At 41.0% G+C, this 72089-nt stretch overlaps 2 protein-coding genes across 9 annotated transcripts in view; one reads left to right on the top strand and one right to left on the bottom strand.

Moving 5' to 3' along the window:
* The window catches only part of OSBPL1A (oxysterol binding protein like 1A), a 233523-nt gene extending 216914 nt beyond the window's left edge, over positions 1 to 16609 (bottom strand). Inside the window, exon 1 of one of the 2 annotated variants that reach the window (XM_058438552.1) lies at positions 16603 to 16609. The gene's annotated coding sequence lies outside the window, so the exon portion shown is untranslated. Of the gene's footprint in view, positions 1 to 16157; positions 16328 to 16602 lie in introns of those variants that run through there. The other variant, XM_032152621.2, reaches the window with a different exon arrangement.
* Positions 16610 to 45047: 28438 nt separating this feature from the next.
* IMPACT (impact RWD domain protein) lies at positions 45048 to 71157 on the top strand. 7 transcript variants are annotated; one of them, XM_032152615.2, is made up of 12 exons: positions 45048 to 45183; positions 46312 to 46440; positions 47261 to 47313; positions 48712 to 48774; positions 55935 to 56020; positions 58185 to 58307; positions 60721 to 60824; positions 63064 to 63137; positions 65750 to 65840; positions 67471 to 67605; positions 68425 to 68460; positions 69007 to 71157. In XM_032152615.2, exons 1-12 carry the CDS (start codon positions 45148 to 45150, stop codon positions 69070 to 69072), a joined length of 996 nt encoding a protein of 331 aa, XP_032008506.1. In that variant the 5' UTR covers positions 45048 to 45147; the 3' UTR covers positions 69073 to 71157. The 7 variants fall into 7 exon arrangements, with proteins under 7 accessions (XP_032008506.1, XP_058294533.1, XP_032008508.1 ...); XM_058438550.1 differs by having other exon boundaries at positions 68425 to 68513; positions 70776 to 71157; XM_032152617.2 differs by having other exon boundaries at positions 68425 to 68513; positions 69007 to 69083.
* Positions 71158 to 72089: the final 932 nt, after the last annotated feature.

Below are 72089 nucleotides of genomic sequence, written 5' to 3'. Positions count from 1 at the left end.
CTTTGGGAGGCCAAGGGAAGCAGATCACTAGGTCAGGAGTTCGAGACCATCCTGGCTAACATGGTGAAACCCTGTCTCTACTTAAAATAATAATAATAATAATAATACAAAAAATTTAGCCGGGTGTGGTGGCGGGCCCCTGTAGTCCCAGCTACTCAGGAGTCTGAGGCAGGAGAATGGCGTGAACCCAGGAGGCAGAGCTTGCAGTGAGCCGAAATCGTGCCACTGTAATCTAGCCTGGGCAACAAAGTGAGACTCCGTCTAAAAAAAAAAAAAAAAAAAATTTGCTGGGCATGGTGGCATGAGCCTGTAGTCCCAGCCATTGGGGAGGCTGAGGTAGGAGGATCACTTGAGCCCAAGAGGTCGAGGCTGCAGTGAGCCAAGATCATGCCACTGCACTCCAGCCTGTGTAACAGAGACCCTGTCTCAAAAAAATTTTTTTAATAAAAATATATTATAGAAGAAGCTCGGGGCAATGGCTCAGCACTTTGGGAGGCCAAGGTGGGTGGATCTCAAGTCCAGGAGATCAAGACCAGCCTGAGCAACATGGTAAAACCCCATCTCTACAAAAATACAAAAATTAAGCCAGGCATGGTGGTGCGCGCCTGTAGTCTCCACTACCTAAGAGGCTAAGGTGGGAGGATCACCTGAGCTCAGGAAGTTGAGGCTGCAGTGAGCTGAGATCACACCACTGCACTTTAGCCTGGGCAAGAGTGAGACCCTTCTTCAAAAAAAATAGTAAATAAAAGAAAAAGAAAAAAATGTTTAAATAATTTATAAAACTATGAAATTGCAATATATTGTTAGGACAGATGGTACCTACATAGATTAAGCTCTATATATATTTGCTAAATATTGGCAGAGAAACAGAGGGAAAAGATATCAGGATGTCAACAGTGGTTACTCCTTGTGGTGAAATTATGAATGGTTTTAAATGTCTTCTTTGGTTAGTTGTATTTTCCAAATTTCCTACAATATAAAGGCATTTTATAACTGGAAAATGTAAGTTATTAAAGATAAAACCAAAAAAGCTTCATGTCTAATTAATAAGGCATTTATCACAGGGGATTTTTAAATATATTTTCAATCATGTACATTAAATAAGGAGTGATGGTCTAGACTTGCTGGCATATTACACAAAAGGTTTAATATTCTTTTCATGCCTTTAAAGAATGAATCAAAAAATGTTTGAAGTATCTTCAAAACATACAAGAAGTTTTTTATAACATTTTCCTTAGGTTCTTACTATATTGGGCTTACAGGAAAAAAAAAAGATTAAAAAAATTCTCAAGTTCTGTACGATAAATATGAAAAGGATAAAAATAAATCTATTGGGCCAGGTGCCTTGGCTCACGCCTGTAATCTCAGCACTTTGGGAGATCGACACAGGCGGATCACGAGGTCAAGAGATCAAGACGATCCTGGCCAACATGGTGAAACTCCATCTCTACTAAAAATACAAAAATGAGCTGGACGTGGCGACCTGCCTGCAGTCCCAGCTACTTGGGAGGCTGAGGCAAGAGAATTGCTTGAACCTAGGAGGTGGAGGTTGCAGTGAGCTGAGATCGCGCCACCGCACTCCAGCCTGGTGACAGAGCAAGACTCCGTCTCAAAAAATGAATAAATAAATAAGTCTATTATCTACTTAAACAGTCCATTATAATATATAGACCACAATAGTTACTCATAAATGCTGGAATTGAAACTAAAATTGATTCAACAAATGTTTCTTGAGTATCTACTGATGATAGGGGCTGTTATAGGCACTGGAGGTACGATGATGGATAATATAGTCCCTGCCCTCCAGAACAGGACAAACATGCAAACAACAATCACAACAACATGTGCCAAGTACAGCAATGCACACGGAGCAGTGGCTGCACAGAGGAGAAGGGGAGTGGTTAGCTCTCTGCCAACATTAGTGATTAGATACAGAAAAAGAAAAATGTAAACTGGTGTTTGAATAAGAAGTTCACCAAGATCACAGGCGTGAACAAAATTCCTTGGACACTAGATACATAACAAGGAGATTAACTAATATATGGGATAGAAAATAAACAACACGAGTGAAGATGTGACTCTATTTGGTTGTGGTGAATTTGAGATTCCTGTGGGAAACAGAGATGAAGATGTTCAATAAGAAACTAGCAGGCTGGGCGTGGTATCTCACACCTGCAATCCCAGCACTTTGGGAGGCCAAGGTGGGCAGATAGTTGAGGTCAGGAGTTGGAGGCCAGCCTGGCCAACATGGTGAAACCCTGTCTCTACTAAACATACAAAAATTAGCCAGGGGTGGTGGCACATGCCTGTAGTCCCAGCTACTTGGGAGGCTAAGGCACAAGAATCACTTCAACCCGGGAGGTGGAGGTTACAGTGAGCTGAGATCATGCCACTGCACTCCAGCCTGGGTGACAGAGAGAGACCATGTCTCAGAAAAAAAACAAAGGGCCGGGGGCAGGTGGCTCATGCCTGTAATCCCAGCACTTTGGGAGGCCGAGATGGGCGGATCACCTGAGGTCAGGAATTCCAGACCAGCCTGGCCAACATGGTGAAATGCTGTCTCTACTAAAAATACAAAAATTAGCCAGGCATGGTGGTGGGCCCCTGTAATCCCAGCTACTTGAGAGGCTGAGGCAGGAGAATCCCTTGAACCTGGGAGGTGGAGGTTGCAGTGAGCCGAGAACACATCATTGCACCCCAGCCTAGGCGACAAGAGTGAAACTCTGTCTCAGAAAAAAAAAAAAAAGAAAGAAAGAAAGAAAAAGAAAGTAGCTAGCTAATAACAGTTTAAGTACAAGAAAACAGTTGTAGGTTAGAATTTTTTTTTTTTTTTTGAGACGGAGTCTCGATCTGTTGGCCAGGCTGGAGTGCAGTGGTGCAATCTCGGCTCACTGCAAGCTCTGCCTCCTGGGTTCACGCCATTGGCCTGCCTCAGCCTCCCGAGTAGCTGGGACTACAGGCGCCCACCACCACACCCGGCTAATTTTTTGTATTTTTAGTAGAGATGGGGTTTCACTATGTTAGCCAGGATGGTCTTGATCTCCTGACCTCATGATCCGCCTGCCTCGGCCTCCCAAAGTGCTAGGATTACAGGTGTGAGCCACTGCACCTGGCCTGTAGGTTAGAATTCAAATACCAGCTACTTGGGGGGCTGAGGCAGGAAGACTGCCTGAGCCCAGGAGTTCGAGACTGCTGTGAGCTATAATTGCACCACTGTATTCCAACCTGGGTAACAGAAGGAGATCCTGTCTCTAAAAATAAACAAATAATAAAATAATTTAAATAGTGGGAGTTATCATCATATAAGTGGTCATTAAAATCAAAGGAATAAATGAGAACCCTCACTGGGAGAAAAGCAACATTTATTTAAGGCAAAGGAGGCCAAGGAAGAGGAGTTGGCAAAAAACGACTAAGGGTGGAGAGGGGACACAGAAGAGGGTGGCAGCAACTGAAACCAAGGGAGCAATGTGTTTCAGGGAATGGGATGGGTACAAAAGAAAGGGCAAGAAAGACAAGGCCTGAAAACACCAACTGCTTTGGCAAATAGAAGGCCACTGACGAGCTCCAAGAGTATCTCCAGTGGAATTCAGACAGGCAAAAACATAGGTTTTGGTAAACAGAGGAGTGAATGGGGGATAAAAAGGAGACTGCACCAGACTCCTTTAAAGCAACTTCCTTCTGAAGAGAAAGTAACAGCTTCACTTTTAGGATATTAGACACCTGCGCATGTTTAAAGACTGTAAGGCAAGAGCCAAGAGAGGGGCAAACCTTGGCATACAGGGGAAAGGAGGAACGAGGGATGGAGTGGGATCCTAGAGGAGCCTGAGGAAGAAAAGCCCAAGGGAAGGATGGCCCTGAAGACCAGGAAGGCACTGCACCAAGGCTGGCGGGCAGGAAAGACGGCAAGGATCATGAAGAGGATGGTTAAGGGGCAGGGAGCCGGGGGAGAGCGCCTATCTGATGACTGCCAATTTCCAGAATAAGAAAAGGGACAGATTTGTAGGTACCTGAGGAGGAGAGAGGACTCTTCCTATAAGACAGGATGGTAGGAAAGAAAAAAATGGGTCACGGGGTCAATACAGTCATAGAGATTGTTTTATTGTTTTTAAGAAAGAGAAAGAAACAGAGCCAGTTAAATTTCACCAAGAAAAGGAAAAATCAACAACTTACATTGGCTTATGCCTAAAGCCCACAGGTATCAGTTTTAAGATAGGCATTTGACTAAAACATATTCTTAAAGCAATTTGGATATTCTCTCATGTTCAAAGCAATTGATACTACATATTCAAAGCAATTTGACACTACATGTTCAAAGCAATTGACATTACACGCATCAGAATTAGTCTAGTTGTGCAGCCTAACCACACTCTAAAGATTTTCTGACTATGAAACTTTAGACTTAACCCAATAAGAAATACCTAGAGGATAAATTCCAAAATGCTAACAGGCATTTTCACTGCTTTTCCCTTATAATCTTTTATAACTTTAGAAAGGAATGGCAGGGGTGGGGAGGAGACTGGCACCTTCTCTTATCTCCTCTTGGAAATGAATTAATAAAAATGAAGTACAGGCCGGGCATGGTGGCTCACGTCTGTAATCCCAGCACTTTGGGAGGCCAAGGCAGGTGGATTGCTTGAGCCCGGGAGTTCGAGACCAGCCTGGGTAAACTATCAAGACCCCATCTTTTCAAAAATACAAAAATTAGCCGGGCATGGTGGCACGTGCCTGTAGTCAGCTACTTAGGAAGCTGAGGTGGAAGGATTGCTTGAGCCAGGGAGGTCAAAGCTACAGTGAGCCATGATTGCACCACTGCACTCCAGCCTGTGTGACAGAGTGAGACCCTATTTCAAAAATATTTATATACTTTTTTGAAATATATGTATTTATTTCAAATATATATATTTGAAATATATATTTGAAAAACATATATTTTTGAAATATATATATTTGAAAAACATATATTTTTGAAATATATATATTTGAAAAACATATATTTTTGAAATATATATATTTGAAAAACATATAAATATATATTTGAAAAATATATATTTTTGAAATATATATTTGAAAAATATATATTTTTGAAATATATGTTTGAAAAATATATATTTTTGAAATATATGTTTGAAAAATATATATTTTTGAAATATATGTTTGAAAAATATATATTTTTGAAATATATGTTTGAAAAATATATATTTTTGAAATATATGTTTGAAAAATATATATTTTTGAAATATATGTTTGAAAAATATATATTTTTGAAATATATGTTTGAAAATATATATTTTTGAAATATGTTTGAAAAATATGTATTTTTGAAATATGTTTGAAAAATATATTTTTGAAATATATGTTTGAAAAATATATATTTTTGAAATATATGTATAGATATTTCCTGCACTGCTGGAGTGCAGTGGCACAATCAGCTCACTGCAGCCTCGACCTCCCAGGCTCAGGTGATCCTCTCAACTCAGCCTCCCAAGTAGCTGAGACTACAGGTGCACACACCACCATGCCCAGCTAATTTTTGTATTTTTTTGTAGAGACGGGGTTTCGCCATGTTGCCCAAGCTGGTCTCAAATCCTGGACTCAAGCGATCCACCTGCCTTGGTCTCCCAAAGTGCTAGGATTACATGCGTGAGCCACCATGCCCAGCCCAAAAATATTTTTTTATAGCAAAATACTTTCCCGGTGGCTCTAACACCCAGGCAAAATAGCACAACTCCAGAAATATCTGTAATTTAAAAACTGAGAAAACCTCCTAAAAATGATAGCAATACTAATTAGATCATTATAATAAAATGATCTTTATATTCCTTTCAGCTACACTACAAAGAAAGAAACTACTAATAAACTGTTTCAAACCAAGGAATAAAGCCATCCATCACAATTTTTTTTAAAGAGATGGGGACTCGCTTTGTTGCCCTGGCTGATCTCAAACTCCTGGGATTAAGTGATTCTCTATCTTGGCCTCCCAAAGCACTGGGATTACAGGCGTGCACCACTGCACCCAGCCACAATTTCTTTTCTCATCCAAGAACCATCCACTAAATGTGGACTGAAAGTCCACTGCTGTCTATGTAGACTTGAATATCTAGAATGCCCATGAGTATCTGAAACCTTAACCCTTAGGTGAACATTCAGGTAGTTATCCCACCATCAGGTGTCCAACATGACAGCCACCAGAAGCTGCAGTTTCCCTGTTGCCACCAGGCCTGCATCGTCTTCCCTAATTCTAATATCACACAAGGGGATGAATCGATACCCAATGACTTGAAGGCTTACCACGTTCTAGGCATTGTTCTAAACTCCGATGACACTAATGAATAAAACCAGGCCTTACACTAGGAGAACTTTTAAATGTTATAAGGAAGACAAGTGTACAAATAAACTATCCACATTTCTGGAGAGAGGTCTGACCTGCTCTCTCCATCTCCAATATCACCTAGAGCCCCTTGATAAGCCCTCATGGCAACCTGCCATGATATGTGAGTCTGCGGGTATCGGTGTGTTCATTTCTTTGGCTGTCCCTAGACTGTAAACTCGATGAGAACAAGTGCCTCATGTCTATTCTGTTCCTCTATTATATCCCTAGCAAGGTGCCTAGAACACAGCAGGCAACCAAATATTAGTTAATCGGATGGATGGATGGATGAGGACTTAGTCCTTTGAAAACAAAGCAATCCAGTCTCCCTATAGGAAGGTCTACAGGCAATGCCTTACAAAAGGTATATCTAGTGACATAAAATTAACAGTTTTTTTTTTCTAATAAGCCACGGGAAATACATTTTTAAAAATACATACTGCCAGACCCAGTGGCTCACACTCGTCTGTAATCCCAGCATTTTGGGAGGCCAAGGCGGGCGGATCACCTGAGGTCAGGAGTTCAAGACCAGCTTGGACAACATGGCGAAACCCCGTCTCTACTAAAAGTACAAAAATTAGCCGGGCGTGGTGATGGGCACCTGTAATCCCAGCTACTCAGGAAGCTGAGGCAGGAGAATCGCTTGATCCCAGGAGGTGGAGGTTGCAGTGAGCCAAGATCGCACCACTGCACTTCAGTCTGGGTGACAAGAGCGAGACTCCATCTCAAAAAAAAAAAAAAAATTATACCAAAAATAACAAAAAAGGGAGAAATTGTTTAAAACACAACCCCCCAGATTATTGAGGTTGATAACTACTTTCTTAATTTGATGCATCTTTTATTTGTAAACTATTTAATTTCCATTAATTTCTGACTAAAAGCTACCTTTAGAAGAAACTTCAAAATTGATTTTTTAAAGAATCACCCAAATTCATATGTTGAACAGATTTTTAAAAAACATTCTTCCAAATCATGAGAGCTTATTCCAGAAAAGCGCTTTGTCTCTGATGTTTAAGCCAAAAGAAGAAGATAAGCATTCCCAAACGCAGCTGGTCACAATGGATTGCAGCCATCTCTATCAGTGCACATGGTATTTTTCAAGACCACTTTTCAGCTGCTCTTCTCACACTCACGCAATTCCAAGCTCTGTTTTTAGATTAATGAGATTTTCATGGCCATGAGAATGTTTTCCAGGAAATAATTACATGGAAAACATTTTGAGCTTCAAAAATCAAGAGATAAGAGACCATTTTTGCCCTATGTTTTCTCTCCTCCAAGGTCCACTAGGGAAATTTTTAAATTCTTTTGAGGAAAGAAAATTTACATTTTGTTGCTTTATAAATATCATAAAATTACTTAAACTGGTGACCATATTTGATAGTCTATGCCACTGAATCCCTACTTAATATAGTAGATAAGTTCTGTGGCCCCAACAGTTCTGAAATATTGACAAAGATTTTAAAACTTACAACTCAAAGGGCAATGACTTGTTAAATTTGGTTGGAGTCTATTATTTTATCATTTGAACTGCTTACTACTTTTCTTTACAATTCCAGCTTAATATCTACAGAATTGGCCAGGTGCGGTGGCTCACACCTGTATTCCCAACATTTTGGGAGGCCAGGGAGGGCAGATCACTTGACGCCAGGAGTTCGAGACCACCCTGGCCAACATAGCGAAACCCCATCTTTACTAAAAAATACAAAACTTAGCCGGGTGTGGTGGTGCACGCCTGTAATCCCAGCTACTGGGGAGGCTGAGGTACAAGAATCACTTGAACCTAGCAGGCAGAGGTTGCAGTGACCCGAGATTGCACCACTGCAGTCCAGACTCTGTCTCAAAAAAAAAAATCTATAGAACCAAGATAGAAAATTCCTAGAGAAATCAAAGATAATAAAATTCAACAATAAGAGCTAATTCACCTGAGTGCCAAAAACTGAAAATATTTAACAATGTGCCCTTTTCAGGAATAGAGTTCTTAAAGGTAATAGAAAAGTTAAAATCTCAGACATCCAGGCTTAATTCACCTAGTCATACATATAACAACATGGAGTTGTAAATCTTAAAACATCAGAGAAGTATGGGGGTTCCTCAAAAAATTAAACAGATAATTACCTATGATCCAGCAATTCTACTTCTGGGTATATACCCAAAAGAACTAAAAGCAAGGAATCAAACAGATATTTGTATTCCCATGTTCACAGGAGAAGTAACCTAAATGTCAATTGACAGATGAATGGAAAAACAAAATGTGACATATACAAGGGAATATAATTTAGCCTTTAAAAGGAAGGATGGGCGTGGTGGCTCATGCCTGTAATCCCAAGACTTTGGGAGGCCGAGGCAGGCGATCACTTGAGGTCAGGAATTCCAGACCAGCCTGGCCAACAGACCACGGAAACCCCATCTCTATTAAAAATAAAAAAATTAGCTGGGCATGGTGGCACACGCCTGTAATCCCAGCTACTGGGGAGGCTGAGGCAGGAGAATCACTTCAACCTGGGAGACAGAGGTTGCAGCGAGCCAAGATCGTGCTACTGTACTTCAACCTGGGCAACAGAGTGCGACTCTCGGGCGCAGTGGCTCACGCCTGTAATCCCAGCACTTTGGGAAGCCGAGGCGGAAAGATCACGAGGTCAGGACACCGAGACCATCCTGGCTAACATGGTGAAAAAAAAAATACAAAAAATTAGCCGGGTGTAGTGGCGGGCGCCTGTAGTCCCAGCTACTGAGGAGGCTGAGGCAGGAGAATGGCGTGAACCCGGGAGGCGGAGCTTGCAGTGAGCCAAGATGGCGCCACTGCACTCCAGCCTGGGCGACAGAGCCAGACTCCGTCTCAAAAAAAAAAAAAAGTCATTAAATTTAAAAAAATTGAAATCCTGAATATTGTGTTTCTCATTTTCTTGCTCTCCAAATTTCAGCAGATTCAGGTAACTTTTTGGCCAGGTGCAGTGGCTCACGGCTGTAACTGCGGCACTTTGGGAAGTTGAGGTGGGCGGATCACCTAATATCAGGAGCTCGAGACCAGCCTGGCCAACATGGTGAAACCCCGTCTCTACTAAAAACACAAAAATTAGCCTGGTGTGGCGGTGCGTGCCTGTAGTCCCAGCTACTGGGGAGGCTGAAGCACAAGAATGGCTTGAGCCCGGGAGGCAGGGGTTGCAGTGAGCTGAGATCCCACCACTTTGCACTACAGCCTGGGCGACAAAGCAAGACTGTCTCAATCAGTTGATTGAGGAAGGAAATTCTGACACATGCTAGAACATGGATGAACCTGGAATACATCATGCTAAGTGAAATAAATCACTCACAAAAGGACAAATATTATATGATTCCACTTAGATGAGACAGCTAAAATAGTCAAAGTCATACAGACAAAACAGAATGGTGGTTGTCAGTGGCTGGAGAAGGGAGGAAGAAATAGGGAGTAATGTTTAACGGGAACAGAGTTTCAGTTTGGGATGCAGGAAGAGGTTCTGGGGATGGACAGTGGTGATAGCTGTACTACAATGTGAACGTACGCAATGCCACTGAATAATACACTTAACAATGGCTAAAACAGGCCAGGTGTGATGGCTCATGCCTGTAATCCCCCGCTGCTTTGGGAGGCTGAGGCAGGAGGATAGCCTGAGGCCAGGAGTTTAAGACCAGTCTGGGCAACACAGCAAGACCCCAGTCTCTACAAAAAAAAAAAAAATTAATTACCAAGTGTCATGGTGTGCACTTATAGATCCAGCTACTTGGGAGGCTGAAGCAGGAGGACTACTTGAGCCCGGGAGTTCAAGGCTGCAGTGAGCTATGACCATGCCACTGCACTCCAGCTCTGGGCAACAGAATGAAACGCTTTTTAAAAAAAAAACACCAACCAACCAACCAACAACAACAAAAAAACCTAAAAGGGCAAATTTGATGTTACGTACATTTTATCACACACAAAAAATTAGGAAGCATCTAAAATATGACTGGCACAATTGCCAAAGGCACTTGTACTTTTTTTTCTTTTTTTTTTGAGACAAGGTCTGTCACTAAGGCTGGAGTGCAGTGGCACAATCTCAGCTCACTGCAACCTTCACCTCCTGGGCTCAAGTGATCCTCCCACCTCAGCCTCCCAAGTAGCTGGGACTACAGGCACACGCCACCATGCCCAGCTAATTTTCCTATTTTTTGTAGAGTCAGGGTTTCGTTGTGTTGCCCAGGCTGGTCTCAAACTCCTGGGTTCAAGCGATCTGTCCACCTCAGCCTCCCAAAGTGCTGAGATTACAGGCGTGAGCCACTGCATCCAGCCAGCATTTGTACTCTTTTTATTTTTCAGATGGAGTTTCACTCGTTTCCCATGCTGGAGTGCAATGGCGCCATCTCGGTTCACCACAACCTCTGCCTCCCAGGTTCAAGTGATTCTCCTGTCTCAGCCTCCCGAGTAGCAGGGATTACAAGCATGTGCCACCATGCCTGGCTATTTTATATTTTTAGTAGAGATGGGGTTTCTCCATGTTGGTCAGGCTGGTCTCAAACTCCTGACCTCAGGTGATCAGCCCACCTCGGCCTCCCACAGTGCTGAGATTACAGGCGTGAGCCACCACACCTGGCCCTATACTCCTAATAAAGACAAAGGGACACTATTCAAAAATTATTAAAAATATTTGTTGCGATTAGTTTTTAAATTCTCAGATACTGATTTTATGAATGCTGTTACATTAATATTTAAAATACATTGTATGCTAGAAATTTGAATGAGAAAAATTAAATGTCTATGAACAAAAACATCCTATAAACTAAATCTTAAAAACATAAAAACCAGTACTGTGCTTAGCCCTGCGCTCCAAAGTAGTTAGCTGCCTTTTTTTTGAAACAGGGTCTCAGTCAATTGCCCAGGATGGAGTGCAGTGGCACAATCATGGCTCACTGCAGCCTCAAACTCCTGGACTCAAGCAATCCTCCCATCTTGGCCTCCTGAGTAGCTGGGACCACAGGTGCACGCCACCATAGCCGGCTAATTTTTGTATCTTTTATAGAGATGCGGTCTGGCTATGTTGCCCAGGCTGGTCTCGAACTCCTGGCCTCAAGGAATCATCCTGCCTTGCCTTCCAACGTGCTGGAATTACAGGCATGAGCCACCTCGCCCAGCCTGTAGTTAGCTGCTTAATGGTGTGTTTTCTCCTGACGTTATGTTCTTTTCATAACAGCAAGGTATTAAAGATTAAAGTAACTACATAAAAACATGGCAATGGCAAAAAAAAATACTTATTTGCTCTAACTATGATTAGTTGCTAGCAATCGGTAATTTCTCTGATGCAATCATATACCTACATGTATGTACATGTGTATACATTATGCACATATGTGCATAGATACACATATTATGTATACAGAAAACGCTGACATTTGTGATGACATAAACAAATGCATCTTTTGCTTGTTTTAGAAACTGAACATTGGTAAACAAATTCATATTTTATCTAACACTCTGATTCTAGAGCTGAAGCAACTGAAAAGCCCAAAGGCCAAGTTAATTGCCAAGTGTTAACGGTAGAGTCACAGCTAGAATGTAGAAGGGGTGAAATAATGCAACATATTCTATTTTATTTTTATTTATTTATTTATTTTTTGAGACAGAGTCTCGCTCTGTCACCTAGGCTGGAGTGCAGTGGCACGATCTCTGCTCATTGCAAGCTCCGCCTCCCAGGTTCACATCATTCTCCTGCTCAGCCTCCCAAGTAGCTGGGATTACAGGTGCCCACCACCACGCCCGGCTAATTTTTTTGTATTTTTTTTAGTAGAGCCGGGGTTTCACTGTGTTAGCCAGGATGGTCTCCATCTCCTGACCTCGTGATCTGCCCACCTCGGCCTCCCAAACTGCTGGGACTACGGGCGTGAGCCACCGCACCTGGCATTGCTACATATTTTATAAAATTCAATTCAGCTGCAAAAGTTAAAGGCCATTGATTCTCATTAGTGTTCCTGTGTAAGCACTGAGGAAGTTGAATCTGAATTATGTTTTGGGTGTCTCATTTTAAAAAGCTTTATTTATTAACTGAAAAGAATACCTAAAACACGGCAATTTAAGGAAAACGGAGCAAATTATAAAGCCTATTTTGGGAAGCACTAACCTGTATTGTTTTAAGTTATAAGACAAAATTTTAATCACTTAATTTTTAATTCAGTGAAACTTTTTCTCTAACTTCCTCAATAAGTCTTTGTGCCCTAATAAAAAGCATTCATCTCCCGGAGGAGAAATGATGGAGAATTGACCACAATTATGTGTCATCTGATGGTTTATAAAGCATTGAAATCATAAAGTGTTTATACCAAATTATTATTTACTTTATATTTGATAAATTTACATTACCTTCTCGTATTCCTATCCATTCCACACCCACACTGACTTGGATGCCATACAGACATAATAAAAAGCCAACCATATCACCGGGTATTTATTTTACCCATATTCGATTGGAAATCTTAATGTTTCTTAAAATTAGTAAAAATTAAATAAGCTTCATAGCTTTGCTTAATGAAGTTGTTTAAAATAACTTTAGGTGCTATAATTTTAGCTGCTTTAACAATTAAGCACTAACCCCCAGATGCACCCCTGATTTGAACTTCCATTTGACAGATTCTGAAAACTATTAACTACTGTTTCAAAACAGAGCAGGTACGAAGAGCAGAGAACCCTACAAATTTAACAAATCAAGTTTAGTAATAAAAATCCTAGCAAGGAGGCTGATTGTTACCTTTTAATGATAAAATTCCCTAAATTTTAGAAAAATGCATTAAAATTTTCCCATTTCAATTATTTCACATTTGAAAATTATCTTTCAAACTCAATTAAACTCATGTATAATAATACTGACCATTTATGCATCACAGAAATACCTCTTTAAAGAAAAACTTTAAAAACAAAGTAAAAACATGTGGTTACTTTCCATTGTCACATGATAGGAAATTGTACAGTTAAAGACTGCTTTCACTATACAGTAATTTCCTACTTGCAGGCTGATAAATAAAAGTAAAGTGAGCGACCTAGTTTATCTTCCCAGTAATAGCATTAAAACTATTTCTTATACTAGCCCACCTCACACAGCCCCCTTAATACTGACAGTACAGCCACAGCATTAGTGGCAGAGGCTATGTGAGGAAAAACATTTCTAGAGACCAAGAACATCACATAAGATACTTGTATGACACCACGATCATAAATATACATATACTATACAGATTACCTGACAGTGTCTTTTCTTAAACTTCATGAATTGTTAGTATAAGCTGGTGACTGCAGTGTTAAAACCTGTCCTCTTTCTAGGAAATTCAGAGAACTTGCTAGGTCATCAAAAAAGCTCTGATTGCCAAAGTTCAGATTCAGCTTGGAAGAAGTGACAAGGTTCTGAAGGATATCAAATTTCTCACACGCACTTGATACATTCTCTCTTCTCCACTAAGTTATTCGTTTGGCTGATTTCTACTTTCTGCCTACTATTTTTCCCAATGAATACATATAATGTATAAAAGCTCAGCTTCCAGTAATGTCAAGAGGTAAGAAACTGACACAGTTCCAACTTAAAAATATTATGATCAGCTATACAGATGTATCTCTGAGTAAAATAAAGCCACAAGGAGAAAATTTGTAATGTATTAATATTTAACCGGCATTGCGCCATGTTATTACTCAAAAAAGACTGGCTGTATTCTTCAACCTAATTGTTGGTTCTAAAACAGTATCATTTCCCCTTGTTTTGAGGAAATGATGGGGAGAATTTTTTTTTTTTTTTTTTTTTGAGAAGGAGTTTCGCTCTTGTCACCCAGGCTGCAGTGCAACGGCATGATCTCCATTCACAGTAATCTCCACCTCCTGGGTTCAAGGGATTCTCCAGCCTCAGCCTCCCAAGTGGCTGGAATTACAGGCGCCCACCACCACGCCCGGGCTAATTTTTGTATTTTTAGTAGAGACAGGGTTTCATCATTTTGGCCAGGCTGCTCTCGAACTCCTGACCTCAAGTGACCCGCCCGCCTCGGCCTCCCAAAGTGCTGGGATTACAGGCTTGAGCCATGGCACCCAGCCAGGAATACTTTTATAGAAATAATACCTGTGGCTCACACCTGTAATCCCAGCACTTTGGGAGGCCGAGGCAGGTGGATCATAAGGTCAGGAGTTCGAGACCAGCCTGAACAACATGGTGAAACCTCGTCTATACTAAAAATACAAAAATTAGCCAGGCATGGTGGCATGTGCCTGTAATCCTAGCTACTTAGGAGGCTGAGGCAGGAGAATCACTACAACCCGGGAGGCAGAGGTTGTAGTGAGCCGAGATCGTGCCACTGCACTCCAGCCTGGGCAACAGAGCGAGACTCTGTCTCAATTAAAAAAAAAAAAAAAAAAAAAGAGAGAGAGAAATCATACCTGACTGCTCTGAATCAAAGTCGGCTAGAATAATACATGCAAAAACAAGCAGCCTCCAGAGAGAAGAATTAGCCACCCACCATAAGTTTCTGCTGATTCACAACGAGATATTTAAGCAAGTGTCATTTTCATAAACAACCTTCACAAAATACTACACTGAGATAACAAATGTTTCAGATTAACGTACTCAAACTTTGGCAGTTAACTCCTGTTTTGACTGTCTGTTGCTCAATGCTGGAGAAGAATTACACTGCCTGGGAGAAATGAAAAAGAATAGTTAAATTTTAAGAAAGGAATGTTAGACAGTTTTCTCCTCTTTTCCCCCTATAAATTGTAGACAAAGCCCACCTAGTGGTTTAGAATTAGGGAATTAAAAGGTGGATTTTGTTACTATGCTGTAATTAAGAAATTTTCACAATTCCAGCTTGGGGGAGGGGAGGGAGGGGGTGGTTCAGAATTTATACCTATCAAACTGCAAAAAGTTCATTGTATCGGGGTTAAACTGCAAATACTTCTACCCCTCAAAACCAATCTGCAAATTATTTCCCAAATGCTGAGTAAAGAGGTGAGGAGGTTCCAAACTCCAAATCCAGAATGCACCTATTACAGGGCAAAGAATGAAGTTTTCAGGGAAAACACATCACCGATTTTAAAGCTGATTTAATTATATTATTAACTATTCAGACACCTAATAGCCACATTTGCAACATTCAAGCAACCTTATTTAAGCTAACAATATCACACTGCCCACAGTTCCATTTCACAATACCATCTGCCTAAAAACGACAACTTGAACTGAAAACTAATACTAAATCAGGATAACCCTTTTCAATGCCTCCTGCCAATCATTAGGGCAGCGGGATAAGTGAATTGTTAAAGTGTATTGTGCAGCTGCGCTCTCATTCAGTTTCGGAATCTCCTTTGGATATTCGTTCATGCTTGTAGAACCGACCACGCGGCACATTGGGAAACGGTCACATGAACAATGCGTGACTTCCATTGTGCATCAATCCTCCTCTTGTTAGGAGGAAATTAAAAAGTCACATGGACACATGAAAGTACCAAGAAGGCACGCAGCTGAAGATCTGGTGGGGGATGCATGCGGCACCAGCATGGTCGTGGCACCCGAGTGGAAGTGCAACAAACGCCAACATCTTGTTACTTTTAACGCCTAACTTCCTGCAGCGCTGGAACAGCCAGCGGCCGCCGGGAAGCCGAGCTCGGCTGCAGCCCTGCGTCGCCGCACCACGACCCGACCATCCTCTGAGACGCCCGGGACAGGAGCGCCCACCCCCAACCAGGCGCGGACAGACCTCCCGAGCGCAGCCCGGCGGGAACCCGTCAGCGCGGGAACCGGCCTCGAACTCCAGGCGTGGACAGCCGCGAGAAACTGACCTACGCGGTCACCCGGGCTCCCAGAGCTCCCGAGGCGGGGGCCACGACCGCAGGCTTCCCGTCCGCCCGCCCCACGTCGAGGAAGTGGTCGTCACCGACTCCGGCTGGCACTCCCCGAGGGCGCTCGAGCCCGCGTAACGTCTGTCGCCGGGACCCGGCGCCGGGACCAGGGCGGAGCGCGAGGTGGCGCCGCCCCTCCCCACAGCCCGCCCCTGGAACGCGCATCCTCTTGGCGAGCTGGCATCCCTCCCGACACGTGACCGCAGCGGGGACACGCCCGTTCCCCGCCCACTCCCCGCCCCTGCCTGGCCTGCCCACGCCCCCGGCCCGCTCCTGTCTCGCCTAGGCCGCCGGCGCTGGTTCCAGGTTTTGCCAATTACTAGGGAGGCGCAAAGCCTTCGCGCTCCTCCCACCACACCCCGGGGGAAGAAGTGGCAGGCCTTACCCGGAGACTACAAGGAACAGCCCGTGAGAGCCAGTGGAAGACTCCCGTCCCCAGGCAAAATATAAGTCCTGGGTTAATGGTCTGGAAGTCTGTCATTAAGCAATACGTTATCCAGCTGCCCAGATTTTTTTCTTTTTTGCTTTGGCTGCAGCTCGACCCGTGGGAACTTAATTGGCAATGTAAATTAGACAATTTACAAAAAACACCTCCTTTTGCTTTCACCTGTGAAAGGAAGGCTTAAAATGCCATACAGGTGTAACCATTATAGAATAGATACGCGTGAGACAAGGATTTACAAAATTTCCTCACCTCCTCTCCTCCAGATTCCATGCACAAGGCGTCTAGCTAGAGGAGTTAGCAAACAGTCTATAACGTGAAGGTTCAAACTCTAGTATAATTCCACCGTTTTTGTTTTTTTCTTTTTTTGAGGCAAGGTCTCACTGTCTCCCAAGCTGGAGTGTAGTGGTGCGATTTCGGCTCACTGCAGCATCGTCTTCTGGGTTCAAGCGATCCTCCGACCTCAGCTGGACTACAGGCGGGTAATCAAGGGACTGGGACTACAGGCGCGCCCTGCCGCGCCCGGACAATTTTTGTATTTTTAGTAGAGACAGACTCTCCCTATGTTGCCCAGGTTGGTCTCCAACTCCTGGGCCTCCCAAAGTATTGGGATTACAGGCGTAAGCCACCCCTGCAGGCCACAGCTTTGCTTTTTAAAAGCATTTCTGCATAACTAAAAAGACAGGAAATTATGAGCATACGAAAACTGATTTCTGCGTTCCTGAATTTTCTAAATGTATTTAATGAACGTGTTCTTTTGCAATGAAAAAGTAATAAATAGTTATCATTTTTAAAAGGACTGTAGTTTTTCCATCAAGTCTAGAAGCATATATTGAGAACCTATCATAGGCCCGTTTGGTCATTGTGATATGTGTGAAACAGCATGTGGCAGATCTTTTGAAATGATGTTTTTGGATACCACAAGCAATCCTGCTGGTGTATCTCAGGCTGGCATCATCTTTTATTAACAAAGCAGGCACTTTACTAGCACAATACTTCAACTGCAAAATGTGTGGTAACTAAAGCAGCTGTATTTGTCTGGAAAAGAAGAAACCTCAGGGCTTACTATCTAAGGATATTGAACCATCTTTTTTTTTTTTTTTTGAGATGGAGTTTTACTCTTGTGCAGTGGTGCAATCTCGGCTCACTGCAACCTCTACCTCCCAGGTTCAAGCGATTCTCCTGCCTCAGCCTCCTAAGTAGCTGGGACTATAGCACGTGCCACCATACCCGGCTAACTTTTGTATTTTTAGTAGAGATAGGGTTTCACTATATTTGTCAGTCTGATCTCAAACTCCTGATCTCAGGTGATCCACCCGCTTCAGCCTCTGAAGGTGCTGGGACTACAGGTGTGAGCCACCACACTCGGCCTTGAACCATCTTCATAGCCAAAATAAAACTACTGAAATAATGACAATAATAATTGGCTACAGAAATAATTTTCCATGATTCCATGAAAGCCTTCATTCTCTCTGTGATGATTTAATTACCTAAATTCACAACTTACACTTTGCAACTCCCTTCTACGGTTTGTAAATGAAAAACAGATTGCAATCAATAGGAGGATGAAGTATTAATCACTACAGTTATCAATAAGAGAAGTCCCAATCTTGATAGCATTACTATTTGTACTGTATTTTTAAAGGACTTTATTTGGTATTTCCATAAAATATGCAGAAAAGATATCTCATGGGCATTTATATTATTGACGGCTAGTACAGGTAAACTCACCATGATGGCATAACAGAATTCATTATTCTAGAACACTGTGTCTAATGGAATTTTCTGCGATGATAGAAATGTTCTATAATTCTACCTTGTCCAGTACAGTAGCCACTAGCCACATGTGGCTATTGAGCACCTGAAGTGTGGCCAGTGTGACTGAAGGTTTCAAGTTTTATTTAATTTAAATAGCCACATGTGCATAGCAGTTACCATATTGGGCAGTGCAGTTCTAGAATAACAAAACTATCACTAGATTGTCCCCGTCATATCATACTCTATTTTAAGAATCATTTGGCAGAAGTAGAACCTCTGGAACTAGTTAATATTTTCCTTCATATTCCTTTCTGAGCTTTAAGCGGATAGATATTTTAACTTTACGGATGCGGCATATTAAAGTAACTATTAATATAATCCCTACATATATAAGTAGGAATTGCAATGGAAGCTCTGACTGGTTGTGAAATGGATTTGGGAGTATCTAACCCCTGGCCCTGCCATTCCCGGGCCTGCCTGACCCACATTGAAAAGTGAACCGGGTAACTTTAGACCAGGTTGGGCTTCATCAGAATTGCTCACTGCCTGGTTCAGACTGGATTCACCTTGGACTCTTTTGTTTCAGGAAACTTAGGAGCCCAAATCTCTCTACCGTCACCCCCCTCCCCGCATTCCAATGACCTCCTTCAGAATGTGATCCTCTTTAGATTGTAGTACCTAATATCTGTGTCCTTGCAGTTTTGTCTTAAGCCTGAGACATCCCAGAATGCACTTAGTGCATTGCATGTTTTAAAAACACTCCCCTGGTGCCAGTGTGACTTTGAAGTGCTGCAGGAACACGCTAAAAGCTTAAGTGTCATTAAAAGGAGGATTTTATGGACTGAGACTTTGGGGAGGGCTTTGGGTAATTACTGCCTGGAATACTGAAAAGTAGGTCAGATGTCATCAGGCGAATGCAGATAAACCATTGAGTTGAGGGAAATGAATCATTCCCTTATACCTACATATGAAAGACTTTGTAGTTACTATTAACTCCAGACCATCAAAGCTATGAGGTCATTGGGAGTTTTTCTCTCTTAAAAGTGGTCTAAATTTGTTATTTGTCATTTGTGCCATTACACTTAGTTTATTTAATAACAGGAATGAATTGGTATATTTTCAGATATTAAATTCTTTTGATCTAGACTTAATTTTGTACTCTCTTTTCCTGCAGGTATGACACACAGATGTCTAAGCAACTGCCTTCCAGCAGTGATTGATTTTGCTGGTTCCCCACACAAAAAGTTTGGAAGAGACCCTTATGTCTTCTGTAGAGTTTCTTGGTTGTAAGCAGCAAGCACTGGTGCTGGCTAACTTAAGCAAATAAAGAATATATCACGCAGACATCAAAGAAACAGCTGGAAATCTGGCTTGGCAAAGGCTGGATTAGGGCACTTCTGGGGATGTGGGTAGTAGGAATAGTCTATAGTTTTTCCTCGGTGCGAACACTGGGAAAGAATATGTTCCAATTATTTTCATTGTCCTATCTTTTTGTTTTTCTTTAGAAGGAGCAGAGTTGAGAGATAGTCTTTCATAGCTTTTCCCATAAGGTATGTTCTCCTTTGGCAACATTTTCAACTCAACCTTTAGCCCTTAGCTTGCTTTTTCTTTTTTTCTTTGTTTTTTTTTTATTTATTTTTGAGACAGGGGTCTTGCTCTGTCACCCAGGCTAGAGTACAGTGGCATGATCGTGGCTCACTGCAGCCTCAACCTCCCAGGCTTAAGCGATTCTCCCACCTCAGCCTCCCAAGTAGCTGGGACTACTGGCGCGAGCCACCATGCCCAGCTAAGTTTTATTTTTTATAGAGACAGGGTCACACTATGTTGCCCAGGGTGGTCTCAAACTCTGGTTTGAGCAATCTGCCCACCTTGGCCTCCCAAAGTGCTGGGATTACAGGCATGAACCACCTCACCTGGCTTTTCTTTATTCATCATGAATATACCCTGCTTAGCCTGGTCAACATGGAGAAACCCTGTCTCTACAAAACAAAAATTAGCCAGGCATGGTGGTGTGGCCTGTAGTCCCAGCTACTCAGGAGGCTGAGGTGGGAGGATCACTTGAACCTGGCAGGTGGAGGCTGCAGTGAACTGAGATCACATCACTGCACTCCAGCCTGGAAGACAGACAGAGACCCTGCCTCAAAAACAAACAAACGAAAAGGAATATATTCTGCTTTTCTATCCCTAATTGTCTGCTCAAGCAGTGTGCCTGACAGTCACATGACCCTTTCTAGGAAGCTTGGAAAGTGTGGCCTGCCTATTGCCCCTTTTTGAGGACTTCATTATGCAACCTACAATTCTTGGCTCGGCTGAAGGAGCAAGAGCAGGGCCTCCTAAATGGCACCTTTCTATTAGGCTTACCAAAGGCCTGGTAGATGTGCTCTGCCCAACAGGAAATCTCTATACTGAGTAGCATTGAACCATCTAGAATTCTCTCTTGGGTAGGTTTAACCGTGACGCATGCAAAGGACAGTCCTTAGTCAAGGTAGATGCAGAAAGGCTCACAGAGGGAAGTGCGAGCAGAGAGTAAGCAGAAGCCATGGGAGAGCCTAAAGGAGAATAGAGAAAAGATGACCAGGAGCGGCAGAAGCAAGAGCAGAGAGAGAATGATTGAGACCCCAGAGTGTGGAAACACTAGGGTAGGGAGCAAAGGATGGCGCCCCCTGCTGAGAGGTCCAGAATGGCAGGCTGCAGTTACATCTTCAACAACCTTCTGCAGCAGCGTGATGTCTCTGCTTTTATGTCTCTGTATTGTTGCAATAAATGCTTACTCTTTATCTGATGTAACCTGAGTGTTTTTCTATTCCTTGAGCCCAGAAAGAGCCTAATACACCATTACTACCCCCTTTCCTGTTCTCATCTCTCCCACTTTAATCTGTAACCAACAACCTTGTGGATACCTCCTTTCCTTTCAACAGCCATCTCTTCAGAGTCTCATGCTGTTCTTCGCTCTTCTGACTCTTCTAAAATGCATCTCTTTTCCAGATCCATACTAACCACCGCTATCTATGTCTCAGTCACCTGTTAGCACCTAATACAGGTCAAAGGCCCCATTCTCAATGAGTTACAATAGAAGGTGATTTTACTTCATTCACTGAAGTCACAAAGATCAAGGTTGGGAATCTCATGGGCCGGCAGTCTCTGGGCCTAAATTGGAAGTATGAACCAAATCACTGACTCTTGGTGTTAGATTTGGTAGAGTCATCAGAAATCATCTAGTTCAACCTCAAGCCTAAAGCCAGACTGTCCTCGACCACATTAGGAAGAGGTTTTTCCCCTCGTCTGTGGCTGGGAACTTTCCAGACTGGCAGGTCACTACTTCACAGTGCAGCCCAACCATTTTTTTTCCAACATTAAGAATGCGGGGCCAGGCATGGTGGCTTAAGCCTATAATTCCAGCACTTTGCGAGGTCCAGGCGGACAGATCGTTTGAGCCCAGGAGTTCAAGACGAGACTGGGCAACATGACAAAACCTTGTCTCTACAAAAAATACCAAAAAAAAAAAAAAAAGGCTGGGCATGGTGGCACACACTTGTAGTCTGAGGCTGAGACTGGAGGATCCCTGGAGCCCAGAAGGTCGAGGCTGCAGTGAGCCACGATCATGCCACTGCACTCCAGCAACAGAGTTAGAGGCTGTCTCAAAAAAACAAAAAAGTTTGAAGACAATGGTCATGAGCTACCTTGATATTTCTTTTCCAGGCTTACATTCCCCCATGTTTCAACCCATCTTCATGCTCCAACTGGTCATGGTAGTCTAACACAGTTAGACTAACATAGAATTAAACAAATCACAACTGTTTCTACGAAGCCAAAGAGGGTAGGGAAGTCTTATCTTAGTAAGTCCTATTATAATATCAACTTTTCTAAACCTATGGCCTTTTTTCCATACATATGATCTCTGACCTCTCCACTGCTCTCTGGTGGTAGCTAATTTTTCTCACTTAATAGAGACCTGAGGGAAGGAGGTGGTGGAGTTAGATTGGAGAAAGAAAGCAGGGAGTGCAGCAAAGAAGTTAAACATTTATATACAAATTCCTGGCCTCATGAAGTTTATAATCTAATTTGGTAGACAAAGTATACAATTAAAACTCATAAAAAAGATAAGCCATAACAGCCGAAAATGGTAAGTAAAATAAATTCTAAAGGATTTAGGAGGACTAGAATAGAGAAGACATTTAGAAGTCCTGATATTGGCCGAGCGCAATGGCTCACGCCTGTAATCCCAGCACTTTGGGAGGCCGAGGCAGGCGGATCCTGAGGTCAGGAGATCGAGACCATCCTGGGTAACACGGTGAAACCCCATCTCTACTAAAAATACAAAAAAAATTAGCCAGGCGTGGTGGCAGGCGCCTGTAGTCCCAGGTACTCGGGATGCTGAGGCAGGAGAATGGCGTGAACCTGGGAGGCGGAGCTTGCAGTGAGCAGAGATTGCACCACTGCACTCCAGCCTGGGCGACAGAGCGAGACTCCGTCTCAAAAAAAAAAAAAAAAAAAAAAAGAAGTCGTGGTATTTACACTTAGCCTCAGCTTTGTACAGGAAATGGGAAATGAGTACCCTCAACATAGTACATTTGAGAGATGCAGCAAGAAACAAAATATGAGAATATAATTGAGCAAGAGCTCAGGGCTATTTTAGAAACAGATTTTTGAATCATCCACAAATATCCATGATGTTGTATAACATTACCAATGGAAAGAAGATTGGGATAATGACATGTAAAGACTTAACAGACAGCCTGGGCAACATGGAGAAACCCCATCTCTACTGAAAATACAAATCTGAAGTGGGAGGATCACCTGAGCCTGGGGAGGACAAGGCTGTAGTGAGCTGTGATTGTGCCACTGCACTCCAGCCTGAGCAGTAGAGTGAGACCTCATCTTAAAAAAAAAAAAGACTTACCAGAACAGAGAATTTGTTTTCATCAATGATTAATTCATTTATTCATAAGTCAGTAAATGTACACATATTAACTTAGTAAATGAGATGATTTTGTGAGTGGATATACATGCCAGACACTGTTTTAGGCTTGGTGAGAGATAAAAGATAAATCCAATAACAGTCCTTCTCTTCAAGGACTTAATCTAGTAATACAGATAAGATTAAATAAGACTTGTAAATCAGGTATATGAAGAAATTAAAAAATAGTAATAACCATGAGAAAAGTGCAGATAAAGGAGAAATAAGAGGAAGAAAATGTTTTGGCTTTGTTTTGTTTTCAGTAAGGGATGATCAGTGAATGCTTTACAGAAAAGGTGAGTTTTAAAGTTGCAATGGTTTGAATATGTCCCCCAAAAGTTCATGTATTAAAAACCTAATTGCCACTGTAACAGTATTAAGAGGTGGGAACTTTAAGAGGTGATTAGCAGGTGATAGCTCCGCCCTCATGAATGGATTAATGCTGTTATTTGGGAAGTGAGTTAGTTATCATGGGAGTGCGTTCCTGATAAAAGGATCAAGTTCAGCCTCCAATCCTGCTCTATCTCATGCTTGCACCTCCTCTCCATGTGATGCCCTTCCACCATTGGACAACACAGCCCTAATCAGATGCAGTGCTATGCTCTTGGACTTCCCAGCCTCCAGGACTGAGAGGCAAATACATTTCTATTCTATATGTTACCCAGTTTGTGATATTCTGTGATAGAAGCAGAAAACAGAGTAAGGCAAAAGTTAAATGCTTAAGATGGATAGGATTTGAACATATGGAAATGATTAGAGAGCATGTTATGCAAATGAAATAGTATGAGCAAAACTGACCAAGGTAGAGGACCGTGGATACAAAAGGTAGACGAGGACCTTGCACATGATAGACCACAATGCAAATGCATGAAACAAAACACTGACTGGATTCTCAGGAAGGCCCAACAATCTTCTATGCTTTATCCTTCCCTAGTCAGCCCTGAGCCAAAGCTAGAGGGACAGGTAGTTGAAGAAACCTTTGAGATACCCAAGTGTGGATGACAGATGGCAGTTCAGGTGTAAATTCTGGACTAGATATATAAATTTGTGATCATCTGTGTGGAGGTGACATGGATTCATGTTACCTCCACACAGATGATCACAAATTTATATCCAGCAGGAGATGGTTTAGGGAGAAAGAGGAATCAAGTGAGAAGAAAAGGAGTTAGAGCTGCGCTTTATTTCCTGCCCTTCAGATAACTTTCTTCACTCTCCTCAAATCCCTTTCCCATAGCTCCCTTCCACAGTCTCACCAGGTGACTTCACCTCCTACTTTACCAAGAAAACAAAAGCCATTAGATGAAGGCCCTCCAAACTTCTTACCACCAAACCAACAAACCTTTCAGCACCTATATAATTTCTTCCTTTCCATTTTCTGTTAAAATGGAAGAGGGATCCATCCTAAGATTGGAGCTTCCACAGATGTTCATATAATTCCTCCCTTTGCCTCTTCAGCAACCTCACTCCAACAACTTGCTGTCTCCTAGATCTTCAAGTGCTCTCAAAATGTACCTGCTACATAAATGTTCTCTAATGTCTGCCATCTTTAAAAACCCTCCTGCCAGATGGCACCCTTTTTTTCATTCCTCCTTCATAGTTAACTACTTGAAAGAGTGGTCGACACTGGCTCTATTTCCTCTCCACTCTCATTTCTGGTTCCACGACTCCGTTGAAACTGTCCTTGCTGCCAGGCACAGTGGCTCATGCCTATAATCCCAACAAATCAGGAGGCCAATGCAGGAGGATCGCTTGAGCCCAGGGAGTTCAAGACCAGCCTGGGCAACATAGTAAGAGCTTATCGCTACATAAAAGTAAACAAAAATTAGCTGAGCATGGTGGCACACACCTGTAATCCCAGCTATTCAGAAAGTTGAGATGGGAGGATCCTTTTAGCCCAGGTGGTGCAGTGAGCCATGATCATGCCACTGCATTCCAGCCTGGGTGACAGAGTGAGTCCCTGTCCCTCCCTCCTTCGGATAATGCTCTTCCGTTAGTTTTCCTGAGCTTCTAGTTCTTGGCTCTTCTCTTAACTGTTGAACATTCTGCCTGAAACTCTACTTCCCCTCGTACTCTTCTTAGGAGAGCACATATGCTCCCATGGCTACAATAACCTTCTGTACACTCCTGTCTTCCAAGTCTCTAACTCAGGTCCCAATGTCACTGCCGAGCCTCTGACTCATACATCAATTAATGAAACTCAACCAAAAGCTCAATTTCTCCTCTTCCCTCCAATCTCTTGCTTTCTTTTTTATATTCTTTTTCTTGGAGGTAAGCACTCTCTTTCTCTATCCTCCCTATCCTGGCTTTCTCCCTGCCCCCACAACCCCAATCTATTCTTTACTTTGTAGCCAGATGACATTTCCAAAATTTAAATCTGATCTATTAATTCCCTTGCTGAAAATTCAACTCTGCTTCTTTTTTTTTTGTAGAGACAGTGTCTTGCTATGTTGCCCAGGCTGGCGTGCAGTGGCTATTCACATGTGCGATCATGTTGCGCACTACAGCCTCTAACTCCTTGGCTCACGGGATCCTCCAGACTTAGCCTCCTAGTAGCTGGGACCACAGGAGCACCACCAGTCCACTCCCAGCTTCAGCTCTACATCTTTTGGGATGTAGTCTAAACACCCTAGCGTCATAAAGCCATGCGTATGTCCAGACTCATCTCTCATCACTATCACCATGGTATTTCACACTGTGGCAACTATGAACAACTTTCAGTTCCCAGTATTGACGCAGTCTCTGATGCTTAGAGCCTTTGCCCATGTTGTTCTTTGGTGCTCTGAATGCTTCCCCAGTTTCTTCATCTTCCTGATATTTATGCTTCATGCAGTCTGAGCTTAAAAATCACTTCTCGCCGGGAGCAGTGGCTCACGCCTGTAATCCCAGCACTTTGGGAGGCCGAGGCGGGTGGATCACGAGGTCAGGAGTTCAAGACCAGCCTGGCCAACATGGTGAAACCCCGTCTCTACTAAAATACAAAAATTCGCTGGGCGTGGTGGTGCATGCCTGTAATCCCAGCTACTGGGGAGGCTGAGGTAGGAGAATGGCTTGAACCCAGGAGGCAGAGGTTACAGTGGGCCAATTGTGCCACTGCACTCCGGCCTGGGTGACAGAGCAAGACTCCATCTGAAAAAAAAAAAAACCACTTCTCTCCAAAGGCCTTCCTAACTCCATGTGGCTGGGTTAGGGGCCCTTCCTACAGGCTATCCTATTACTTTGTACTTACTCCTATGATCATCACATGGTCTGCAAATGACTCTCGATTTAGCCATATCTTTCATCTTTAATCTAGAAGTAGATTGGCCTTTTAGCAGGAATGCCTTGCTTACCAGTTTATCCCCTTTATCTAACATAGTGCATGGCACATATTCAGAAATCAATAAATCATTGTTGAATGAATGAAATGAACTGGGGCTTTATGTCTAAGATGTTTTATGTCTAACATGTTTTATAAGAAGGCAGTACAGGGAAGTGGAATGTACACAAAATTTAGAATCAGAGAGTTGGATCAAATCCCATTTCTCTGTCTCTTAACTAGCTATAAGACCACAGTGTATTTACCTTCTCTGGATGGAGGGCCCACAAGGTGCTGGGCACTGTACTGCATGCTGGGGATACAAGGATGAAGACTTAGTAACTGGCATTAAGAAAGCTGAGTTTAAAAAGATATATATAGAAATAGGTGAGAGGTGGGAGAAGAGAACATCCCACATATAGGGAGTGACATGCTAGAAGGACTGTAGTAGGCAAGCAATCACGTCCCTCATTATCAGGAGTGAAGTAGTTCAGTGAGGTTAGAACCTAAGGTGCTGGAGACAGCTGGGGTGAGGAGAATGAGACTGGAGAGAGAAGCAGGAGCCATATCTCGACGGACCCTATACTGTGTCATAAAGTTTGAGATTCATTCTCAGGGCCTTGGAGTTAAAACCCCAAACAGTTTCAAGCAGGAGAGTCACAGTACTGGATTTCCATCATAGAGATAAAGCTGGTGGCGATGTGGAGAATGGGTTCTAAGATGACAATGTTGGAAGCAAGAATACCAGCAAGGAGGCTGTTGCAGGGGGCTCAGTCAATAGGTAGCAGTGGCTTGAATTTCTGCAGGAACTATGGGGAAGGTGCAAAGTATTAGTAGGCAGATTCAGGGGATACTTAGCTGATAGGACAGAAGGAACTTGGTGATGGTTGAATGAGAGGGATGAGGGATAAGGAAGATAAAGGATGGCTGCCATGTGTCTGGTCCAGGCAACTGGCATGTAGAGGAGCCATTTCCTGAGGTTGGGAATGCAGATGAAGAGGCTTTTGAACAGTGAATGCTTTAATGAGAGAGCTCTGTTAGCTGAAGGCAGGATGGGTGGAAGGGAAAAGTCTGGAGTCAGGACAAGGAGCTAAGGTGTCCCTGTAGTAGTGTAGGGGTGAGGTGATATGGCCTGAACTAAGGTGAGCAGCTGGAATAGAAAGAAGGGAAGGGTCTTAGAAATTAAAATAAAATCCTGAGCCCTCCTAGTGACTGAATGAACTCCCTCTTGGCCAAGGAGACTCTAGAAAAAAACTAAAAAACTGAATTCCTGGTCATGATGGGAAGGGAGGTCAGACATGCCTCATTATACCACATGCCTTTTGGAGTTTAGGCACAATGACCAGCATTAATGTTAAAATAGAGATAATAAGACCGACAAGGTCAGGCATAGTGGCTCCTGCCTATAATCCCAGCACTTTAGGAGGCTGAGGCAGGCAGATCCCTTGAGCTCAGGAGTTTGAGACCAGCCTGGGCAACATGACAAAACCCTATCTCTACAAAAATTACAAAAAAATTAGCTGGACATGGCGGTGCACACCTATAGTCCCAACTACATGGGAAGCTAAGGCTGGAGGGACACCTGAGCCCAGGAGGTTGAGGCTGCAGTGAACCATGATCATGCCACTACACTCCAGCCTGGGTGATACAGACCCTGTCAAAACACACACACACACACACACACACACACACACACACAACGAAACAGGCTCTTCGTGGCAATAAGATACCAAATTATGAACAAGACCTAAGGCGGGTTAAATCACACCTGCAAACAATCATTCCTTTCTGCTGATTTCAAGTTTTAGACAGAGCCTTACTCCTTTAACCAATTACAAATAAAGAACCTCTGAATCCACATGTAACCTGAAAGCCCCCGATTCAAGATATCCCTCCCACCTTTTTGGGCTGAACCAATGGATACCTTCCATGTACTGATTTATGTCTTTGCCTATCACTCCTGCCACCCTAAAATGTATAAAACCAAGCTGTAATCTGACTGCCTTGAGACTACTTACTCAAGGCTTCTTGGGTTTGCATTTTCCCTAGTTGTGGTGACTTACACTGCCTCAGAACAAACCTATTTAAAATATTTCACAGAGTTTGGTTTCTCCATTAGTAGGCTAATGTGACTGATGAGGTGAAGTAATGATAGACAGGGCTTGGCAGTTACAATGGAGAGTCCTGAAGAATATATTGAATAGCCAAATTAGGGGGCTATCCAAAAGTCTTTGAAAACCAAGCAGAGGAACTGAGACTTGATTCAGTGGGGGAGAAATATTATAATATTCCTGGACAAAGAATGTTTAAGGAACATTAGTCTAACAACAGTGTACAAGGGATCAACCAGAGCCCAGGCTGGATCATGGTCGACGGTCACCTAACCGCCAAGCCCAGGCCATTCTCTGCCTCAGGCTCAGATACTGGACCACAGGCATTTTTTGTATTTTTAGTAGAGATGGGGTTTCACTGTATTAGCCAGGATGGTCTCGATCTCCTGACCTCATGATCCGCCTGCCTCGGCCTCCCAAAGTGCTGGGATTACAGGTGTGAGCCACTGCGCCCGCTGGCTACGGGCTTCTTAAAGTCAGAAACTATGTCTTCTTTATTTTTATATCTTCAATATATAGCCAAATTATGACATAGATCAAGTCTTGATAAATATTCTTGAATAACCAACCTAATGAATACATAAGTTGGATAGGCAGAGTATACATGAAAGCAAGATAGTTTGGGGAAGGTGTTTTTTGTTTTTTGTTTTTTTTAATTTAGAGTTTGGCTGGGTGTGGTGGCTCATACCTGTAACCCAGCACTTTGGGAGACTGAGGCAAGCAGATCTCTTGAGGCCAGCAGTTTGAGACCAGCCTGGCCAACATGGTAAAACCCTGTCTCTACTGAAAATACAAAAATTAGCTGGGTGTGGTGGCACGTGCCTATAAACCCAGCTCCTTGGGAGGCTGAGGCAAGAGAATCGCTGGAGCCCAGGAGGCAGAGGTTGCAGTGAGCTGAGATCACTCCACTGCATTTCAGCCTGGGCAACAGAGTGAGACTCCATCTCAAAAAAAAAAAAAAAATTACAGATTGGGTCTCTGTTGCCCAGGATGGAGTGCAGTGATGTGATCATGGCTCACTGCAGCCCAAACTCCTGGGCTGAAGCAATCCTCCCACCTCAGCCTCCTAAGTAGCTGGGACTGCAGGCAGTCACCACTACTCCTGGCTATTATTTATTTATTTATTTATTTATTTATTTATTTATTTATTTATTTATTTATTGTAGAGGCAGAGTCTACATTGCCCAGGCTGGTCTCGCACTCCTGGACTCACACAATCCTCCCACCTCATTCTCCTAAAGTTCTGGGATTACATGCATGAGCCACCACTCTCCACCTAAGAATGTTTTGAATTTGGCTTTGAAGTGTTCTTTTTTTTAAAAAAATTTGTTTCACACCGCTGGACTAGGATGAAATGGCTGTGAAATGTTGAGTTTAAGATGTGACATCTAAGATACCCACTTGTAAATGTCTTATAGATACAGAAATAGTAGTGCTCAGAAGTCCAGAAGAGAGAAGAAATCTGCAGAGAGGCACAGTAGGGAGTCATCAGTGTTAATCATGTCTCTCACTGCACCCTCATCTGACATTTGAAACAAACAAGCTGAAACCTTGGTGTCTTCATAACGTAATGCAATGCAGTCAAGGATAGAGGTTCCACTCCAGGTTTCTTCCATTGTGAGCACCACCACTGTCAATAGGTGAATCCCAGAATTCCTGCAGAAGGGGAGAGAGAGCCTGCACGTCTGCGCTGGAGGTTTTATGGATGGACCTGGAAGTGGTTTGTATCAATTTTTTTTTTTCTTTTTTAGACAGTCTTGCTCTGTCACCTAGGCTGGAGTGCAGTGGTGCTATCTCAGCTCACTGCAACCTCTGCCTCCCAGGTTGAAGCAATTCTTCTGGCTCAGCCTCCTGAGTAGCTGGGATTACAGGCGTGTGCCACCACACGTGGCTAATTTTTGTATTTTCAGTAGAGACAGGGTTTCACCATGTTGGGCAGGCTGGTCTTGAACTCCTGACCTCAAGTGATCTGCCCACCTCAGCCTCCCAAAGTGCTGGGATTACAGGCGTGAACCAGTGCGCCTGGCCGGTTTGTATCACTTCTACTCATCTGATATGGTTTCACTTTGTGTCCCCACCCAAATCTTATCTTGAATTGTAGCTCTCACAATTCCCACATGTTGTGGGAGGGACCAAGTGGGAGATAACTGAATCATGGGGGTGGTTTCCCCCATACTGTTCTCGTGGTAGAGAATAAGTCTCACAAGATCTGATGGTTTTATAAAGGATTTCCCTTTTCACTTGGCTCTCCTTCTTTCTTTTTGACTGCCATCATGTAAGAGGTAACTTTCGCCTTCTGCCATAATTGTGAGGCCTTCCCAGCCACATGGAACTGTGAATCCCTTAAACCTCTTTTTCTTTATAAATTACCCAGTATTGGGTATGTCTTTATTAGCAGCGTGAAAACAAACTAATCCACCATCTGTTTGTGTTCTCTCAATGCCTTCAAACTCAAGCTTGACTGTTGACTGAACAATTAAGGAGAAACATTTGCCTCCCAATCCATTCCATGCCCTTCTCTATTCTGCTCTCTGTCCTGAGAGGCTGGTCTCTAGGGATCAACCATCAGAGCTTCCTTGCTCTCTGGCTTCCAAGTTGGGTTCAGAGGATGAGAGGTAGCAGCAGGAGAGTAGAAACTGGAAAAGAGGAAAGGAAAGGTCTCTATCACTTCTTTGCCCATCCCTACCCTCCACTGACATTTTGTGGAGAATTCCGGCAGCGCAGTTGCATTTTCCTGCAGCCACAGCTCCTCTTGGGCAGTTCCTGTTCTATGGCTCCAGTTCTTGATGGCCTCCAATAATACTATTCTCAATCCTGGGGTCTTAATGGCTTCTTGCAGTTAATAGTCTCTGGCTGTTTCTCTAATCTCTTGTGTGGTCCCTTAGTATTGCCCATTCTTCTGTAAATCATCCCTTCCTTAATCTGTCTTCAGTTGAATCCTTTGAGTGTGCCATTTGTTTTCTGTTGAAACCCTAACAGATACATTGTTTACTAGCTCACACTAATTCCGTTTCAATTACCAATGCACTATTTTGTGGGTGATTTAATTTGTTCCATCAAAAGGGGCACAAGTGACCACTGTAGTCAAAATTCCATTTTAGTACCACACACTGAAAGTTTTAAGTCCATATTGCATATTCTATACCAAGAGAGATCCTTTCTTTTCATTAGCTTGACTACAGAAATGGTTATTCATAACTCTAGTGTTCATCTATAGCTATAGTAACACCATAAAGTGATTTGAACCACCCTATTCTATCATTTTTTTTCTATTCCTGTTGGAGACCATTTCTATTTATGCATCCAAGGATACAACATCAGGCCAGGCGCCATGGCTCACACCTGTAATCCCAACACTTTGGGAGGCCAAGATGTGTGTATTTTGTATTTTTAGTAGACATGGGGTTCCACCGTGTTGGCCAGGCTGGCCAACATGGCGGAACCCCATGTCTACTAAAAATACAAAAATTAGTCAGGTGTGATGGTGCATATCTGTAATCCCAGCTACTAAGGAAGCTGAGGCATGAGAATTGCTTGAACCTGGGAGGCAGAACTTGCAGTGAGCTGAGATCCTGCCACTGCATTCCAGCCTGGGCGATGGACTGAGACTCCATCTCAAAAAAAAAGGAGAGAAAAAAAGAGAAATAAATGGTAGGTAGCTGTAAAACAGCAGTACAGGTAGTAGGAAGTAGAGATAGTGCATATGTTAATGAGAGGTTGAGATTTCTTGATACTGTACAAAGGGCATGACTGATCGAGCTATACAGGGGTGGCAATGGTAAACTTTAGATAACCAAGGGAGGTCACAGGAGATGAGAAAACAGAAAAATTGGTTTACCATATACATTTAGAAAAGCAGATAAGAAATCTGGAGTTTTGTTCCCACCACACAGCAGTTGCTGAGTTTGCAGATGGGAGCTGCTGAATAAGAACTGTGTCTTACTAATGTTCTTATCTCCAGCATCATTATGAAACTTCCACATATCAAGCAGCAAAAAATAATGACTAAGTTAAATAGTGAAACTTCATACTGTTTCCTGTATGAAATATTGTAGAGATGCTGGGCTCAGTGGCTCAGGCCTGAAGTCCCAGCACTTTGGGAGGCTGAGGGGGGCATATCACCTGAGGTCAGAAGTTCGAGACTAGACTGGGCAACATAGTGAAACCCTGTCTCTACTAAAAATATGAAAATTAGCTGGGTGTGGTGGCAGGTACCTGTAATCCCACCTATTTGGGAGGCTGAGACAGGAGAATCACTTGAACCCAGGAGGTGGAGGTTACAGTGAGCCAAGACCACGCCATTGCACTCCAGCCTGGGCAACAAATGCGAAACTCCATCTCAAAAAAATATACTATAGAGATGTTTTACTGTAAAATGTTTATTAATTGTACAGCTCTGTAAATGCTATAATAAAAATATAATATATAATAGCAATATATTATAAAATGACATAATACAGTATTTACTGAATGCTTACTATATGCCAGGCAATATACTGAAGTCTTTACATAAGTTATGTCATTTGATTTTCACACTAATCCTATAAAACAGATATTATTATTTTCATGCTTACAGAGAGAGAAGGAAACTAAGGCATGGAGCTGTTAAGTCACATAGCTAGTCATTGGCAAAATCAGTATTTATACCTAAGCATCCTGGCTCTGGAGTGTTTCCAAAGAACATAAGTAAACTGTATACCCACAGCAGCTTAAATATATACCACATCAACCTCGCAAGAGGATACTCAACAGTGTTTGGCTAAGGCCAATGATTTTGAATCTCTTCAGCACCCATTAGGATAATTCAGTGTACTATTTAGTGTTGAAAATAAGTCCTACAGGCCGGGCGCGGTGGCTCACGCTTGTAATCCCAGCACTTTGGGAGGCCGAGGCGGGCGGATCACGAGGTCAGGAGATCGAGACCACGGTGAAACCCCGTCTCTACTAAAAATACAAAAAATTAGCTGGGCTTGGAGGCAGGCGCCTGAGTCCCAGCTACTCTAGAGGCTGAGGCAGCAGAATGGCGTGAACCCGGCAGGTGGAGCTTGCAGTGAGCCGAGATTGCGCCACTGCACTCCAGCCTGGGCGACAGAGCGAGACTCCGTCTCAAAAAAAAAAGAAAATAAGTCCTACTGAAAAAAGCCTAGTTATGCATTTTCCTTTACACTTTCTTAGCCTTCTTGGAAGTGAATCACGTAGTGCATTGTACACAGCACAAAAGAAGCACTCAATAAGTATTTAGTGAATTTAACCAAACTAGTAACTTTTCAGTAGCTTTGTAAGAAAAAGTACCAGGAGTCATGAAAAACAAGCAAGCAAACAGTGATAGTAAAATACATAATAAACATCGACACAAATCATCATTACCTCCTGGATACAAATTTTTACTAGCTTTGGGATAACAGTTCAATGAATATTTTCAAGAATATTGTTTAAAATGGTCACTAATAGTCTTTGAGTGCAGTAGAAAGCACATTTACCTGGAATTCTTACCTTGAAAGCCTTAGATTGGTCTTCAGACAAACCAAAGTATTTTCTTATGTTTTTTTTTCTTATTTTTTTTTTCTTTTTTCTAGTCCTTGACTCAGGAAAACCACAGTATTTTAAGGAAAGGAAAAGCGCTATATTCACTTTTTTCATGTATAGGAAAACCTTGCTCTGAAAATTAAAAATGAAAGCTCTAAGAAGACACTTTATGATGGCCATTGTATGAAGGTGATTGAAAGGCTATTTTTTTCATGTTCTATTTTCTCAAGGTAATCACAGTCCAAACTGGCAAGGACTAGAATACCTCCTGTACCTAACTAGACAATTAGATTTTAACATTTCATAATCTCAAAGACTCTTTGATTAGAATTCAAAAAGCCATTCATTCCAGAGTTAGAGTTTCCTACCTTCCCAGATCAGATGTCCTATCCCAGGGTGACATAGCAACCCTAGAGATGATCTGAATTGGCCTAACCACCTTGTGTGTGCTTTGTCACTTCCTTACATCCCTTCAGCATGTGAAGAATCTCTCTCCCACCTCCAGATGAGCTGTTTCCCCAACCATCTAAGTTTGGCATCCATTTAACTAATATTTATTGAGTATCTACCATACATCGGGGCTGCTTCTGGTGTCGGGGACACAGCCGTGAATAAGACAGACAACACCTATGCCCACATAGAGCTTATATGCAGTTGAGGAAGACAAACTACACACACACTAAAGATACATAACTTGGGGCCAGGCATGGTGGCTCACGCCTGCAATCCCAGCACTTTGGGAGGCCAAGATGGGAGCTTGAACCCAGGAGTTGGAGACAAGCCTAGGCAACATAAAGAGACCCAGTCTTTATGTTTAAAAAAAAAATTTTTAAAAGATACATAGCTTGGATAATTATTGAATATTGATTCACCCTGTGAAAAAATTCCACAGGATAGATGGCCCTCAGGTGTCTCACCATTCACCTGGGCCCATTCTGTCAACCCTATTTCAAGTACAACAATTTAAAAAAGGAAAAGAGTTTTCAAATAAATGTAAAATCCAAATGAATCATGAAGTTTTATTTCTGTCATTTGTAAAGAATAAACTTGTTTCAAATTTTTTTAAAAATAAATAATTCCACAGGATAATGGTTTAGAGCAGCAGTTCCCAACCTTTTTGGCACCAGGGACCAGTTTCGTGGAAGATAATTTTTCTCAGACTTGGGGGATGGGGGGATGGTTTCGAGATGATTCAAGCACATTACATTTATTGTGCACTTCACTTCTATTATTATATTGTAATAGATAATAAAATAATTCTACGACTCACTATAATGTAGAATCAGTGGGAGCCCTGAGCTTGTTTTCCTGCAACTAGACAGCCCCATGGGGTTGGCGGCCAGTGATGGGAGACAGTGACAGATCATCAGGTGTTAGAATCTCATAAGGAGTGTGTAACCTAGGTCCCTCGCATGCACGGTTCACAGTTGGGTTTGTGCTCCTATGAGAATCTAATGCTGCTGCTGATCTGACAGCAGGCAGAGCTCAGGCAGTAATGCCAGCAATGAGGAGCAGCTGTAAATACAGATGAAGCTTTGCTCCAGTGTCGCTGCCCTCTGCTCACCTCCCGCTGAGTGGTCTGGTTTCTAACAGACCCCTGGCCCGGCAGTTGGGAACCCCTGGTTTACAGTGGGAAAGAAAAAAATCACCTGTTAGCTGGCAGCTGGCCTGGCACACACAGCTAGATCACAGCATTCTCCCATCAAACAGTTTCATGGCACAACAGTATCAGATAAGCTCACTCTGTGGTCATGATGAAGCAAAACAGACAAAATAAAAAAGACCACTCTGTAATCGTGTCTGAGCAAGGACGAAACAAGGACACTGCAAACCACTAAAATGACCAAGCAGCCATTTCTCCCAGCTGAGTGAGGGCTACCTCTTTGCCAATAGCAGCTTTAGTCCCACTCCATTCCTCCTGCCTCCCAGCTAAGAGTCACTAAGATACCCAATCATTGAATTACCCTCCTTTCCTAACAGCCCTCAATCCAGAGCAAACCCCCTTCCTTGAACACAAGCCCAAACTCTCTAACAAGTCCCTTGAAAGACTTTTTTTTTTTTGGGGGGGACGGAGTCTCGCTCTGTCGCCTAGGCTGGAGTGTAGTGGCTCACTGCAACCTCCGCCTCCCGGGTTCAAGCAATTCTTTGCCTCAGCCACCCAAGTAGGTGGGATTATAGGTGCCTGGCACCATGTCTGGCTAATTTTTGTATTTTTAGTAGAGACGGGGTTTCACCATCTTGGCCAGGCTGGTCTTGAAATCCTGACCTCATGATCCACCCATCTTGGCCTCCCAAAGTGCTAATATTACAGGCGTGAGCCACCGTGCCTGGCCACTTGTAAGAGTTTCTTACCAAGATATCCCACGTTTTGCCAAGATGTGTGGTCTCACTTGCTGCCACAAGCACTGATAAGCCCAACTTTGTTGGATTATAGTGTATATCTGGTGGTCTTTGATTAGGAGACATTGTCGGGGCTCAGAAACGGATACCCTAAAATATGGTACTTTGGCATGCTAGCCTAAAGAAGCAGTCTCAAGCTCTCTCTGACCACCCACCCAACCCTGCCTCCTGTCTCTATGAAGCTGTTCACTTTAAAGTTCTCTAATTTGACTAAAATCTGGATCTGCCAAAGAAGAAAACCTCTAGACCCTTCCCTGAGTTTTCATTAATTTAATTCATATAACAGCAAGAAAGACTGCAGTCTGTCAGTGCACCAAGACAGGTTTTTTTTTTGTTGTTGTTGTTTTTATGAGATGGAGTCTTGCTCTGTTGCCCAGGGTAAAGTGCAGTGGTACGATCTTGGCTCACTGAAACCTCTGCCTCCCAGGTTCAAGTGATTCTCCAGCCTCAGCCTCCCAAGTAGCTGGGATTACAGGCGTGTGCCACCATGCCTGGAGAAATTTTGTATTTTTAGTAGAAACGGGGTTTCACCATGTTGGCCAGGCTGATCTCGAACTCTTGACCTCATGATCCGCCCACCTCACCCAAAGTGCTGGGATTACAGACCTGGGCCACTGTGCCCACCCAGTCACCTGGACAGATTTTTGTCATAAACTATTGTTTGCTCTGCAGGCCCAACAGATAGTGTCCCAAGCCATTTTATGTTCTCCAACTCCTTTCATTTCTCCCTAAAAATCATTTACTAGCCTTCAAATTGCCTCATTTCTCCATCTCCCCATCCTCTATAAAGAAAGGTATACAAACCTCTGTCTCCATTTGGTGACTATTCTCATGTGATTCTCCTGCTATGCATGTCCAAAAAGGTTTTTTAATGTCTTTGCTCCTATTCATCTGCCTTGTGCCAGTTGATTTTTTGGCGAACCTTCAGAGGGTGAAGGGGTAGCTTTCCCTTTGTTCTGATAGCATCAACAAGGGGGAGAGGGGAAGAAGCCTTTGGTTAGGGTGATCAGGAAAGTCTTTGATAAGGAGGTAACATTGTGTTAAAAAGTGAAATGTAAAGAGATGGCCATTTGGGTTGGGTGCAGTGGCGCACATCTGTAATCCTAGCACTTTGGGAGGCCAAGATGGGTGGATCACTTGAGGCCAGGAGTTTGAGACCAGCCTGGCCAACATGGTGAAACCCCATCTCCACTAAAAATACAAAAATTAGCCAGGTGTGGTGGCACATGCCTGTAGTCCCAGCTACTTGGGAGGCTGAGGCAGGAGAATCTTTTGAACCCGGGAGGCAGAGGTTGAAGTGAGCCAAGACTGTGCCACTGTACTCTAGCCTGGGCAACAGAGTGAGACTCTGTCTCAAAAAAAATAAAGGCCGAGAGCAGTGTCTTACGCTTGCAATCCTATGACTTTGGGAGGCCGAGGCGGGCGGATCACCTGAGGTCAGGAGTTTGAGACCAGCCTGGCTATCACCGTGAAATGCTGTCTCTATTAAACATACAAAAATTAGCCAGGCGTGGTGGTGAGCACCTATAATCCCAGCTACTTGAGAGGCTGAGGCACAAGAATCACTCGAGCTCAGGAGGCAGAGTTTGCAGTGAGCCAAGATCAGGTCACTGCACTCCAGCCTGTGTGAGAGTGAGACTGACACACACACACGTGCACACACACACACACACACACACACATATACACACAAGACAGACATTTGAAGATTTAAGGGAAGAACATTCCATTCAGAGGGAAAAGGGAAAAGCAAATAACTTGTATTTCTTAACCAACAATTTTAACTTCACACACATCTCCTCTGAACATTGATTTTGAGGTTATGGGGAAGCTAATCATATGGCCATTTTCTACTTTCAGTCAAAAAAAAGCTTCTGGAGGAAAAAAATTTGAGATGCCACCTAAAGAGGTAAGGAAGTCAAGTGTGGCAGTTAAGCGTGCGTGGTTCTGAGGAAGGCTTATCTCTAGCTTTACCCACTCCCACTCCCACCCAGGAACCTGTTCTCCGTTGGCTATAACCCAATCCTTGCTAAAGTTTTAATGAATAATTAACAATAGAACTGGTAACTATCCCCTCTAGAAGTTTATTCATTAAGAAGACGCTTCTCGAAAATGAAAAAATAAAAAGATCAGAGTTAATTCTTTTTTTGAGACAGAGTCTCACTCCGTTGCCCAGGCTGGAGTGCAGTGGAGCAATCTTGGCTCACTGCAACCTCTGCCTCCTGGGCTCAATCGATCCTTCCGCCTCAGCTCCCCAAGTAGCTAGGACTACAGGCATGAGCCACCATGCCTGGTTAATTTTTCTATTTTTTGTAGAGATGAAGTTTCAGCATGTTGCCCAGGCTGGTCTCCAACTCCTGAGCTCAAGTGATCCACCTGCATCGGCCTCCCAAAGTGCTAGGATTACAGGTGGATGAATTACTGTGGAACACTTGTTTGAACATGCTGTTACTGGGGAAACAAACCTGCCCTAGCAGTCAATGAAGTACTTGCAAACCTGCTTGGGGGATAGGAGTACCTGTTTCTGAAAAAGGGGTGCTGACTGGAGGTAGTGTAACAGGGTCCCTACCACATAGCACAGTTCCTCTGTAGGTGAACTCTAACATCACACCTGAGATGCCACTCTTCCATTCCCTTCAAATCTCCTGAAGTCAGGAAATGCCTCTGGCTCCATTATTTTATTTATTTATTTTAGACAGAGTCTTGCTCTGTCACCCAGACTGGAGTGCAGTGGTGGGATCTCAGCTCACTACAACCTCTGCCTCCAGGATTCTCCTGCCTCAGCCTCCCGAGTAACTGGGATTACAGGCACATGCCACCATGCCTGGCTAATTTTTGTATTTTTAGTAGAGATGGGGTTTCACCATGTTGGCCAGGCTGGTCTCGAACTCCTGACCTCAACTGATCCGCCCACCTCGGCCTCTCAAAGTGCTGGGATTACAGGCGTGAGCCACCATGCCCGGCCAGGCTCTATTATTTTTTCTAACTATGTTTATACAATTATCAGCTAATCTTCCCAGGATACAGTGTTACTTATGGTGAAATTATAATATCAAAGGATTTTCTCTCTCCCCTAATTGCTTGCTTGACATTAACTGTTTCCTTGATTACTTCTTTGACAAGAGCTTCTCCATAAAACTTATAGTTTAATATCCAGTATTTTAATCTTCAGCCATAGTGGGTCAAATTATTGATTAAGCAAATGAACAGCACAAAGAGAAGGAACAGCCTCAGCATTCATTGTCCTTGTAGTCAGCTACATTTTGGCTTTCATTTTCTGGGAGCTAAGGTAAACACACAGAGAACAGGAGGGAAAAGATCATTGTGTACTAAGATGGTTTGTGTTTTGTTTCTAAAATATTTTGAGGACATATTTCCCTAAGAAAAATATTTCAGAACCAGATAATATTGTAAGTTAATATCGTTACAAGATAAATACATTAAAATTTTCACGAGTTTGAGAATGAAGCTATTCATGAATCACGCAGCACCAGAGCTCAAACAGTTCAACACTCCACTAAACCGGTGGGAGGGAGAAATTTTTCCCAGGTGTTTGCAGAAGCAAGATAAAGAAAATATTTGATAGCTTAAACTAGAAAATCCCTAGTTAGATGTTACTTAGTGGTTTCTGATTGGTTAGGCTTAAGTTTACACTGAGTTCTATTTCTGTTTGCTTACTCAGAAGCACAAGGCAATGGAACTGTCTCAGCCTCATGGCCTCCCAATTAATTATTTTAACAAAACTATATGGACAGATTTTACCTGTGTCACAGTGTATCTTAGAGCAGTTTGTTCTAGTCTTCTTGGAGAGGCAGATCCCAAAATGAAGTTAAATATGCAAGAAACATGTTAGGGGAAATGCCCGTAGAAAATTGGGAAGGAACTTGAAGAGGCTCAGAGAACCATCACACCGATGCGAATCTGATCCTGAGTGATTGGTGAGAAAGAAGTAAAGAGCCGTAGCTGTGGCTCACGCCTGTAATCCCAGTACTTTGGGAGGCTGAGGCAGGAGGATCGCTTGAGCCCAGGAGTTTGAGACCAGCCTGGGCAACATAGTGAGACCTCCACTCTAAAACAAATTAAAAAATTAGCCTGGTGTGGCAGCATGTGCCTGTAGTCCCAGCTACTTGGTGGGGGCTGAGGTGGGAGAATTAATTGAGCCCTGGAAACTGAGGCTGCAGTGAGCTATGATTCCCACCACTGCACTCCAGCCCAGGCGACAGTGTGAGATCCTGTCTCTAAGAAATAAAAAATAAAAAGAAGAAGAAGTAGAGGAAGGTTGTGTGGCAGTTTTTGTATGGCGAGTTCAGCAAGGCGTGGAGCCCAAGCACCCCCTCAGAGGAGTCCTGTCTCCCAAAAGTAGGCCTACCTGAGTAACTGTGCCATACTCTTGCCTGAGAGCTGCCGATGAACAACGTGGTTTCAGTGCAAGCATAGTAATAGATCTCTGAGCCCAGTAGCTGGAGCCCTCAGTCACTCTTCCTGCTGTCTAAGCTCGAAGAGCTGGTTTTACTCAGTCATTACACAAGATTCTCAAAATTTAATGTGCATACAAATCACCTGGGAATCTCATTAAAATGCAGATTCAGTAGGCCTGAGGTGGGGCCTAAGTTTCCGTACTTCTAACAAGCCCTCAGATAATATGCTGTCCACAGACCTCACTTTAAGTAGCAAGGGCCTAGAGAATACTTGAAAGCGTCTTATTCAGGCAATCTAAATAGGTTATTGAGAACTCTTCACAGGTTTAATGCCTCATCCCTGATGTGCCAGGCAATTCTGTTGAAAACAGATATATACAATTCTAGGATAGATTTTTGCCATTCAAATAACTTATTCCTCCTTGTGTAAAATCACAGCTGTCAAGCCCTTCTTGTCATACTACTTGTACAATCCCTTTATGATTATCTCTGTATCACCTGCATATGTGCATTCATTTTTGGTGCCAAGAGAGGGTTTGACCTTCTATGATGTCAGTCATATCCTTTTCCCCCTCCAACTATTTGGTATGGACAGTTTGTTTCTTAATCTTAAGCAAAATGTTTCAAGCCCTTCCTAACAATATTGGGCTCCAAAATCCACCCTACATAGAAAGTTTGGTGCAGCCAGCTATCATAAATTTATCTTCTAGGTGTGAGTTCTCAGGGATTTGGGGATATGTATCTCCTCCCGATTGCCTGAAGATTTGTGCAGTTATCATCCTGACCGTGTAGCCGTCTGTCTATCATAAAACAGATTTGTGCCCTTCCTTCACTTTAGTTACTGACCCCTTTACATATCTTGGCTCAATTCCCTACATTGTGTCTACTGCATAAAACAGCAGTTTCTTACTTTCCAGAAGCCATGGGTTTCTTTCTTCAAAGAATGCTTAAGTAGATTAAGCTGGAATGGCTGAAACAATGAGAGTTGAAATTAGAGAGATGACCAGGAACACATCTTGAGAGTTAAGGTGTTTAAGTGTTACCATGAAAGCAAGGAGGAGCAACTGAAGGATTTCAAGGGAGGAGACATGATCAGACTTACACAGTTTGATTACTTTGGCAGAGGTGAGAGAGGAGGATAACTTGAAGAAGGTCCAGATGCAATCAGAAAGACTAGGAAGGAGCATATGAGGAATACAAGGGATATCAAGGAATCAGAGTCGTCAAAACTTGCTGCCTGAGTAAGGAGGCAAGGAATGAAGAGTATAGTATAGTATGTCTTCCAATTCTCAATCTTGGACAATTATGGATGCAAGGGTCCGAGGGTTGCCAATAATTGAGCTGGGGAATATAGAAAAAGGAGTAAGTTTAGGAAAAAGTGATTGAGTTCAGTTGTGAACATACTGAGTTTAAGGGAGACAGCCAGTAACCATTTGAGTAAATGGATATGTACATCACCTGAATCTGTCTTAAAGACCCCCGCCCCCACCCCTTGGATCCAGGACTGTTTTTATTTGCAGAGTATTCTCGGTCTCTGCTTAGGCAACTGCTCAAGGTTTACACCAAGTAGTCTTTTTCAACTGAATTGTCTATACCATCTTGTATTTTTCCAACATGTTCTTCAAAATGTAGGTTGCCTGCTACACTTGTTACTTTAAATTACTTCTCTCCTTCTCTTTTCAAAGGTCTCCTTGCATGTCCAAGTTTGGGGCCTTATTCAGGGTTCTCTGTACTGGCTACGTGCTAATGCAGGCCAGAGAAATGGGGAGGGTTTTTTTCTGTTCCCTTTGGCAGAAAGAGCCATTTCCATTTAGAATTTGAGCTCAAAAGAAGACTTAAAATGTAGCTTCGAGGAAATAGGAATTAATAGAAAATCATGGGTGTAATCTGTAGAAGATGGCCTGGGTTGCTATAATATGTGGTAAGAATAGAGGTACTATGTGTAACTAATTGAATATATTGTGCTTTGTTTAGAAGGTTAAGTTTTAACGTGGCGTTTTTCAAACTTGGGTTTTAAAGTTTTAGTGGGGCTGCTGGGAGAGAGGGAGTACTGCTAAGTACGTGGGACTTCTGTCCTATTTCCACTTCAGCCAGAACAATCAGTCCTATTTTCATTTCAGCCAGAACAAATTTGTTTTACATAAACTTTCATTGAAGACAAGGTTCCATGGCCTTTTAAAAAACTGTGAAAACCATTACGTTTGCATAGAAGCTGTAGAAATATGAAAAGGTCAGTGAAGAAAGAGTTCAGGGATGGGTGTGGTGGCTCACACCTGTAAACCTAGTGCTTTGGGAGATTGAGGAGGGTGGATCATTTGAGGCTAGGAGTTTGGGACCAGTCTAGGCAACATAGTGAGACCCCCATCTCTACAAAATATAAAAAATAAATAGCTGGATGTGGTGGCACATGCCTATAGTCCTAGCTACTAGGGGAGCTGAGGCAGGAAGATTGCTTGAGCCCAGGAGGTCATAGTGACTTATGCTGATGAACCAAATATATGACAGTGGTCTCATAAGACCACTTACATGTCCAATACCATAACTGTAATATGGTATTTGTACTACCATACATTATGGTATTTGTACTACCATATTTGTACTGTACCTTTTCTTTGTTTAAATACACAATACCATGTGTTACAACTGCCTATTAGGTACAGTAACATGCTGTACAGGTTTGTAGCTTAGGAGTAACAGGCGATACATAGCCCAGATAAGTAGTAGGCTATACCATCCAAGTTTGTGTATTATTCTATGAAGTTTGCACCATCATGACTAAATTAAGGGTAAATTTCTCAGAATTTATCCAATCTTTAAGAGATTAATTACTGTACTTCTGGTTCAGGTTTACTTTTGTTCCCTTCACATCTTAGCCCCTTAAAGGCAATGTATGACATATGATTTTGCATCTCCAATGTTTAGCACAGTAAGAGCCTAAAAAACGTCTGTTGAATTAATACATCCACAAGGCTTATACTCAAAGTAATGTAAGTGTAATTCTCTACAGGTGTTGAACTCCTAACTCTTGAGGAGAGTTTTATTTTTCCCTACAATGATTTATCTTAAGACAACGGTTTTAAAGAGGGCCAGAAAAATACCCATGATTAAGGAAGAAAGATGTAAATATTTTGAGTTTTTGTGTATTATGTGTGACGAAAAGTGAAGCAAGGATGCCTTGCAATCAAGAGAATAAATGTCTTGATTGAGGTGTCTTGAATAAGGTGGTTGATATAATTCATAACCAATGTATTAGAATGTCATGGAACTTGTGGGCGAGGGAGTAATGACAAACTGATTCATTTTTTGGGAAAATGAATCAAGGCTCCTTATGTTGACTGGCATAACTAGTGTCTCGCACAAAAGTTGCCCCCAAAATATTCAAGGAGACTAAAGAAAACGATCGCAATACAATGGTGAATGGGAGAGTAAGGTTCCTCCTCACGCTTTCAAAATTACCGCCTTCCTTCTCTTCTCCAGTTTTGGTAAATCAAACCTATCTTTGCCAAAATCCGAGAAAACTTAAAACATGTTAAAAACAAACAAACACACAAAAACTCTCCCGAGGAATGTAAAGACGAGTCTGGGGCTGTGGACTGAGGTTTGAGTCCCTTCCCGGGACGCGGTGGTAAACGACTCCCCAAAGTCTCCTGGGCGTACCGATGGCGCCAAGGCCGCAATGGGCAAGCAAAAGCCCCCCGCCCCGGCGCATTCCCAGGAGACAGAGCTGAGAAGGCCTCTGGCAGCAACTCGCGAGGGTCGGCATTCCCTGGGTCTCCGCCCTACGGGAGAGAGGGAAGGCGGGAGCAAGGCCCCAGCCATGAACCCCACCCCAAACCCGGGGGCCAGGAGCCCCTTACACCCTTCGGCCCGCCACCCGGAAGCAGATGCCGGCGGCGCGGCGTGGCAGGGTTGCGGTTCCGGGTCGGGCCGCGCCGCAGCCAGCTCTCGGCTCGCAGCCGCAGCGCCCCGCCCCCGCGCTCCGGACCTGGCAGGCGGCGGCTGCAGGGCAGGTCCAGGGGCCACATGGCTGAGGGGGACGCAGGGAGCGACCAGAGGCAGGTGAGGCCTCGGCGGGGTGCTGTCTCTCCAGGCTCGGCTTGGGCTCGCCTCGCCATCCCAGTCCTCCTCAGCCGAGGGGCCCTCCGCCCGGGGCCGCCCCGGGTTCTGCCAGCACTGGCCACGCCATTTGCTCCACCGCGTTCCATTTTCCCGGCGCTTTCCCTAGGCCGAGCGCTCTTAGGCCGGCAGCTCGTCGGCGGCCGCGGGCTCGGCCTGTCTCGGACGGTGTCCTCGTCAACCATTAACACGCGACTAAGCAGCTCTGGGCCGAAGGCAAAAACCGGGGTTTCGCTCCCCACCCTGCCGCCGCCGGGTCATCTTGGACAAATCACTTAAGAATTCGGGTTTCCCCCTTTGCAAAATGGCAATAGCCCAGACCCTGGAGGTCCCCGAGAGCCCACCGAATCTCACTCCTTCTGGTCCTTGGCATCGAGCTTTCCCTGTGCCTTGTTCACGTGGGCGATCATAAGTCTTTTCCTACAGGGCTGTGAGTACAAAATGAAATGCTGCGAAGTCGAATGGATACTTTGCTTCCCATCTTTTCCCTTTAGGTCCTCCAGTTGTTTTTCTTTTTTAACCCTAAGCCCAAAGAATAATTTATGAAATGTTTTAAGGATTTGATTACCAACCAACCAACCACCCATCTAGTCCTTGTGTACCCCCTCCCCAACTCCCCCCCACACAAAATTTAATACGAAAGAACCAGTGAGACACCCAGCAGGAGTACACAGATAATGTGGGGCAGAGCTATTGGGGGTGGGAGTCAGGGATGGAGATTACCTGTTAAAAAAGAGAAGGTGGAACAGAGAAGATAGGTTTATCTTTTCACGTGTGAAAGGTCACTACAAAGTATGGGAGTGCATATATATTATATTTTGGCTTAACAGTGGCCAAAAGCACAGTAATGCAGTAGCAAGGCTGGCTCCAGTCATTGGAGTAGCGCCTAGCAACTACCCAGACAGCAGAACATGGTGAACTGCTCTTAAGAAACATTTGGCCTGGTAAGGCTCATCTAGGAATCGTTTATCTACTCTGATAATGTTGAATGCGAATATCTTGTAAAGTAGTAAGAATAGGGTTTTGAGATATGTACATTTCTTGACTTTTAAAAAAATCAATTTCTTTCAGAATGAGGAAATTGAAGCAATGGCAGCCATTTATGGCGAGGAGTGGTGTGTCATTGATGACTGTGCCAAAATATTTTGTATTAGAATTAGCGACGATATAGATGACCCCAAATGGACACTTTGCTTGCAGGTACTTTTTCCCTCTTCCCTGCAGCCATCTTTCAGTTACAGTATGAACTATATGGTTGACTTCTGTATTCTAATGATTATTTGTGTTGTTTTCTAAATTGTTGTTGGCTTTTATCAATGATTAAACACATGGGCAGTTACATCTCAGGTCACTTTCAAATCATACATTAACTGATAGTTTCAGTCTTTCTAATCCAATGCTTTTAATCATTTAAAAGTTTTAAGTGTACCCTTGAGAGACTGTAGTTTTGCTTCCCTTCATTATTCTCTTCATCTAATAGGAGAGGGTCCAAACCTGGAAAGATGGCTAACATTTAAAAGGAAGGAGAGGTTAATAATGTAGATGACTCGTAGAGGAGACATTCATTTCTTTATTAATTGAGAATCAATGATCAATGATCAGTTGTAGTTAGGATAAAATAAATGAAAAGGTCAGCTATGGCTTTTCTTAGTGCTTAATCTTTGATGACTGCTTGTATGTACTTTCAACATAAAGGATGCAAAACAGTTTTTGCCAGTGTTTGTTTTTATAATACTGATTTGAAAAGAAGTATGTATGGTTCTCTATTATATGTTAGCTATTTCATATAGTTAATAGTGTTTCCTAGGATTTTTGTAGTATTTCTTCTGAAAAGTACCCAGAAAATATTATAATGCCACTCCATCCACTTGGGGTCAGGGTATAATGTCCATATTTCAGTTTTCCTTTTCCTTTCATCTCTGTCCTCCTTGCCCTTTTTGTCCAGTTGCTAGCTTTATAAATATGGTTACCTTTGAACCTTGATGAAGTGTAAACAGATGTTTTTGAACCTGCATTGTAGGTGATGCTGCCGAATGAATACCCAGGTACAGCTCCACCTATCTACCAGTTGAAGTAAGCTGTATTTCTACATTTATATTGTTGTAAAAAGATTATATTTTGAAAGATGTTTATACTGTGCTTTGCGTTTACATAAAATACCTTTCTTATTAAAATGTATATAGAAATTAAAAATACCTTTTGGGTTTGGTATAGAGCATTTAAATAAAAATTAAATTCTATAAAACAATGAAATATGCCACTTAGTATAAAAGAGAATCACAAGGTTCGTAGAGGTGAAGTAGCTACAGAATTGTCTTTTGAGATGAGGAAGGAAACCTTCCTCTTTAGCCTAGTAATCTAGAAACCTTGGCCCTTAGAGTTTCTCCTAACCTAGTTCTCCTGACCTAGCCACAGTTCCTTGATGTATCTGTAAGACTGCCTGCCTTCCAGGAGTTACCTATGATGCTTCTGGTGTTTCTCCCTGCCCCTTTCCCCGTTGATGTGGATGAACAATCTTCTTAGCAGCCCAAGCTTAATCTTTATGAGCCATGACTTGTTGATGCAAATGATATTTCATCTACCTTGGTCCCATCACCTAGTAATATGTAGAAACCCTTGGGAACAGAATTGCATAAAAATCTTAATTACTAGGCTGGTCTGATTGTAGACCAGTGATTGGTTTATAACCAGTAATTGATCACAACTGGTTAGATTTCTTTGTTTCTTCTTCACTCCCACTGCTTCACTTAATTAGCCTTAAAAAAAAAAACAAAACTCAATTACTAGAATTTTTACCTATTAGGTTTTTTTTGTGCACATATTTTAAAACCATAGCATTAATGCTTACTATTAATAATGGTTCTGTAAATTTTTATTTTTATTTATTGCAAATGATATAGAATGCTTGTAAACATAAATGTCCTTTTCAGAATTTTTTTTTTTTTTTTTTTTTTGAGACAGAGTCCTGCTGTGTTTCCCAGGCTGGAGTGCTGTGGTGTGCTTGACTAACTGCAAGCTCCGCCTCCTGGGTTCACGCCATTCTTCTGCCTCAGCCTCCCGAATAGCTGGGACTACAGGTGCCTGCCACCATGCCCGGCTAATTTTTTGTATTTTTAGTAGAGACGGGGTTTCACCGTGTTAGCCAGGATGGTCTCGATCTCCTGACCTGGTGATCTGCCCGCCTCGGCCTCCCAAAGTGCTGGGATTACAGGCATGAGCCACCATGCCTGGCCAATTTTTAAGCCATTAAAACAGAGTAATTTTGGTGTGGGTTTTGTCATGGTTTCTTGGGAAGGCTGAATGAATTAATGCTAATGAAAGCATTTTGCAACATGTAGATTTATACAAATATAAGACCATCTATGAAAATAATTTTTTAAAGCCAAAAGTATTTATTTGTGATGTAATCAGTAATTTGAGATATAAACATAATCCTTGAATAATCTTCTTAATTGTTTTATTTAATCTTAGTGCTCCTTGGCTTAAAGGGCAAGAACGTGCGGATTTATCAAATAGCCTTGAGGAAATATATATGTAAGTGACAGGTGATTTTTTAAAATAATTCTGTTAGTGATTGTATTGTGGGCTTTTGTTGAATCTGTGAACCCTTTGTTAGAACCTTTCTAAACTTTTTAAAGCTACCTCTGCTTTAACAAAAAGGACTCACTTGAAGAGACCTTGAAAGGTTAGTTGTATAATTTTATATATACATTTCATAGCTTCTACTTAGATACAAAAATACAGTAATATTTAGAGCTAATAACTGTAAAAAGCATTTAGCCAAGCTGGGTACTATGGCATAGGCTTGTAATCCCAGCTATTCAGGAGATTGAGATGGGAGGATTGCTTGAACCCAGGAGTTCGAGATTAGCCTGGGCAATACAGTGAGACCCCCACCTCAATCTCAATAAATTAAAAAAAAATTATTTGCTAAAAGGATCTTATTGAAAAACAAAAACACTTAGCCAACTTGTGAAAGTAAATTCAGAGATACTGCTTTGATTTGGTATTTTCATAGGCTACGTAGAATGAAATTGATTACAGAATCCTAAGTGTAATTATTTATTAAATCTCTATGTAGTTTGAATGGTAATTTCCCTTGTATTAGGCCATAAGACTCAGAATCTATTGATGGGCTATATTTTTCATTCATTCCTTCATTCAATAAATATTACATGGCAGGCACTGTACTAGATCCTGGGTGCAGGTATGGCTAGCATGAACAGAAGTGCCCTTTTTCATGGCAGTTAGAATTTATGGTATGGGAGAGATATTACTTATAACATTGTAAAAATGACTATAACAATAGCTGTGGTAAGTTCTATGAAAGGAAGATATGCAAAACTAATTGAGTTTGAAACAAGACCTGACATAGTCTAGGAGGTGAGGGATGGCTTGCTTGACTTAAAAGCGGAGTTAATTAGGGGATGATAATTCCAGTGAGAGGCCACAGCACAAGCCTTGGTGTTGGGGAGCTTGGCACATTACAGGAAACAGTAATGGTGATATGCAGTGGTAAGAGACAGGATGAGATGGAGGGAATATGGTGGGAAAAGGACCTGGAGAGGTAGACAAGACAGGTCTTGCAGAGTTTTGTAGGTTATGTTAAAGATTCTGTCTTTATACTAAGAACAGCTGGAAGCAGAGAAGGGTTTTAAGTAGTAGGGTGCCATGATAAGATTTTCTCTTTTTTTTTGAGACAGGTTCTTGCTCTCTTGCCCAGGCTGGAGTGCAGTGGCACAGTAGTGACTCACTGCAGTCTTGACCTCTCAGGCTCAAGCGATTTCTCCCACCTCAGCCTCCTGAGTAGCTGGGACTATAGATAGGTGCCACCATGCCCAGCTAATTTTAATTTTTTTAATTAAAAAAAATTTTTTTTTTAATTTTTTGAGATGGAGTCTTGCTCTGTTGCCCAGGCTGGAATGTAGTGGCATGATCTCGGCTCACTGCAACCTCTGCCTCTCGGGTTCAAGCAATTCTCCAGCCTCAGCCGCCCGAGTAGCTGGGACTATGGTGCCCACCACGACGCACAGCCAATATTTGTATTTTTAGTAGAGCCAAGGTTTCACCATGTTGGCCAGGCTGGTCTCGAACTCCTGACCTTAAATGATCCACCCACCTTGGCTTCCCAAAGTGCTGGGATTACAGGCGTGAGCTACCATGCTCTGCCTTCAGCTAATTTTTTTAAAAATTATTTTTTTGTAGAGGTGGAACCTTGGTTTGTTGTCCAGGCTGGTCTCAAACTCCTGGCCTCAAGCAGTTCTCCTGCCTTGGCCTCCCAAGGTGCAGAGATACAGGTTTAAGCCACTGTGCCTGGCCATGATAATATTTTCATTTAAAAAAGATCATTCTATTTCTGTTTGAAGTAGTGTTTGGAAGGTAGCAAGAGTAGATGTGGGACATCAGTTAGGGGGATAATGCAGTTGTCTAGAGAAGATATATGTATGATTTAGATTAATTTTAATGAAATCATTTAGTAAAACAAATAATGTTCTGGAATATCAGTTTTCCTGTAATCCAGGATCTAGTAAGGATTGTATTATATGTTCTAGGTGGCCACTCCATTTGGTACAATGACAGTCCCTCTTTGTGTCCCTGGGATCCAGGCCAGGTTTCTTTTCCTCCCAAAATATTTAATTAGAAAATGGTAAGTTGTTGTGGAATCCATTCTACTTATTCCTGCCTAGAGCGAGTATGGTCTTCCTTGGGTCCGCATTTAGTGATTCCGTCATCCTTGGTGGAAGTATAAGTATTTCATTAATTAAATGTTTTCTGAATCTCTCCCTAACATTACTGGCCACTCCAACTTTTGTGCCCCCAACAAACTTCTTTCTATAATCCTCTCATATTTGCCAATTTATCTGCCCCCCCCCCCACCCCCAATAGAATAAGATCAGTATACTGTGGATTTGTTCACCATTAACACCAGAATTGTTCATCTAGTGGCCATTTTTCAGCTCTTACCTAACTTTTGGTGGTATTGACCACTTCCTCCTTGAAAATCTTTCCACACTTAGCTTCCATCATGTTAATCACATTCATCAGTTAGCGTTTTTTCTTACCCATGTACAATGTCATACACTCAGAAGTGGCTCTTCACCTGCCTGTCCCCTATCCCAAAAGTCCTCCTTTTACTAAAAGATGCCTTTCCACAGGACACAACTTTCCTTTTCTCTTTAACTAGTTCACTTGAGCTATTTGAGACTTAGGAAGTGTCAGAGATTACAATATAGTTTGTTCTAATGGTGGAATATGGGGTCTTGTTTATTTAATGCGCTCGAATAACCTTGGTCCAGTGGTATTATTTTCACACACGTAGTCTAAGTAGAAATACACATCTTACTTTTAAAAGATTTTTTTTTTTTTTTTTTAAATAGGGCCTCACTGTGTTGCCCAAGCTGGCCTTGAACTCCTGGGCTCAAGCCTCAAGTGATCCTCCTGCCTCAGCCTCCCGAGTAACCGGGACTACAGGCACATACCACCACACCTGGCTTTATTTTTAAAACTTTTGTGTGACAACTTTTTTTTTTTTTTCTGAGACTGAGTCTTGCCCTGTTGCCCAGGCTGAAGTGCAGTGGTGCAATTTAGCTCACTGCAACCTCTGCCTCCCAGGTTCAAGCAATTCTTGTGCCTCAGCCTCCTGAGTAGCCGGGATTACAGGCGCACACCACTACGCTTGGCTAATTTTTGTATTTTTAGTAGAGATGGGGTTTCAGCATTTTGGCCAGGCTGGTCTTGAACTTCTGACCTCAAGTGATCCACCTGCCTCGGCCTCCCAAAGTGCTAGGATTACAGGCCTAAGCCACCACGCCTGGCCTTTTGTGACAACTTTTAATCATATTTTCCATATAATTCCAGCAGAGGGCAGCAAGGGGGAAATACAGGTTTTTAAAAATTAAGCATGGGCCAGGTATGATAGCTTTTGTCTGTAATCCCAGCATTTTGGGAAGCTTATGTGGGAGGACTGCTTGAAGCTAGAAGTTTGAGACCAGCCTGGGCAACATAGTGAGACCTTCTGCATCTCTATAGAAGTTAAAAAAATAAAAATTAACTGGGTGTGATGGGGCGTGCCTGTAATCCCATCCACTTGGAAGGCTGAGGTGGAAGGATCACTGGAGTCCAGGAAGTCGAGGTTGAGTCACTGCACTACAGTCTGGTTGATAGAGTGAGACTCTGTCTCAAAAATAAATATATAAAAAGTAAGTCTGTGAAGAAGAGACTCTTTAGAAGAGCAGTCAGTAACCCAGGAGGGATATAGTGGAGGCCTTTATTAGGCAACAAGAATATGAATAGAGAAGAAGGTCAGTTAAAGAAATACTTAAAAATATATTGGCCAGGCACGGTGGCTCATGCCTGTAATCCTAGCACTTTGAGACGCTGAGGCAGGCGGATCACCTGAAGTCAGGAGTTCGAGACCAGCCTGACCAATATGGAGAAACCCCATCTCTACTAAAAATACAAAATTAGCTGGGCATGGTGGCGCATGCCTGTAATCCCAGCTACTTGGAAGGCTGAGGCAGGAAAATCGCCTGAACCCGGGAGGCAGAGGTTGCAGTGAGCTGAGATCACGCCATTGCACTCCAACCTGGGCAGCAAGAGTAAAACTCTGTCTCAAAAAAAAAAAAAAAAAAAATATATATATATATATAAGCTAGGACTTGGTGACTGATTAGATGTAGATTAGTTTGGTTATTGTACCTACTTTTTTTTTTTTTTTCTGAGATGGGGTGTCTCTCTGTTGAGGCTGGAGTGCAGTGGCATGAGCATGGTTCACTGTAGCCTTGACCTCCTGGGCCCAAGTGATCCTCCTGCCTTAGCCTCCTGAGTATCTGGGTGTATAGGTGTGCCACCACTGGCTAATTTTTGTATTTTTTTGTAAAGAAGGGGTCTCGCTACATTGCCCAGACTTGTCTGAAATTCCTGGCCTCAAGTGATCTGTCTGCCTCTGCATGTCAAAATGTTGAAATTACAGGCATACACTACTGTGCCCAGCCCTTAATTTTTATTTAAATATTTTGCATATGAATATTTTGAATAAATGAAAATAACTTGATAAAACGAAAAGTAAATACATTTAAAATACTTAGAATATGATACTGTTTAAGAGAAAGTGAAAAGGATTACAAGTTTTTTATAGTATTTGATTTTGTGATCATCTATTATAGCAATATTTAATTTAGAAATCCAAGAAAATAATTTTTGAAATTTTCTACATCTCTTCACATTTTGATGTATCATGGAATCTTAGGTTTTAATGTTGGTGAGTGAGGCTTCTTGAATCAAAAATTACAATGGATAAAGTTAAACAGACAAGAAAGACTGTATTCAAGGCCACTGCAATAGGGGAAAGAGGCCAGAACTAAGTGTGAACTCAACTCCTCTGAAACAAAAGGCAGAAGGGTTTTTAAGGGCCAGGATGAGCTAGTGGAAAAGTACTGAAAGATATTATGTGGGGCCATTAATCGGGTGTGTTGGGCATATTGAGTTATTGTTGAGTTTGCAAATATTTCTCTTTGTGAGTAGGCCATCTGTGTTTACTAATAGGTACCCATTGAAGTTAGCCTCCTATTCTCCCACAGACACTGGAAGATAAGGGCAGTGTCTTCTTTGATGATGTGTTTCAAAGGGATGGTTTCCAGGTCCTTGAGAAAGACATTTCCTGGGTTGTAAAACCAATTAAAGTTTTCTATAAAAAGATTTACATATATCCCAAGGAGATGGAGAAGGAATTTACAATGACAAGTTTTCTAAAGAAAATGCTCTAAGAAAAGGGAGGTAAGGGCCTAGAGTCAGGAATGGGCCCATATAAAGTTTAGTCAAGCTGAGGTTAAGGCTGTTTCAGTCAGGCTTTTGGAGTCAGTTTTTTAAATAGTGTCATCTCTTTGTGTCTGTTTTCTCATCCGTAAAAAGGGGATAATATTGTAAGCATTAAACTAGCAGCTATCATTTTTTTGTTCTTTAAAATTTTTTTTTTTTTATTTTTTTGAGATGAAGTCTTGCTGTGTCGCCCAGGCTGGAGTGCAGTGGTGCAATCATAGCTCACTTCAGCCTCCAAACTTCCAGGTTCAAGTGATCCTCCCACCTCAGCCTCCCAAGTAGCTGGGATTACAGGCACACACCACTGTGCCTGGCTAAGTTTTTTAATTTCTTGCAGAGACGGAGTCTCGCTTTGTTGCCCAGGCTGGTCTCAAACTCTTGGTTTTAAGCTATCCTCCTACAGTGCTGAGATTATAGGTGTGAGCCACCACATCTGGCCTGTTTTTTTTGTTTGTTTGTTTTTGCTTTTTTTTGAGAAGGGGTCTTTTTCTGTTGCCCAGGCTGGAGTGCAGTGGCACGATCTCCACTCACTGCAATCTCCACTCACTGCAACCTCCACCTCCCAGGCTCAAGCAATCCTCCCACCTCAGCTTCCTGAGTAGCTGGGATTACAGGCACGCACCACCACCTCTGGCTAATTTTTGTATTTTTTTTGTGGAGATGGGGTTTTGCCAAGTTGCCCAGGCTGGTCTCGAACTCTTGAGCTCAGCTGATCTGCCCACCCTGGCCCCCCAAAGTGTTTTGATTACACCACGCCCGGCCCTGGGCTGTTCTTATTTTAAAAATCATCTCATCCAGCTTATAATATTGAAAATTAGGTGACAGAAACTCAGATCAAATGATTAGTTTAACTTCACACAGCTTAGTGCATTTTAGTGACTAGCTTTACTGTTGTATCAACCAATACAAGTATTTAGTTTTAGTACTAGGAATTGTGGGTGTGATGGGGAGGATTTGAGGGTATAGAATTATTTAAAAACAATGCTGTTTTCTTCTCTCTGCTTGTTTTGAACGTTTTGGTGGGTTCCGATGAGTAGTGATAAAGAGAGATAATGGTTTCAAGGGAAACTTTTAGAGGAAGGAGGTGAGGTGTTACTATATAGTAGTGTGGTGATATCTTTAAACACACACCATACTTACCTACAATTAGTGTCTTTCTCTAAGGAGCAGACACTTGGGCCTTTATTTTATTGCTGTTACCATCATTTAACATAACTATGGACATGACTTTAAAACCCGTGACACATTCTTTTTCTCAGTGATCCTTTGAGATGGATTTAGTTATCTGAGGCAACCAAACATCATTTGGAACCAAAATGAATCAATTTAGGCCATAGAATATTTTGTCAGAAACAAGATATGAATGTAAAATTGTTGAATTGTCTTTTAGGTCTTGTAAATTGACTCCCTGAAGGAGTTTCCCATATGCTTTGCATTCTTTCTTGTTGAGATAAGTATACTAAATGATAAGTGTACCAAATAAGTGGTTTGAAATTCTTAAAAAAGTTTAAAAAAGCAAGCAATGATCAGACATCGATACTGAAAGATTGTATCCACTTACAGAAACTAAGTCACATTTATATTTCTCTAATCCATCTAGTTTGGAAATGTTTATTCCCCTCTTTGGTTACAGCTCTTCTGCTTATTTTAAAGTAAGCCATGTTAATTTTGGAGTCAACTGGAATTTTTAAGGTTGCTATATAACCTGTATTAGATACTCAGACACAAATGTTGATAAACCCCAGGTTTTTATAAATTATTTTAAAAAAGAAACGTTTAGATTGTTTATAATGTCTTGGATTGTGAATGTCTGCATCTTCTTGAATTTGAGATGATTTTTGAAATAACAAATTTTTTTTCTCCTGAATTTTTTTTAGACAGAATATCGGTGAAAGTATTCTTTACCTGTGGGTGGAGAAAATAAGAGATGTTCTTATACAAAAATCTCAAATGACAGAACCAGGTAGGATTGAAAAATACTATCAATACTCTTTAACTTATAATAATTACATTTTTATGTAGATCCTCTAACTGAAATTTAATATGAAAATCTGTATTCTGGTTATGGTTTGTATATTATAAAATCCAAGTTTCTCTGAAAAGTTTAATTACTCATGTAATTATAGTTATTTCTTTCTGTAAGGTTTAGCCTCTTTGATTTTGTGTTACAGTATTCCTCCTTATCTGAGATTTCGCTTTCCATGGTTTCAGTTACCTGTGGTCAACTGTTGTCTGAAAATATTAAATGGAAATTTCCAGAAATAATTCATAAGTTTTAAATTGTGTGCCATTCTGAAAATGTTATGAAATCTCGGGCTGTCCCATTCTGTCTAGGATCTTGTCTAGGATTCTGCATTGCTTTCCATTGTTGTTTCTCTTTACTCTCCTTTAGTCTGTAAACAGTTGCTCAGTGTTTCCTTGACTTATAACCTTGACACTTATGGAGACTACTGATAGCTATTTTGTAGAATGCCCCTCAATTTGGGTTTGTCCAGTGTTTTCTCATGATTGGAGTAAGATTAGTAGCTGGGAGTGGTGGTGTACTCCCAGCTACTTTAAAAATTTTTTGTATAGACGAGGTCTCCCTATGTTGCCCAGGCTGGTCTCAAACTCCTGTGTTCAGGTGATCCTCCTGCCTCGATCTCCCAAAGTGCTTGGATTACAGGTGTGAGCCACTGTGCCTGTTGTATCATATGCCTTATTATTGGTGATATTTACCTTGATGTCTCTGTTACGGTGGTGTTTGCCAAATGTCTCCACTGTAAATCCTGTAGTCAGGGTTCTCCAGAGAAACAGAACCAATTGAATGTATGTGTGTATTTATATGTGTGTATGTACCCACACACAAACAGAGAAATATATTTTAAGAAATTGGCTTATACAGTTGTGGAAGGTGGCAAGTCCAAAATTTGCAGGATAGGCTGGCAGGCTGCAGACCCAGGGAAGAGTGAATGTTGCGGTTTGAAAACAAAGATGGTCTGCTGGAAAAATTTCCTCTTCTGGGGAGGTCAGTCTTTTAAGGCCGTCAGCTGATTGGATGAAGCCCATATGGAAGACAATCCGCTTTACTCAAATTCAACTGACTTAATTGTTAATCTCATCCAAAAAATACCTTCAGAGAAAAATCTAAAATAGTGTTTAACCAAATATATGGGTACTGAGGCTGGGCACAGTGGCTTGCACCTATAATCCCAGCACTTTGGGAGGCCGAGGTGGGTGGATCACTTAAGGTCAAGAGTTCAGGACCAGCCTGGCCGACATGGCGAAACCCTGTCTCTACTGAAAATACAAAAATTAGCCGGGCATGGTGGTACATGCCTGTAATTGCAGCTACTTGGGAGGCTGAGGCAGGAGAATCACTTGAACCTGGGAGGCGGAGGTTGCAGTGAGCTGAGATGGCACCACTGCACTCCAGCTTGGGTGACGGAATGAGACTCTGTGTCAAAAGTAAACAAATACATGGATACTGTGGCCTAGACAAGTTGACATGTAAGATTAACCATTGCAGTTACTATCTTTTCTCTTTGTAGCTTGACGGAGATACTTTGAAGCTATGCTAATATCCTGTTTCTCCTTAAACTTTCTGCCACTGATTTTAGTATCTATCCATGGAACTTGTCAACAATATTTATCACTGTGGTGTTTGCCTGATGATGATTTTCTGTTTTCTTCATTCCTTCCTCATTTAGTAATTGGAATTCTATTACGAGGAAGGGATGTCTCTTCCCATTTATGTATGTATTTGTTTATCTGTTTATTATTTATATCAGTATGGACTCATGTATATTATTTCAGTCCATGGGTTAAAATGCCATCCGATCATTATTTTTTTGTTGCTCAAATTGTTCTAGCTTTGACCTTTAAGAGCCCCTTCAGGTTAACTCCTGTGTTCTTTTTATAAGCCCCATCTCTTTTTGAGCATTTCCCAGTTTGTGGATCCACATGAGCTTCCAGGTTCATCTTGTAGTTTCCTTGCTCCAACTCAGGAATCAACCAGTTCTCCTATGGGCTGAGTGCTGGTTCCTTTCGTTGAAGAGTGGTATTTAGAACCCAAGACCCAGTAATTTTTTTAAAAAGCGTCATTTCTTACCTGCGTCATAGAGTAATTGTGTCTCATATTCACATAGGCCCAGATGTAAAGAAGAAAACTGAAGAGGAAGATGTTGAATGTGAAGATGATCTCATTTTAGCATGTCAGCCGGAAAGTTCGGTTAAAGCATTGGATTTTGATATCAGTGAAACTCGGACAGGTATAATGTTACTAACTAATTTCTTTTGAGGAGAGTGGGTTGGTAGTATTATGTATTGTTCTTTGAGATGATAGAGAAATTTACTAATTTTCTCCAGTTTTAGGAAGGAGTTATTAATTTGCAGATAAGATTAATTTTTTTCCTGCCTGTTGGCAATTTTGGTGTTTGCCAAGTCTTATCAGAATGGCAAGGAAAAAATGGAAATTTACTCTTTTCCCCCTACTTTCTAGAGTTTTGATTTAGTGATGGAAGAAATTGAAACTAAGAAAGGCTATTAACGTTTTTAGTTAACATCATGTTTTTACATTTCTGTATTGAAATCCTTAGCTGTTTCCTGATGTTTCAGGATTAAATTTTAGTCTGTGCTCACAAATACAAATATATTAACTGAAAGTGCAGCCCCAGAAATTAAAGCTAGTAAAATGCCTTTAGGAGTTTTTTTTTGAGAGATGAGGTCTCACTGTGTTGCCTGAGTTGACCTTGAACTCCTGGGCTCAAGTGATCCTTCCACCTCAGCCTCCGAGTAGCTGGGACTACAAGCACACATCATTGTGCCCAGCTTGAGTTCAGTTTCTGTTTGTTTTTTTGAGATAGAATCTTGTTCTGTCGCCCGGGCTGGAGTGCAGTGGCACGATCTCAGCTCACTGCAACCTTGCCTCCCAGGTTCAAGTGATTCTCCTGCCTCCGCCTCCTAAGTAGCTGGGATTACTGGCACATGCCACCATGCCTGGCTAATTTTTTTATTTTTAGTAGAGATTGGGTTTCACCATGTTGGCCAGGCTGACCTCGAATGACCTGCCCACCTCATCCTCCCAGAGTGCTGGGATTATAGGCGTGAGCCACCACACCTGGCCTAGTTTTCGTTTAAACAAATTTGTTTCGTAATTGAGTAGTATTCAACATAAAAATAGGTTGCTGTGATATTGTTTCATTTTAATATTTTAAAATTTTGAATGTTATTTCCTAAGCCTCTTAGGAAAACATAGTAGACCAGGGGGAATATTCATTCTGTTTGAAGGTGAGGGGTTTCCTATGTCATTACACAGTAGCTTTTAAAAGGTGTTCTGAGTTTTAAGGCTTTTGAATGGTCCAGGACTAGTAGAATGGAACAAAGAGGAAATGAAAGAGTGGGGAGCATTCAGGGCTCTCATTTATGCTTCAGCCTAAATAGCTCCCATTTTAATCATTTATTTGTGTGTGGATTTGGCATATGATATCTTTTGAAAACAGGATCTACCATGAAAAGAAAAAGGGTAAAAATCATACTCATAAATAAATACTATCAATTGGTCAGTAGTTCATGTTGATCCTGATACTGTATTTGACTTATTACTATGTTAGTACAGCGGTCAAAATCAATTCAGGAAAAGGACAGTATCAGAGGGAAGGTGTAAAACATCTTACATAAACCTACTTTCTTGTCTTGAATAACTTTTCATCCTAAGTGAGGCAGGTAGTAGTAGCCAGGATGATTAAGTCTCTCAACAGAATTGAGGGTTAATTGGGTTAATTAGTGATTCTTTTTTTTTTTTTTTTTTTTTTTGGAGATAGAGTCTCGCTCTGCTGCCCAAGCTGCAGTGGCACGAACTCGGCTCACTGCAACCTCTGCCTCCCAGGTTCAAGCAATTTTCCTGCCTCAGCCTCCCGAGTAGCTGGGATTACAGGCACACGCCACCATGCCCAGCTAATTTTTGTATTTTAGTAGAGATGGGGGTTTCACCATGTTGGCCAGGCTAGTCTCGAATTCTTGAACTCAGGTGATCCACTCCCTCGGCCTCCCAAAGGGTTGGGATTACAGGCGTGAGCCACCATGCCCAGCCATGATCCTTAAACTTGTTTTAAGAGGTGTAATAACTGGAAATCATGATGCTCTTTAAGGAATATCAATTGGATATATTATTGATGTATTTAATTCCATCATGTGAAGTAGAAACAGTTTCATTAGCAGAAGGCATTATATTATAGCTACACAATATAAAGAATATAAATTCATAGTTTTCCCAACTCAGAGGTCTAACAACAGTGAAACTGATAAATAAATTTTATATTAGCTATAAATATTTGGTTTCAGGACCCCTTTATACTTTTAAAAATTATATATTAGATATTGTACCAACTTATACTACTGACTGCAGCAGTTCAGGATTAGTCCCAACCCACTGCTTCCCCTGGGTAACCTTGGCAGGTGGAAATCATTTATAAATCAAGTATTTTAATCTTATGTACAATATACTTAGAAACTTTTTACTTAAAATTATAATTTAAATTTAATTTTGGTAGATAACAATTAATGGTTATTTTAGTTGATTTACAATGTAATTTACATTTCTTTCCCAGCTGCCCCCCCATTTTATTTTTTTCAGTATTTGACTGTAAGGCTTTTTAAAAAATAAAGTTTCTTCTACATTTCTAGAAGCAGAAGTAGAAGAATTACCTCCGATTGATCATGGCATTCCTATTACAGACCGAAGAAGTACTTTTCAGGCACACTTGGCTCCAGTAGTTTGTCCCAAACAGGTAAAGTTCCTTTGTCTAGCTCACTTTGATGATTTACTAAAATAATTCAGGTAAATGATTTTGCAATAATGCCCTTGTTTTTACTTTTATGTTTTATTTTCATATAAGATAAAAATTATTCGTTCATTTTTCTACTCCCAAATTACTGTGAATCACGGAAGATTTGTTTTGTTTCTGTTTGTCTCTGCTTTCTTTCTTTCTTTTTTTTTTTGAGATGGTGTCTCACCATGTTGCCCAGGCTGGTCTCAATCTGGACTCAATCAGCCCTCCTGCCTCAGCCTCCCAATCCAAGGTATTGGGATTACAGGCATAAGCCACCTAGCCAGGCCTGTCACTGCTTTCAAAATTGTATCTATACTCTGATTAGGGGTTAACACTCTAATGAATCTTTAAGAAACACCTATTGTGTTATTATAGAAAATTATGATGCTTAGTATCTTGTCAAAAAGAATTATTTGTCCTGTCAGATGGGAGTTCTGTGAAACTAAGTCCATTCCACTGTTATTATTCAACAAAGGGGACATTGGACAGACTGGCTAAACCAAGTCCTCCCTACCTGACTTACTTTCCTTTGTGCTTCTTGATCTTAGGTGACCTTATTTCCACCCAGGGATATAAATGGGAGAGGTTTCAGCCGTAAACTATTCCTAGGTCTTTGCCTTTCTCATTCTCCTTTCAGCAGAATCCTTTTCTTCTTCCTTGCTTCTATAATGTAGCTCAGCTTGCATTATTGATATACGAGGCAATTTCAATACTACCTGTAAAGTTACATTTTTAAAAAAGTCTCATTTACCGCAGGTTTTAGGCATGAGTCTCTTCCTTTGGTCTTTGCAGCTACCCTACTCTTGAAGCTCTTTAAAACCCTGGCCTTCAGGGTTACGGCTCTTTGTACCAGGCTGTTTCACTCTCTGAAAGAGGAAGTTCTTTTCTGCATTGACTTGTGGTCAAGATCATAACTTTTGGTGCGGACTTCTGGTCTTTTCTCTCAGGAATCCTATTTTGTCCCTGGCCCTTAGTCACATCTTCTTCCCAGGGTCCTCCTGAGACATTCTAATTCTGAATCTGTTCATTCTGAATTCTCTTTCTGTTTCTGATCATAGTCACTTAGATTTATAGCATTATAATTTGTGAGAGCTGAAACAAATTTTAGAGGTCATTGTCTATTTTATTGATCAGAATTTGAGAACCTGAAAGATTATAAAATGATAAACAGAAGATTGCACAATTTGTGATCCAAATTGGTGTCCCCAACTCTAGCTCAGTCTTCCCTGCCACCAATATTTCTTCCTTACTTCTTGCCATTACAACATTCCTGAAAAATCTGACCGTGTGTCACTCTGTTCTCTCTCTTATCCACCTTCGCATGTGTAATCTTTGCTGATTTCCAATGTCTTCAAGGGAACATCTAAACTTATTACACAGATCCTTTAAAATATGGCCGTAGCTTATCATTCATGACACATCTTCTGTCATCTCATTCATACTCTAAGTTAAGCTGTGTAAAGCTTCCTGAACTTTTCTCTTTTTTGTTCCCACTAGGGTTGCCAGATAAAATACAGAATACCTAGTTAAATTTGAATTTCAGATAAACATTATTGCATGGGATGTACTTATAGTAAAAAAATTACTTGTTGTTTATCTGAAATTCAAATTTAACTGGATGTCCTTTACTTTTATTTGCTAAATTTGGTCGCCCAGTCCCTGTATTTGCATATAGCCCTGTTCTCTGTGTGGAATGTCTTCTTCCTGCCCCATCTTTCCTTTTGATGCAGAAGAACTGCCACTTATAAGACCTGGCTCATGTGACCTCCTCTATGAACCTTACTTGACTCCCAGAGAAAGCTGTGGTTTTATAACATTTGGAACATACCATTATTGTACACCTGCTACATTGGATGTATACATTTGGTAAATTTCAGAGCTAGTTTTTAGAAGTTTTACAGATACATTTCAAATTCCCTACATGGGGAACAAACTTTCCCTTTGACATAGTAATACTGAAATATTTGTTGATAATTAGTGCTCAAAAATACCAGGTCTGTCATTTTTATACCAATTATGAGTACCAGTCTCTGCCCCTAAAATGAGAAGGAAACTTTGTAAATGAATTTTTCAGAGTATAGTAGACTCTTTAAGTGACTATTTATTTTAATACAGCATGCTTCAAGGTATTTTTCTAGCATTTATTTACAGAGCAAATATAAAAAGCATACTTATTTATATTATTGCTGTTTTTAAGGTGAAAATGGTTCTTTCCAAATTGTATGAGAATAAGAAAATAGCTAGTGCCACCCACAACATCTACGCCTACAGGTGAGTAATCATCACAAGTTTTAGTGTATGCAATTTGTTAAAAATAGAGGGAAATGATGCGTGATTTTAGAAAATAATAACTATTATGTATTTTTTCCATTGTAATAGCAATAGACATGTGGAATATTTGGAAACTGCAGAAAAGAAAAAAAGAATTGAAGGGAAAAATCAGGCATTTTCTGCCAGCAAATGTAACTGACACTATTTTGTTTTTTGTTTCGTTTTTTCTCTGCAAAGTTTATTTTTCCCAATGCTTTACCCTTGTATCCTGTTTTTTTCTTAATTAAACAAAAGCACTTTTTCATATTGTTATAACTGCTTGATAAATACTGTTTAATGGCCGTAAAATATTTGAGGTGCCATACTACAATTTAACCATTTCCTTTTAGTTTTTCGTATTTTTCACGATTATAAAGAGTGGTCCAGGGAACATCTTTGTATACTTTTTAGGTTATTTCCTCAGGATAGGTTCTGGTTGCTTGAGATTCTTTTTTGAAATGAAATGGGAATATAATAAAAGGAAGAAAGAATTCTTAGAATTATCAAAAAGTGTGAACAATTTTGAAACTCTTGATATATAGCCAAATTTCTTGCAATGGTTTTGTTTTGTTTTGGTTTGGTTTTTGAGACAGGGTCTCCCTTTGTTGCCCAGGCTGGAGTACAGGGGCATGATCGTGGCTCAAGCAATCCTCCCACCTCAGCCTCCCAAGTTAACTGGGACTATAGGTGTGAGCCACCATGCCCGGCATAATTTTTGTATTTTTTTGTAGCAACAGGGTTCTGCCATGTTGCCCAGGCTGGCCTCAAACTCCTGAGTTCAAGTGATCTGCCCACCTTGTAATCCAAAGTGTTAGGATTTACAGGTATGAGCCCGGAGGTTTTTAAAACCAATTTATGCTTCCATAGCAGTGAATTAAGAGTATTTCTTTTACTACATGAGTTTCAGTTTTGAGAATTCAGGTTTTTATATGCATCTTTGCTGATTTGTAAGTGAAGAGATGAAGGGCATTTGAAAAAATACACAAATTTGTGAGACTTTAAAAGAACATAGTGTAGGCCTAAAATAAATCAGAACATAGGGACTTGGTGTAAATTTAAAATGTGATTGAGACTATTTGTAGAATCTAGGCTATCTGAAACTGAAACTCAAAAATTCATCATTTTGAGTAGGTGAGTTCTTAATATTACTAATTTCACATCTCTTTAAGTGCCAAAAGTTACTTACAGACAATTATTTGTTATGTAATTCCCATCTTAATAGAGTATCACTGGATAGAATTTTAATGTTTTCTTAATCAGTTATGGCCTTCAATAGGAAAATGAGGAATTAGACTACTCTCAGTCATTAGAATGGGCTGTAAAAATTGTAATGTTCATTTATTCTACATGTTTTTTGAGTGCCTACTCTGTGCCAAAACTTTATATAAATTAACTGTGATTAGTTAGCAATTCTACCACTGTAAAAAGGTTAGCTTTTTCAAGATCCCATAGTTAAGTGATGGAGCTGAATTTGATAATCCAATTTCATTTGTTTTCTTTATTTCATTCCTCTATGGCTGTGGCTACAGCTTCAACAATCTCGTATCTAAGCCATGTAAAAAGAGAAAAAAAGGTACTCATAGTATTTTAACTTTGATGTTCATAGTAGGTGGTCAGTAAATATTTAGAGTGGATGGATGGATGAAGGGAAGGAAGGATGAGTGAATGAATGAACGTGACTGCTGTAAGGTAACATAACTGACTTAGGTGTGTAGATGAGCTTTTATAGCTTTTAGTATTTACATTAAAAGTTTACAGCTTTTTATGGCCAGAGCTGGGAGGATGTCTTTACTACATTTACCCAGTTCCACATGATACCATTGTAGGGCCCTAAGAAATCCACCAGATGGCATACTGTAACTGACACTATTTTTTTTTTCTATCTCTAGCACTTATTTGCCCAGCTTATTTTACTCTATTGTAGGCCTATGTTATTATTTCAAATATAACTTTCTAGTTTAAATGGATAAAAATACCATGATTTGTCTCTAATATTAGTAACCATCCAGAGGAAAATTTAAATCTTTACATTCTTAGAAGAAAATAGAGAAATGCTTGATGGCTGGAATAAGATGAGAGGAAAGTATAAAATATTACCTTCTGTTGGTTTTGTTGCCCTCATCTTTTTTATATGCTTTTTGTTTCACTACATCTTAAGGCTCTCTGAAGACAGATGCATGCCACTTACTTCCTTTATAATATGTCGTAGTACCTGTTGCTTTTATACAGTGTATTCTCAATAAATGTTTTTCAACGATTGCTCTTGGTAGCTTCAAGGTTAAATGAAGTAAGGGGAATGTCACATGTATAAGTTCACCTTCCCATAATAGCAACATTTCTGATATAAAGGAGATGCCTTTGATTCCTAGCTTTCCCAAGTATATAAAAAGGCAAACATACTGTATAGTAAACTGTCAGTGAAAATATATCTGATATAATACATATTTCAAGAAGGATTTAAAAAAATGAATATGCCAATTTTGGAAGTAATCAAAATGATCACAAATATTGAGGAATAACTTTTATTATAATATTTTAGTTTCAAAGTGTAATGCTCTTACCTGTATTTGCAGAATATATTGTGAGGATAAACAGACCTTCTTACAGGATTGTGAGGATGATGGGGAAACAGCAGCTGGTGGGCGTCTTCTTCATCTCATGGAGGTAGGTGTGAGTTAAACTATCAATCCTGTTCTGTACAAGCCATAAAATTTCTCAACAAAACAGAGCTCCATTTAGTAATAGCTAAGTCAGTTGAACTATGTAACATAAGATATATTTGATTTAATTAGTAGTTGATGTTAAAATATTGATTGAATGAAAATTTTAACCAGTGGATGTGGGACAGAAAGCAAATAATTAATAAGAAGTGCTATGCTTTCAAGACATAGACAATAGAAGATTGTCTTCAACTTTGGGAAAATGCTTTGTTTTTTTGATAATTTCCTTCTCTTTATTTTTTCTATTCTTTCTTTATGGAACTCCTGTTAGTTGGATATTGGAACTTCTGGATAGATCCAGAATTTTTTTTTTTTAAATTAAGTTGTCCATCTCATTGTCTTTATATTCTGAGACATTTTCTTGACTGTTGTCCAAAATTTCTGTTGAATTTGAAATTTTGTTTAGCAACCATATATTTAATTTTTAAGAGTTCTTTCTTGTTTTCAGTTTTTCCCTTTTAAGAATATCATGTTCTGTTTTATGACTCCAATATCTTCTAAAATTTCTCTGATTATATTAATTAGAGTTTCTTTTTTAAGATGTTCTCACCCCTAAAAAATTTTTTCCTGGTCCATTTTTGTTTATCTTGTCCTTTCTCTTTCATGCTGCTGGATTTTCTTCATCTGTCTGGTGATCATTTATTGTTCATTAATTTTAGGATTGGATTGTTTTTTTCCTAAGGTAGTTACCTGGTTTTTTTCTGCTCTTGTATGTGAAGGTTTATTTTCTAACAAGGCCTTTGCCTTGAATAGTAACTGTGTTTGTGGGTCAGGCCTGTAAATTGGTGGGCTTCACATTAAGGGCAGCATTTGACAAATGTCAAACTGATGAAGATGGCCAGGCATGGTGTCTCACGCCTGTAATCCTAGCACTTTGGGAAGCCAAGGCGGGGAGATCACTTGAGCCCAGGAGTTCGAAACCAGCCTGGGCAACATAGTGAAATCCTGACTCTACCAAAAAAACACAAAAATTAGCTGGGCATGGTGGTGCATGCACCTGTAGGTCCCAGCTACTTGGGAGGCTGAGGTGGGAGGATCACTTGAGCCCAGGAGGCAGAGGTTGCAGTGAGCCATGATTGCGCCACTGCACTCTAACCTGGGTGACAGAGTGAGACTGATCTAGATCTCAACTGATGAAGACCTTACTAATAGCACCAGGGATTGATGCCTCGTGCAGCCCCTGTAGCTTTGTTCAGAAGCAGGGTTTTTGTTGTTGTTGTTATTTCGCCTAGTGATAAAATGCTGCTTAAACTTAGCTGTTCTGGTTGAAGTCACCAGGTGCTAGAATCCTACTTGCATGGTCTCCCCTTCACTCTGTCCAGTTGCCCCAAATCTGGGAATTTGAGGACATTGTGAAACACAGTGATGGTTTTCCAGATTCCCTTCTGTTCTTCCATTTCACTCCCTGAATTGTTAGTAATCTCACTCAGTGCCTACTCATATGGCTCTACAATTAAAGTCACTGGGAAATTTTATGTGCGATTTTATATATGGGTTATTTCATTCTCCTTTTTTAAAACTCATATTTGTACATATCTGTCTATGTATCTAATTATGCTTCCAAAAAATAACAGATTTTGAATGTGAAGAATGTCATGGTGGTAGTATCACGCTGGTATGGAGGGATTCTGCTAGGACCAGATCGCTTTAAACATATCAACAACTGTGCCAGAAACATACTAGTGGAAAAGAACTACACAAATTCACCTGTAAGTGGCTCCTCATACTACATCTAGAGAATTTCTTATCACTGCCTGGGAATTTTTTAAAAAGACAGAAAATTAAGAATGAATCAGAATGTGGGTGGTGAATTGGTAAAACCTTTGGACCAAGAACCTGGAGACCTAGACTCTAAACAGTGTGTCTGGCCAGTCACGTGACTTTGGACAGCTCACTTCATCCCTTCGCACCTTGATTTCATAGGACAGATCACTTCATCCCTTCGCACCTTGATTTCATAGATTCATAGAATTTTATAATTAGAAAAACCTTTTAAGACCAACTAGGTTCCATCCCTAAAATTGAGCCCCAGAGTGGTTGTAGCTGATATCACATCAGACTAGATGTTCTTTAAACATCTATAAAATTCTGAAATTCTCCATTAGTGTCAAAACATCTCCCCCTCCACTGGCATACCTTTAGATGCTTTCTTCCTTTATACTTTATTTTGTTTTATATTTTAGGTATGTTCATATCTGCCTTATTTAAATTTTACTGCCTTACTTGGGAAAGTGGGACAATAGATGAAATAATATTGAAATTATTCAAACATAAATCTACTAGATAAATAAAGTTTCCTTGATTATTCTTGTTTAAAAAATATTAGCCTATAAGTGAAAGTACCCTGTAAAACACAGAAATGACACATATGAAAGTGATTATACCCTCACCGTAACATATATACATACATACATATATGTATGAATATATGTGGAATATATATGTATAAATATATTCTAAGTGATTAGATTGAAAGTTTCATCTTTATGTAAATGGAGAGATGCTGCACTGATTTGTGTCTTTTTCAGGAGGAGTCATCTAAGTCTTTGGGAAAGAACAAAAAAGTAAGAAAAGACAAGAAGAGGAATGAACATTAATACCTGAAACTATAGGAAAGGTTAATTTGCCTATAATTATATATACATTCCATAGTCATCAAGGAATATATTGTGCAGAGAGAGTATCCTTGACTGCTCAAGTCAGCCAATTCAGCATGGATACCAACATTAGCTTTTCTTCTTTGGTTATACCATCTGCCAAAAATAGAGAACTTATGATCTATTCATGTGTGTTTCAGGCTTATTTGGAGAACTAATTTGCACTTAATCACCACTTCATCTAATTTTAGCAAGGTAACAGTTGCCCAGGGCAGTACCTGAATTAACTGTCCATTTCAGTACATGTCAAGTGCCTTTGTTAGGTGGAGAAGAAATGTCTCTAGAGGAATATAAATACCTGATTTCTTGTCATCGAGATTCTTGTACTGTTAAATGAATATTGCCTTTTACTGCTCTTTATGGCTTATTGGAATAGGAGCTCATTTAAGATTGATCTTGGAGAGTTTCTTCTTCTGATTTTAGTTCATAAGTATGTCACCTTTCATTTTATAGTGTTCATCGAGTAATGGATTAAGTGAAAATCCAGGAGTATCCATCTGCAGTTATGTGCTGAGGTGATAATTCATCCAACGTATTTGTTAGCATAAATATTATGCTTCACTTTCTGTTGCAAATTGGTGATTGTGAAATTTCAGAAAGTGATTTTCTAGTCGGCTTTTTTTGTTTAATTCTTGTAAGCAATAAATATGGAGTGTCAGTAGTCTCCTTCCACCCCAGAAATGTGTTGGTGTAACATTCTCATTTCTTTTAACAACCTGGAAGTACCTTTCTTGTGACCCTCACTGAGGAATTAGAACTATGATAGAAGTTAGGCTGTGGCGAATGGGACATTTGTAGAGTGGGATAGAGGTGGCAGAATGACCCTGGTGTAGGGCAGGAGTATGTTGTGTAGTTACATCAATTTGATGCCTGCTTTCCATCTGCACTCCAGACAGCTTTCTCAGTTCCAAGATATTGCAGAGAGAAGGAGCAAACCTTTTCATTGGAAAAATAGAAACAACCCTCCCCCCATTTTTTTCCTGCTATTCATCAAACCTTTGTTTCTTTCATCTTCCAGTTACCTCTAGGCATTTAGACAATGAAATTTACCTTTGAGATATAACAATAAGTGATTAACTGTTCACTTTCAGATGTAATGGCAAACAATTGTTAAAAGTTATTAACTGATCACAGATTTGCCTGGACTTCCCTTCCCAGGGAGGGAACAGAAGTTAGGAGGCAACTTGGGGATGGCGCTAGAGCATGGAAAGCACAGAGAATTGGACAAACAGGTCTTTTTCTCTTTTCTCTGATGTTTTACCTTTAAAAGATCCAACATTCTTACCGTTGGTATTTTTAGTAAGGTTATAGTAAATAGCTTTACACCAGGATGGATTCTGAAATATAAATTCTAAATTATATTTGTTATAACTATATTTTACGTTGTATGTTATCAAGAGTCATCAGAGAATGACCTTTTTGTGTTTGGAACACTTGGTTCCATGAAAAGTATGCTTTGTGTTTTAACTGTTAAAATAATTTAAAAATTAATTATTTTACATAATTAAATAAGTTAAAAACTATTAACATTAAATAATTTCCCAATTTCAACATGTCAAACCTATGAAGGGAGATAGGAAACAATGAGAAACTTACTTTTGCTCCTTTATACAGAATTATTAACTATATTTTACTAACTAAAAAACTCTAGTATTCTTTACCTAAAGTCAATTGGCTGGTAAGAGAGAGAGATGCAAAATTCTCCAGTTCTGAACTTGGAGCTATTTCACACCCTACTCTTAATGGAAACTTGAACTAATGATAGATAGTATTTTTTTCCTCTATATAAAATTTTTGTCTTGATTAGGAGATTTATCAGTTCTCCATATAATAATTTTCTACAATCAGATCTATGTTGTGGCATATTTTGCTTTATTTAAAAATTTTTTTTTAGAGATGAGATCTTGCTGTGTCACCTAGGCTGGAGTGCAGTGGCATGATCATGGCTCACTGCAGCCTTGACCTTCCAGCCTGCCAAGTAGCTGGGATTATAGGCATGTGCTATCACACCTGGCTAATTTTTAAAATTTTTTGTAAAGATAGGGTCTTCTTATGTTGCCCAGGCTCATCTTGAGCTGGCCTCAATCGATCTTCCTGCCAAGGTATTGGAATTACAGGTGTGAGCCACCATGCCTGGCCTGCTTTGCCATATTTTATAGTGTGTTAATTACAAATAGTCTTCATATGCCAGAATATAAGAGCAAGTTTTATCTGCTTTTTAGATGGGAATTGCAGAAGCTACATCAAAAGTATGCTTTGAGGTATATGTAATGAAACAGAGCCTTTCTGAAGAGAATTATATCAAACGAATTACAACCAAGAAATAATAGTATGAAGCGGATACTGTTTGGAGGACAGGAAAATTTATTGGGAAAATTACATAATCCCTCTGATTCCACTATCCAGAGATAGCCATTATTATTAATATTTGGTATGTACATCCTTATATTATTTTTTCTTACGCATGATTTTGTATATATGGTTATTTTTCTTTCCATAAAAATGGTATTAAATTGTATATACTGTTTTGTAGCCTACATATTTCATATAGAAGTATATTGTTCACATTTTCCATGTCAATAAATATTCTATGGCTTAAATTTCTTATGGCTGCATTGTATTCTGTCTTCTCAGTATTATATTATACTAACTAGTCCTCCACTTATTTCCAATTTTTAAGTTTTTTTCAACTTTTTACTGTTATAAACAACTGTGAAAACCTACCTCATTTGCAGATTTTTTTATGTATCTTTGATTATTTCTTTAGGAAAAGCTCCTAGATACAGAATTTCTTGGTCAAGGTTTGTACATTCTAATAGCTTTTGATTAGTTGAGTCAGATTTTCATCCAGGAAAGTGTTATCAGTGATTGCTCCATTAATATTGTGTTGGAATATTTAATACTAGCCAAAGATGGGAAAAAATAGACAGTTTGCTTGATAACTCCCAAGATCCTTTTAAAAAAAGTAACCTTTTTGGCCAGGCACAGTGTCTCACGTCTGTAATCCCAGCACTTTGGGTGGCTGAGGCAGGCGGATCACTTGAGATCAGGAGGTCGAGACCAGCCTGACCAACACGGTCAAACCTGTCTCTACTAAAAATACAAAAAAAAATTAGCTGGGTGTGGTGGCGGGCACCTGTAATCCCAGCTACTCCAGGGGGGCTGAGGCAGAAATATCACTTGAACCCGGGAGGCTGAGATTGCAGTGAGCCCAGATTGTGCCTTTGCACTCCAGCCTGGCGACAGGAGCGAAACTCCATCTCAAAAAAAAAAAAAAATAGTAACCTTTTTGCCTTGAAATAATTGTAGCCTCACAAGAAGTTACAAAAATAGTAGGTCCTGTGTACCCATCACTGAGCCTCCCCTAACAGTAACATAACTATAGTAGAATTTCAAAACTGGGAAATAGTTTGATTACAATTCCTTTATCAGATAAATGATTTCCAAATATTTTCTCCCAGCCTGTGGCTTGTCTTTTCATTCTCTTAGCAGTGTATTTTGCAGAGTAAAGTTGTTAATTTTGATGAGATCTAATT

Source organism: Hylobates moloch, unplaced genomic scaffold (genome assembly GCF_009828535.3).
Source record: "Hylobates moloch isolate HMO894 unplaced genomic scaffold, HMol_V3 SCAFFOLD_5, whole genome shotgun sequence".
In the NCBI taxonomy this organism is placed as follows: domain Eukaryota; kingdom Metazoa; phylum Chordata; class Mammalia; order Primates; family Hylobatidae; genus Hylobates; species Hylobates moloch.
Note: the sequence above shows the minus strand (reverse complement) of the source record. Positions and strands in the feature narration are given on the sequence as shown.

Bases quoted from the DNA above. Each gene is read 5' to 3' on its own strand.
- IMPACT (XM_032152615.2), top strand. From the start codon at position 45,148: ATGGCTGAGGGGGACGCAGGGAGCGACCAGAGGCAG. The intron at 47,314-48,711 runs GTAAGCTGTATT...ATTTAATCTTAG, and splicing joins CCACCTATCTACCAGTTGAA to TGCTCCTTGGCTTAAAGGGC. The intron at 56,021-58,184 runs GTAGGATTGAAA...ATATTCACATAG, and splicing joins ATCTCAAATGACAGAACCAG to GCCCAGATGTAAAGAAGAAA.